This window comes from Staurois parvus, unplaced genomic scaffold (genome assembly GCF_062004578.1).
Source record: "Staurois parvus isolate SC_StPar_1 unplaced genomic scaffold, SC_StPar_1.0 ptg000212l, whole genome shotgun sequence".
Lineage (NCBI taxonomy): Eukaryota > Metazoa > Chordata > Amphibia > Anura > Ranidae > Staurois > Staurois parvus.
In genome coordinates this window covers 914,717-984,899 of record NW_028318008.1, presented here as the reverse complement: position 1 = coordinate 984,899, position 70,183 = coordinate 914,717, and the positions used below count along the sequence as shown (strand labels likewise).

Below are 70,183 nucleotides of genomic sequence, written 5' to 3'. Positions count from 1 at the left end.
GTCTGTGTACGCTGGGCGTCCATTGCATAGACTGTAATGTGCGGGAAGTGCTCTCCCTGTCTGTGTACGCTGGGCGTCCAATGCATAGACTGTAATGTGCGGGAAGTGCTCTCCTTGTCTCTGTACACTGGGCGTCCAATGCATAGACTGTAATGTGCGGGAAGTGTTCTCCCTGTCTGTGTACACTTGGCATCCAATGCATAGACTGTAATGTGCGGGAAGTGCTCTTCCTCTGTGTACACTGGGTGTCCAATGCATAGACTGTAATGTGCGGGAAGTGCTCTTCCTCTGTGTACAGTGGGTGTCCAATGCATAGACTGTAATGTGCGGGAAGTGCTCTCCCTGTCTCTGTACACTGGACGTCCAATGCATAGACTGTAATGTGCGGGAAGTGCTCTCCCTGTCTGTGTACACTGGGCGTCCAATGCATAGACTGTAATGTGCGGGAAGTGCTCTCATCTGTGTACGCTGGGCGTCCAATGCATAGACTGTAATGTGCGGGAAGTGTTCTCCCTGTCTGTGTACGCTGGACGTCCATTGCATAGACTGTAATGTGCGGGAAGTGCTCTCATCTGTGTACGCTGGGCATCCAATACATGGACTGTAATGTGCGGGAAGTGCTCTCCTTCTCTCTGTACACTGGGCGTCCAATGCATAGACTGTAATGTGCGGGAAGTGTTCTCATCTGTGTACACTGGGCATCCAATGCATAGACTGTAATGTGCGGGAAGTGTTCTCCCTGTCTGTGTACGCTGGACGTCCAATGCATAGACTGTAATGTGCGGGAAGTGTTCTCCCTGTCTGTGTACGCTGGGCGTCCATTGCATAGACTGTAATGTGCGGGAAGTGCTCTCATCTGTGTACGCTGGGCATCCAATACATGGACTGTAATGTGCGGGAAGTGCTCTCCTTCTCTCTGTACACTGGGCGTCCAATGCATAGACTGTAATGTGCGGGAAGTGCTCTCCCTGTCTGTGTACACTGGGCATACAAGGCATAGACTGTAATGTGCGGGAAGTGTTCTCCCTGTCTGTGTACACTGGGCATACAAGGCATAGACTGTAATGTGCGGGAAGTGTTCTCCCTGTCTGTGTACACTGGGCGTCCAATGCATAGACTGTAATGTGCGGGAAATGCTCTCCATGTTTGTGTACGCTGGGCATACAATGCATAGACTGTAATGTGCGGGAAATGCTCTCCATGTTTGTGTACACTGGGCATCCAATACATGGACTGTAATGTGCGGGAAGTGTTCTCCCTGTCTGTGTACGCTGGGCATACAATGCATAGACTGTAAAGTGCGGGAAGTGCTCTCATCTGTGTACGCTGGGCATCCAATGCATAGACTGTAATGTGCGGGAAGTGCTCTCATCTGTGTACACTGGGCGTCCAATGCATAGACTGTAATGTGCGGGAAGTGCTCTCCCTGTCTGTGTACGCTGGGCGTCCAATGCATAGACTGTAATGTGCGGGAAGTGTTCTCCCTGTTTGTGTACACTGGGCATCCAATACATGGACTGTAATGTGCGGGAAGTGCTCTCATCTGTGTACGCTGGACGTCCAATGCATAGACTGTAATGTGCGGGAAGTGCTCTCCCTGTTTGTGTACACTGGGCGTCCAATGCATAGACTGTAATGTGCGGGAAGTGCTCTTCCTCTGTGTACACTGGGCGTCCAATGCATAGACTGTAATGTGCGGGAAGTGCTCTCCCTGTCTGTGTACACTGGGCGTCCAATGCATAGACTGTAATGTGCGGGAAGTGCTCTCCCTGTTTGTGTACACTTGGTGTCCAATGCATAGACTGTAATGTGCGGGAAGTGCTCTCCCTGTTTGTGTACACTGGGCGTCCAATGCATAGACTGTAATGTGCGGGAAGTGCTCTCATCTGTGTACACTGGGCGTCCAATGCATAGACTGTAATGTGCGGGAAGTGCTCTTCCTCTGTGTACACTGGGCATCCAATGCATAGACTGTAATGTGCGGGAAGTGTTCTCCCTGTCTGTGTACACTGGGTGTCCAATGCATAGACTGTAATGTGCGGGAAGTGCTCTCATCTGTGTACACTGGGCGTCCAATGCATAGACTGTAATGTGTGGGAAGTGCTCTCCCTGTCTGTGTACACTGGGTGTCCAATGCATAGACTGTAATGTGCGGGAAGTGCTCTTCCTCTGTGTACACTGGGTGTCCAATGCATAGACTGTAATGTGTGGGAAGTGCTCTCCCTGTCTGTGTACACTGGGTGTCCAATGCATAGACTGTAATGTGCGGGAAGTGCTCTTCCTCTGTGTACACTGGGTGTCCAATGCATAGACTGTAATGTGCGGGAAGTGTTCTCCTTGTCTGTGTACACTGGGCGTCCAATGCATAGACTGTAATGTGCGGGAAGTGCTCTCCCTGTTTGTGTACACTAGGTGTCCAATGCATAGACTGTAATGTGCGGGAAGTGCTCTCCCAGTTTGTGTACACTGGGCGTCCAATGCATAGACTGTAATGTGCGGGAAGTGCTCTCATCTGTGTACACTGGGCGTCCAATGCATAGACTGTAATGTGCGGGAAGTGCTCTTCCTCTGTGTACACTGGGCGCCCAATGCATAGACTGTAATGTGCGGGAAGTGTTCTCCTTGTCTGTGTACACTGGGCATACAATGCATAGACTGTAATGTGCGGGAAATGCTCTCCATGTTTGTGTACACTGGGCATCCAATACATGGACTGTAATGTGCGGGAAGTGCTCTCCCTGTTTGTGTACGCTGGGCGTCCAATGCATAGACTGTAATGTGCGGGAAGTGCTCTCATCTGTGTACACTGGGCGTCCAATGCATAGACTGTAATGTGCGGGAAGTGCTCTCCCTGTCTGTGTACGCTGGGCGTCCAATGCATAGACTGTAATGTGCGGGAAGTGTTCTCCTTGTCTGTGTATACTGGGCGTCCAATGCATAGACTGTAATGTGCGGGAAGTGCTCTCCCTGTTTGTGTACACTAGGTGTCCAATGCATAGACTGTAATGTGCGGGAAGTGCTCTCCCTGTTTGTGTACACTGGGCGTCCAATGCATAGACTGTAATGTGCGGGAAGTGCTCTTCCTCTGTGTACACTGGGCGTCCAATGCATAGACTGTAATGTGCGGGAAGTGCTCTCCCTGTCTGTGTACACTAGGTGTCCAATGCATAGACTGTAATGTGCGGGAAGTGCTCTCCCTGTTTGTGTACACTAGGCGTCCAATGCATAGACTGTAATGTGCGGGAAGTGCTCTCATCTGTGTACACTGGGTGTCCAATGCATAGACTGTAATGTGCGGGAAGTGCTCTCATCTGTGTACACTGAACGTCCAATGCATAGACTGTAATGTGCGGGAAGTGTTCTCCTTGTCTGTGTACACTGGGCGTCCAATGCATAGACTGTAATGTGCGGGAAGTGCTCTCCCTGTTTGTGTACACTGGGTGTCCAATGCATAGACTGTAATGTGCGGGAAGTGCTCTCATCTGTGTACACTGGGTGTCCAATGCATAGACTGTAATGTGCGGGAAGTGCTCTCATCTGTGTACACTGAACGTCCAATGCATAGACTGTAATGTGCGGGAAGTGCTCTCCCTGTCTGTGTACACTGGGTGTCCAATGCATAGACTGTAATGTGCGGGAAGTGCTCTCATCTGTGTACACTGGGCATCCAATACATGGACTGTAATGTGCGGGAAGTGTTCTCCCTGTCTGTGTACGCTGGGCATACAATGCATAGACTGTAAAGTGCGGGAAGTGCTCTCATCTGTGTACGCTGGGAGTCCAATGCATAGACTGTAATGTGCGGGAAGTGCTTTCTCTGTCTGTGTACACTGGGCATCCAATGCATAGACTGTAATGTGCGGGAAGTGCTCTCCCTGTCTGTGTACGCTGGGCGTCCAATGCATAGACTGTAATGTGCGGGAAGTGTTCTCCTTGTCTGTGTACACTGGGCGTCCAATGCATAGACTGTAATGTGCGGGAAGTGCTCTCCCTGTTTGTGTACACTGGGCGTCCAATGCATAGACTGTAATGTGCGGGAAGTGCTCTTCCTCTGTGTACACTGGGTATCCAATGCATAGACTGTAATGTGCGGGAAGTGTTCTCCCTGTCTGTGTACACTAGGTGTCCAATGCATAGACTGTAATGTGCGGGAAGTGCTCTCCCTGTCTGTGTACACTGAACGTCCAATGCATAGACTGTAATGTGCGGGAAGTGCTCTCATCTGTGTACACTGGGCGTCCAATGCATAGACTGTAATGTGCGGGAAGTGCTCTCATCTGTGTACACTGGGTGTCCAATGCATAGACTGTAAAGTGCGGGAAGTGTTCTCCTTGTCTGTGTACACTGGGTGTCCAATGCATAGACTGTAATGTGCGGGAAGTGCTCTCATCTGTGTACGCTGGGCATCCAATACATGGACTGTAATGTGCGGGAAGTGCTCTCCTTCTCTCTGTACACTGGGCGTCCAATGCATAGACTGTAATGTGCGGGAAGTGCTCTCCCTGTCTGTGTACGCTGGGCATCCAATACATGGACTGTAATGTGCGGGAAGTGCTCTCCCTGTCTGTGTACGCTGGGCGTCCATTGCATAGACTGTAATGTGCGGGAAGTGCTCTCATCTGTGTACGCTGGGCATCCAATACATGGACTGTAATGTGTGGGAAGTGCTCTCCCTGTCTGTGTACACTGGGCGTCCAATGCATAGACTGTAATGTGCGGGAAGTGCTCTCATCTGTGTACGCTGGGCGTCCAATGCATAGACTGTAATGTGTGGGAAGTGCTCTCATCTGTGTACGCTGGACGTCCATTACATAGACTGTAATGTGCGGGAAGTGCTCTCATCTGTGTACGCTGGGCATCCAATACATGGACTGTAATGTGCGGGAAGTGCTCTCCTTCTCTCTGTACACTGGGCGTCCAATGCATAGACTGTAATGTGCGGGAAGTGTTCTCATCTGTGTACACTGGGCATCCAATGCATAGACTGTAATGTGCGGGAAGTGTTCTCCCTGTCTGTGTACGCTGGACGTCCAATGCATAGACTGTAATGTGCGGGAAGTGTTCTCCCTGTCTGTGTACGCTGGGCGTCCATTGCATAGACTGTAATGTGCGGGAAGTGCTCTCATCTGTGTACGCTGGGCATCCAATACATGGACTGTAATGTGCGGGAAGTGCTCTCCTTCTCTCTGTACACTGGGCGTCCAATGCATAGACTGTAATGTGCGGGAAGTGCTCTCCCTGTCTGTGTACACTGGGCGTACAATGCATAGACTGTAATGTGCGGGAAGTGTTCTCCCTGTCTGTGTACGCTGGGCGTCCAATGCATAGACTGTAATGTGCGGGAAGTGTTCTCCCTGTCTGTGTACGCTGGGCGTCCAATGCATAGACTGTAATGTGCGGGAAGTGCTCTCCCTGTCTGTGTACACTGGGCGTACAATGCATAGACTGTAATGTGCGGGAAGTGCTCTCCCTGTCTGTGTACACTGGGCATACAAGGCATAGACTGTAATGTGCGGGAAGTGTTCTCCCTGTCTGTGTACGCTGGGCGTCCATTGCATAGACTGTAATGTGCGGGAAGTGCTCTCATCTCTGTACACTGGGCATCCAATAAATGGACTGTAATGTGCGGGAAGTGCTCTCCCTGTCTGTGTACACTGGGCATACAAGGCATAGACTGTAATGTGCGGGAAGTGTTCTCCCTGTCTGTGTACGCTGGGCGTCCATTGCATAGACTGTAATGTGCGGGAAGTGCTCTCATCTGTGTACGCTGGGCATCCAATAAATGGACTGTAATGTGCGGGAAGTGCTCTCCCTGTCTGTGTACGCTGGGCGTCCAATGCATAGACTGTAATGTGCGGGAAGTGCTCTCCCTGTCTGTGTACACTGGGCATCCAATACAGGGACTGTAATGTGCGGGAAGTGCTCTACCTGTCTGTGTACGCTGGGCATCCAATGCATAGACTGTAATGTGCGGGAAGTGCTCTCCCTGTCTGTGTACGCTGGACGTCCAATGCATAGACTGTAATGTGCGGGAAGTGTTCTCATCTGTGTACACTGGGCGTCCAATGCATAGACTGTAATGTGCGGGAAGTGCTCTCCCTGTCTGTGTACACTGGGCATCCAATACAGGGACTGTAATGTGCGGGAAGTGCTCTCATCTGTGTACGCTGGGCATCCAATACATGGACTGTAATGTGCGGGAAGTGCTCTCCCTGTCTGTGTACGCTGGGCGTCCAATGCATAGACTGTAATGTGCGGGAAGTGCTCTCCCTGTCTGTGTACACTGGGCATCCAATACAGGGACTGTAATGTGCGGGAAGTGCTCTCCCTGTCTCTGTACACTGGGCGCCCAATGCATAGACTGTAATGTGCGGGAAGTGCTCTCCTTCTCTCTGTACACTGGGCGTCCAATGCATAGACTGTAATGTGCGGGAAGTGCTCTCCCTGTCTGTGTACACTGGGCATACAAGGCATAGACTGTAATGTGCGGGAAGTGTTCTCCCTGTCTGTGTACGCTGGACGTCCAATGCATAGACTGTAATGTGCGGGAAGTGTTCTCCCTGTCTGTGTACGCTGGACGTCCAATGCATAGACTGTAATATGCGGGAAGTGCTCTCCCTGTCTGTGTACACTGGGCATCCAATACAGGGACTGTAATGTGCGGGAAGTGCTCTACCTGTCTGTGTACGCTGGGCGTCCAATGCATAGACTGTAATGTGCGGGAAGTGCTCTCCCTGTCTGTGTACACTGGGCGTCCAATGCATAGACTGTAATGTGCGGGAAGTGTTCTCCCTGTCTGTGTACGCTGGGCGTCCAATGCATAGACTGTAATGTGCGGGAAGTGTTCTCCCTGTCTGTGTACGCTGGGCGTCCAATGCATAGACTGTAATGTGCGGGAAGTGCTCTCCCTGTCTGTGTACACTGGGCATACAAGGCATAGACTGTAATGTGCGGGAAGTGTTCTCCCTGTCTGTGTACGCTGGGCGTCCATTGCATAGACTGTAATGTGCGGGAAGTGCTCTCATCTCTGTACACTGGGCATCCAATAAATGGACTGTAATGTGCGGGAAGTGCTCTCCCTGTCTGTGTACACTGGGCATACAAGGCATAGACTGTAATGTGCGGGAAGTGTTCTCCCTGTCTGTGTACGCTGGGCGTCCATTGCATAGACTGTAATGTGCGGGAAGTGCTCTCATCTGTGTACGCTGGGCATCCAATAAATGGACTGTAATGTGCGGGAAGTGCTCTCCCTGTCTGTGTACGCTGGGCGTCCAATGCATAGACTGTAATGTGCGGGAAGTGCTCTCCCTGTCTGTGTACACTGGGCATCCAATACAGGGACTGTAATGTGCGGGAAGTGCTCTACCTGTCTGTGTACGCTGGGCATCCAATGCATAGACTGTAATGTGCGGGAAGTGCTCTCCCTGTCTGTGTACGCTGGACGTCCAATGCATAGACTGTAATGTGCGGGAAGTGTTCTCATCTGTGTACGCTGGGCGTCCAATGCATAGACTGTAATGTGCGGGAAGTGCTCTCCCTGTCTGTGTACGCTGGGCGTCCAATGCATAGACTGTAATGTGCGGGAAGTGTTCTCATCTGTGTACGCTGGGCATCCAATACATGGACTGTAATGTGCGGGAAGTGCTCTCATCTGTGTACGCTGGGCATCCAATACATGGACTGTAATGTGCGGGAAGTGCTCTCCCTGTCTGTGTGCGCTGGGCGTCCAATGCATAGACTGTAATGTGCGGGAAGTGCTCTCCCTGTCTGTGTACACTGGGCATCCAATACAGGGACTGTAATGTGCGGGAAGTGCTCTCCCTGTCCCTGTACACTGGGCGCCCAATGCATAGACTGTAATGTGCGGGAAGTGCTCTCCTTCTCTCTGTACACTGGGCGTCCAATGCATAGACTGTAATGTGCGGGAAGTGCTCTCCCTGTCTGTGTACACTGGGCGTACAATGCATAGACTGTAATGTGCGGGAAGTGTTCTCCCTGTCTGTGTACGCTGGGCGTCCAATGCATAGACTGTAATGTGCGGGAAGTGTTCTCCCTGTCTGTGTACGCTGGGCGTCCAATGCATAGACTGTAATGTGCGGGAAGTGCTCTCCCTGTCTGTGTACACTGGGCGTACAATGCATAGACTGTAATGTGCGGGAAGTGCTCTCCCTGTCTGTGTACACTGGGCATACAAGGCATAGACTGTAATGTGCGGGAAGTGTTCTCCCTGTCTGTGTACGCTGGGCGTCCATTGCATAGACTGTAATGTGCGGGAAGTGCTCTCATCTCTGTACACTGGGCATCCAATAAATGGACTGTAATGTGCGGGAAGTGCTCTCCCTGTCTGTGTACACTGGGCATACAAGGCATAGACTGTAATGTGCGGGAAGTGTTCTCCCTGTCTGTGTACGCTGGGCGTCCATTGCATAGACTGTAATGTGCGGGAAGTGCTCTCATCTGTGTACGCTGGGCATCCAATAAATGGACTGTAATGTGCGGGAAGTGCTCTCCCTGTCTGTGTACGCTGGGCGTCCAATGCATAGACTGTAATGTGCGGGAAGTGCTCTCCCTGTCTGTGTACACTGGGCATCCAATACAGGGACTGTAATGTGCGGGAAGTGCTCTACCTGTCTGTGTACGCTGGGCATCCAATGCATAGACTGTAATGTGCGGGAAGTGCTCTCCCTGTCTGTGTACGCTGGACGTCCAATGCATAGACTGTAATGTGCGGGAAGTGTTCTCATCTGTGTACACTGGGCGTCCAATGCATAGACTGTAATGTGCGGGAAGTGCTCTCCCTGTCTGTGTACACTGGGCGTCCAATGCATAGACTGTAATGTGCGGGAAGTGTTCTCCCTGTCTGTGTACACTGGGCGTCCAATGCATAGACTGTAATGTGCGGGAAGTGCTCTCCCTGTCTGTGTACACTGGGCGTCCAATGCATAGACTGTAATGTGCGGGAAGTGTTCTCCCTGTCTGTGTACGCTGGGCATCCAATGCATAGACTGTAATGTGTGGGAAGTGTTCTCCCTGTCTGTGTACGCTGGGCGTCCAATGCATAGACTGTAATGTGCGGGAAGTGCTCTCCCTGTCTGTGTACACTGGGCATACAAGGCATAGACTGTAATGTGCGGGAAGTGCTCTCCCTGTCTGTGTACACTGGGCGTCCAATGCATAGACTGTAATGTGCGGGAAATGCTCTCCATGTTTGTGTACGCTGGGCATACAATGCATAGACTGTAATGTGCGGGAAATGCTCTCCATGTTTGTGTACACTGGGCATCCAATACATGGACTGTAATGTGCGGGAAGTGTTCTCCCTGTCTGTGTACGCTGGGCATACAATGCATAGACTGTAAAGTGCGGGAAGTGCTCTCATCTGTGTACGCTGGGCATCCAATGCATAGACTGTAATGTGCGGGAAGTGCTCTCATCTGTGTACACTGGGCGTCCAATGCATAGACTGTAATGTGCGGGAAGTGCTCTCCCTGTCTGTGTACGCTGGGCGTCCAATGCATAGACTGTAATGTGCGGGAAGTGTTCTCCCTGTTTGTGTACACTGGGCATCCAATACATGGACTGTAATGTGCGGGAAGTGCTCTCATCTGTGTACGCTGGACGTCCAATGCATAGACTGTAATGTGCGGGAAGTGCTCTCCCTGTTTGTGTACACTGGGCGTCCAATGCATAGACTGTAATGTGCGGGAAGTGCTCTTCCTCTGTGTACACTGGGCGTCCAATGCATAGACTGTAATGTGCGGGAAGTGCTCTCCCTGTCTGTGTACACTGGGCGTCCAATGCATAGACTGTAATGTGCGGGAAGTGCTCTCCCTGTTTGTGTACACTTGGTGTCCAATGCATAGACTGTAATGTGCGGGAAGTGCTCTCCCTGTTTGTGTACACTGGGCGTCCAATGCATAGACTGTAATGTGCGGGAAGTGCTCTCATCTGTGTACACTGGGCGTCCAATGCATAGACTGTAATGTGCGGGAAGTGCTCTTCCTCTGTGTACACTGGGCATCCAATGCATAGACTGTAATGTGCGGGAAGTGTTCTCCCTGTCTGTGTACACTGGGTGTCCAATGCATAGACTGTAATGTGCGGGAAGTGCTCTCATCTGTGTACACTGGGCGTCCAATGCATAGACTGTAATGTGTGGGAAGTGCTCTCCCTGTCTGTGTACACTGGGTGTCCAATGCATAGACTGTAATGTGCGGGAAGTGCTCTTCCTCTGTGTACACTGGGTGTCCAATGCATAGACTGTAATGTGTGGGAAGTGCTCTCCCTGTCTGTGTACACTGGGTGTCCAATGCATAGACTGTAATGTGCGGGAAGTGCTCTTCCTCTGTGTACACTGGGTGTCCAATGCATAGACTGTAATGTGCGGGAAGTGTTCTCCTTGTCTGTGTACACTGGGCGTCCAATGCATAGACTGTAATGTGCGGGAAGTGCTCTCCCTGTTTGTGTACACTAGGTGTCCAATGCATAGACTGTAATGTGCGGGAAGTGCTCTCCCAGTTTGTGTACACTGGGCGTCCAATGCATAGACTGTAATGTGCGGGAAGTGCTCTCATCTGTGTACACTGGGCGTCCAATGCATAGACTGTAATGTGCGGGAAGTGCTCTTCCTCTGTGTACACTGGGCGCCCAATGCATAGACTGTAATGTGCGGGAAGTGTTCTCCTTGTCTGTGTACACTGGGCATACAATGCATAGACTGTAATGTGCGGGAAATGCTCTCCATGTTTGTTTACACTGGGCATCCAATACATGGACTGTAATGTGCGGGAAGTGCTCTCCCTGTTTGTGTACGCTGGGCGTCCAATGCATAGACTGTAATGTGCGGGAAGTGCTCTCATCTGTGTACACTGGGCGTCCAATGCATAGACTGTAATGTGCGGGAAGTGATCTCCCTGTCTGTGTACACTGGGCGTCCAATGCATAGACTGTAATGTGCGGGAAGTGCTCTCATCTGTGTACACTGGGCGTCCAATGCATAGACTGTAATGTGCGGGAAGTGCTCTCCCTGTCTGTGTACGCTGGGCGTCCAATGCATAGACTGTAATGTGCGGGAAGTGTTCTCCTTGTCTGTGTATACTGGGCGTCCAATGCATAGACTGTAATGTGCGGGAAGTGCTCTCCCTGTTTGTGTACACTAGGTGTCCAATGCATAGACTGTAATGTGCGGGAAGTGCTCTCCCTGTTTGTGTACACTGGGCGTCCAATGCATAGACTGTAATGTGCGGGAAGTGCTCTTCCTCTGTGTACACTGGGCGTCCAATGCATAGACTGTAATGTGCGGGAAGTGCTCTCCCTGTCTGTGTACGCTGGGCGTCCAATGCATAGACTGTAATGTGCGGGAAGTGCTCTCCCTGTCTGTGTACACTAGGTGTCCAATGCATAGACTGTAATGTGCGGGAAGTGCTCTCCCTGTTTGTGTACACTAGGCGTCCAATGCATAGACTGTAATGTGCGGGAAGTGCTCTCATCTGTGTACACTGAACGTCCAATGCATAGACTGTAATGTGCGGGAAGTGTTCTCCTTGTCTGTGTACACTGGGCGTCCAATGCATAGACTGTAATGTGCGGGAAGTGCTCTCCCTGTTTGTGTACACTGGGTGTCCAATGCATAGACTGTAATGTGCGGGAAGTGCTCTCATCTGTGTACACTGGGTGTCCAATGCATAGACTGTAATGTGCGGGAAGTGCTCTCATCTGTGTACACTGAACGTCCAATGCATAGACTGTAATGTGCGGGAAGTGCTCTCCCTGTCTGTGTACACTGGGTGTCCAATGCATAGACTGTAATGTGCGGGAAGTGCTCTCATCTGTGTACACTGGGCATCCAATACATGGACTGTAATGTGCGGGAAGTGTTCTCCCTGTCTGTGTACGCTGGGCGTCCAATGCATAGACTGTAATGTGCGGGAAGTGCTCTTCCTCTGTGTACACTGGGCGTCCAATGCATAGACTGTAATGTGCGGGAAGTGCTCTCCCTGTCTGTGTACACTGGGCGTCCAATGCATAGACTGTAATGTGCGGGAAGTGCTCTCCCTGTTTGTGTACACTTGGTGTCCAATGCATAGACTGTAATGTGCGGGAAGTGCTCTCCCTGTTTGTGTACACTGGGCGTCCAATGCATAGACTGTAATGTGCGGGAAGTGCTCTCATCTGTGTACACTGGGCGTCCAATGCATAGACTGTAATGTGCGGGAAGTGCTCTTCCTCTGTGTACACTGGGCATCCAATGCATAGACTGTAATGTGCGGGAAGTGTTCTCCCTGTCTGTGTACACTGGGTGTCCAATGCATAGACTGTAATGTGCGGGAAGTGCTCTCATCTGTGTACACTGGGCGTCCAATGCATAGACTGTAATGTGTGGGAAGTGCTCTCCCTGTCTGTGTACACTGGGTGTCCAATGCATAGACTGTAATGTGCGGGAAGTGCTCTTCCTCTGTGTACACTGGGTGTCCAATGCATAGACTGTAATGTGTGGGAAGTGCTCTCCCTGTCTGTGTACACTGGGTGTCCAATGCATAGACTGTAATGTGCGGGAAGTGCTCTTCCTCTGTGTACACTGGGTGTCCAATGCATAGACTGTAATGTGCGGGAAGTGTTCTCCTTGTCTGTGTACACTGGGCGTCCAATGCATAGACTGTAATGTGCGGGAAGTGCTCTCCCTGTTTGTGTACACTAGGTGTCCAATGCATAGACTGTAATGTGCGGGAAGTGCTCTCCCAGTTTGTGTACACTGGGCGTCCAATGCATAGACTGTAATGTGCGGGAAGTGCTCTCATCTGTGTACACTGGGCGTCCAATGCATAGACTGTAATGTGCGGGAAGTGCTCTTCCTCTGTGTACACTGGGCGCCCAATGCATAGACTGTAATGTGCGGGAAGTGTTCTCCTTGTCTGTGTACACTGGGCATACAATGCATAGACTGTAATGTGCGGGAAATGCTCTCCATGTTTGTGTACACTGGGCATCCAATACATGGACTGTAATGTGCGGGAAGTGCTCTCCCTGTTTGTGTACGCTGGGCGTCCAATGCATAGACTGTAATGTGCGGGAAGTGCTCTCATCTGTGTACACTGGGCGTCCAATGCATAGACTGTAATGTGCGGGAAGTGATCTCCCTGTCTGTGTACACTGGGCGTCCAATGCATAGACTGTAATGTGCGGGAAGTGCTCTCATCTGTGTACACTGGGCGTCCAATGCATAGACTGTAATGTGCGGGAAGTGCTCTCCCTGTCTGTGTACGCTGGGCGTCCAATGCATAGACTGTAATGTGCGGGAAGTGTTCTCCTTGTCTGTGTATACTGGGCGTCCAATGCATAGACTGTAATGTGCGGGAAGTGCTCTCCCTGTTTGTGTACACTAGGTGTCCAATGCATAGACTGTAATGTGCGGGAAGTGCTCTCCCTGTTTGTGTACACTGGGCGTCCAATGCATAGACTGTAATGTGCGGGAAGTGCTCTTCCTCTGTGTACACTGGGCGTCCAATGCATAGACTGTAATGTGCGGGAAGTGCTCTCCCTGTCTGTGTACGCTGGGCGTCCAATGCATAGACTGTAATGTGCGGGAAGTGCTCTCCCTGTCTGTGTACACTAGGTGTCCAATGCATAGACTGTAATGTGCGGGAAGTGCTCTCCCTGTTTGTGTACACTAGGCGTCCAATGCATAGACTGTAATGTGCGGGAAGTGTTCTCCTTGTCTGTGTACACTGGGCGTCCAATGCATAGACTGTAATGTGCGGGAAGTGCTCTCCCTGTTTGTGTACACTGGGTGTCCAATGCATAGACTGTAATGTGCGGGAAGTGCTCTCATCTGTGTACACTGGGTGTCCAATGCATAGACTGTAATGTGCGGGAAGTGCTCTCATCTGTGTACACTGAACGTCCAATGCATAGACTGTAATGTGCGGGAAGTGCTCTCCCTGTCTGTGTACACTGGGTGTCCAATGCATAGACTGTAATGTGCGGGAAGTGCTCTCATCTGTGTACACTGGGCATCCAATACATGGACTGTAATGTGCGGGAAGTGTTCTCCCTGTCTGTGTACGCTGGGCATACAATGCATAGACTGTAAAGTGCGGGAAGTGCTCTCATCTGTGTACGCTGGGAGTCCAATGCATAGACTGTAATGTGCGGGAAGTGCTTTCTCTGTCTGTGTACACTGGGCATCCAATGCATAGACTGTAATGTGCGGGAAGTGCTCTCCCTGTCTGTGTACGCTGGGCGTCCAATGCATAGACTGTAATGTGCGGGAAGTGTTCTCCTTGTCTGTGTACACTGGGCGTCCAATGCATAGACTGTAATGTGCGGGAAGTGCTCTCCCTGTTTGTGTACACTGGGCGTCCAATGCATAGACTGTAATGTGCGGGAAGTGCTCTTCCTCTGTGTACACTGGGTATCCAATGCATAGACTGTAATGTGCGGGAAGTGTTCTCCCTGTCTGTGTACACTAGGTGTCCAATGCATAGACTGTAATGTGCGGGAAGTGCTCTCCCTGTCTGTGTACACTGAACGTCCAATGCATAGACTGTAATGTGCGGGAAGTGCTCTCATCTGTGTACACTGGGCGTCCAATGCATAGACTGTAATGTGCGGGAAGTGCTCTCATCTGTGTACACTGGGTGTCCAATGCATAGACTGTAAAGTGCGGGAAGTGTTCTCCTTGTCTGTGTACACTGGGTGTCCAATGCATAGACTGTAATGTGCGGGAAGTGCTCTCCCTGTCTGTGTACGCTGGACGTCCAATGCATAGACTGTAAAGTGCGGGAAGTGTTCTCCTTGTCTGTGTACACTGGGTGTCCAATGCATAGACTGTAATGTGCGGGAAGTGCTCTCCCTGTCTCTGTACGCTGGACGTCCAATGCATAGACTGTAATGTGCGGGAAGTGCTCTCATCTGTGTACACTGGGCGTCCAATGCATAGACTGTAATGTGCGGGAAGTGCTCTCCCTGTCTGTGTACACTGGGCGTCCAATGCATAGACTGTAATGTGCGGGAAGTGCTCTCATCTGTGTACACTGGGCGTGCAATGCATAGACTGTAATGTGCGGGAAGTGCTTTCTCTGTCTGTGTACACTGGGCATCCAATGCATAGACTGTAATGTGCGGGAAGTGCTCTCCCTGTCTGTGTACGCTGGGCGTCCAATGCATAGACTGTAATGTGCGGGAAGTGTTCTCCTTGTCTGTGTACACTGGGCGTCCAATGCATAGACTGTAATGTGCGGGAAGTGCTCTCCCTGTCTGTGTACGCTGGACGTCCAATGCATAGACTGTAATGTGCGGGAAGTGCTCTCATCTGTGTACACTGGGTGTCCAATGCATAGACTGTAAAGTGCGGGAAGTGTTCTCCTTGTCTGTGTACACTGGGTGTCCAATGCATAGACTGTAAAGTGCGGGAAGTGTTCTCCTTGTCTGTGTACACTGGGTGTCCAATGCATAGACTGTAATGTGCGGGAAGTGCTCTCCCTGTCTGTGTACACTGGGTGTCCAATGCATAGACTGTAATGTGCGGGAAGTGCTCTCCCTATCTGTGTACACTGGGTGTCCAATGCATAGACTGTAATGTGCGGGAAGTGCTCTCCCTATCTGTGTACACTGGGCGTCCAATGCATAGACTGTAAAGTGCGGGAAATGCTCTCCCTGTCTCTGTACGCTGGACGTCCAATGCATAGACTGTAATGTGCGGGAAGTGCTCTCCCTGTCTCTGTACACTGGGTGTCCAATGCATAGACTGTAATGTGCGGGAAGTGCTCTCCCTGTCTGTGTACACTGGGCGTCCAATGCATAGACTGTAATGTGCGGGAAGTGCTCTCATCTGTGTACACTGGGCGTGCAATGCATAGACTGTAATGTGCGGGAAGTGCTCTCATCTGTGTACACTGGGCGTCCAATGCATAGACTGTAATGTGCGGGAAGTGCTCTCCCTGTCTGTGTACACTGGGCGTCCAATGCATAGACTGTAATGTGCGGGAAGTGCTCTCCCTGTTTGTGTACGCTGGGTGTCCAATGCATAGACTGTAATGTGTGGGAAGTGATCTCATCTGTGTACACTGGGTGTCCAATGCATAGACTGTAATGTGCGGGAAGTGCTCTCCGTCTGTGTACACTGGGTGTCCAATGCATAGACTGTAATGTGCGGGAAGTGTTCTCCCTGTCTGTGTACACTGGGTGTCCAATGCATAGACTGTAATGTGCGGGAAGTGCTCTCATCTGTGTACAGTGGGCATCTAATGCATAGACTGTAATGTGCGGGAAGTGATCTCCCTGTCTGTGTACACTGGGCGTCCAATGCATAGACTGTAATGTGCGGGAAGTGCTCTACCTGTCTGTGTACACTGGGTGCCCAATGCATAGACTGTAATGTGCGGGAAGTGCTCTCCCTGTCTGTGTACACTGGGTGTCCAATGCATAGACTGTAAAGTGCGGGAAGTGTTCTCCTTGTCTGTGTACACTGGGTGTCCAATGCATAGACTGTAATGTGCGGGAAGTGCTCTCCCTGTCTGTGTACGCTGGACGTCCAATGCATAGACTGTAATGTGCGGGAAGTGCTCTCATCTGTGTACACTGGGTGTCCAATGCATAGACTGTAAAGTGCGGGAAGTGTTCTCCTTGTCTGTGTACACTGGGTGTCCAATGCATAGACTGTAAAGTGCGGGAAGTGTTCTCCTTGTCTGTGTACACTGGGTGTCCAATGCATAGACTGTAATGTGCGGGAAGTGCTCTCCCTGTCTGTGTACACTGGGTGTCCAATGCATAGACTGTAATGTGCGGGAAGTGCTCTCCCTATCTGTGTACACTGGGTGTCCAATGCATAGACTGTAATGTGCGGGAAGTGCTCTCCCTATCTGTGTACACTGGGCGTCCAATGCATAGACTGTAAAGTGCGGGAAATGCTCTCCCTGTCTCTGTACACTGGGTGTCCAATGCATAGACTGTAATGTGCGGGAAGTGCTCTCCCTGTCTGTGTACACTGGGCGTCCAATGCATAGACTGTAATGTGCGGGAAGTGCTCTCATCTGTGTACACTGGGCGTCCAATGCATAGACTGTAATGTGCGGGAAGTGATCTCCCTGTCTGTGTACACTGGGCGTCCAATGCATATACTGTAATGTGCGGGAAGTGCTCTCATCTGTGTACACTGGGCGTCCAATGCATAGACTGTAATGTGCGGGAAGTGATCTCCCTGTCTGTGTACACTGGGCGTCCAATGCATAGACTGTAATGTGCGGGAAGTGCTCTCCCTGTTTGTGTACGCTGGGCGTCCAATGCATATACTGTAATGTGCGGGAAGTGCTCTCATCTGTGTACACTGGGTGTCCAATGCATAGACTGTAATGTGTGGGAAGTGATCTCATCTGTGTACACTGGGTGTCCAATGCATAGACTGTAATGTGCGGGAAGTGCTCTCCCTGTTTGTGTACGCTGGGCGTCCAATGCATATACTGTAATGTGCGGGAAGTGCTCTCATCTGTGTACACTGGGTGTCCAATGCATAGACTGTAATGTGTGGGAAGTGATCTCATCTGTGTACACTGGGTGTCCAATGCATAGACTGTAATGTGCGGGAAGTGCTCTCCGTCTGTGTACACTGGGTGTCCAATGCATAGACTGTAATGTGCGGGAAGTGTTCTCCCTGTCTGTGTACACTGGGTGTCCAATGCATAGACTGTAATGTGCGGGAAGTGCTCTCATCTGTGTACAGTGGGCATCTAATGCATAGACTGTAATGTGCGGGAAGTGCTCTCATCTGTGTACGCTGGGTGCCCAATGCATAGACTGTAATGTGCGGGAAGTGCTCTCCCTGTCTGTGTACACTGGGCGTCCAATGCATAGACTGTAATGTGCGGGAAGTGCTCTTCCTCTGTGTACGCTGGGAGTCCAATGCATAGACTGTAATGTGCGGGAAGTGCTTTCTCTGTCTGTGTACACTGGGCATCCAATGCATAGACTGTAATGTGCGGGAAGTGCTCTCCCTGTCTGTGTACGCTGGGCGTCCAATGCATAGACTGTAATGTGCGGGAAGTGTTCTCCTTGTCTGTGTACACTGGGCGTCCAATGCATAGACTGTAATGTGCGGGAAGTGCTCTCCCTGTTTGTGTACACTGGGCGTCCAATGCATAGACTGTAATGTGCGGGAAGTGCTCTTCCTCTGTGTACACTGGGTATCCAATGCATAGACTGTAATGTGCGGGAAGTGTTCTCCCTGTCTGTGTACACTAGGTGTCCAATGCATAGACTGTAATGTGCGGGAAGTGCTCTCCCTGTCTGTGTACACTGAACGTCCAATGCATAGACTGTAATGTGCGGGAAGTGCTCTCATCTGTGTACACTGGGCGTCCAATGCATAGACTGTAATGTGCGGGAAGTGCTCTCATCTGTGTACACTGGGTGTCCAATGCATAGACTGTAAAGTGCGGGAAGTGTTCTCCTTGTCTGTGTACACTGGGTGTCCAATGCATAGACTGTAATGTGCGGGAAGTGCTCTCCCTGTCTGTGTACGCTGGACGTCCAATGCATAGACTGTAAAGTGCGGGAAGTGTTCTCCTTGTCTGTGTACACTGGGTGTCCAATGCATAGACTGTAATGTGCGGGAAGTGCTCTCCCTGTCTCTGTACGCTGGACGTCCAATGCATAGACTGTAATGTGCGGGAAGTGTTCTCCTTGTCTGTGTACACTGGGCGTGCAATGAATAGACTGTAATGTGCGGGAAGTGCTCTCATCTGTGTACACTGGGCGTCCAATGCATAGACTGTAATGTGCGGGAAGTGCTCTCCCTGTCTGTGTACACTGGGCGTCCAATGCATAGACTGTAATGTGCGGGAAGTGCTCTCATCTGTGTACACTGGGCGTGCAATGCATAGACTGTAATGTGCGGGAAGTGCTTTCTCTGTCTGTGTACACTGGGCATCCAATGCATAGACTGTAATGTGCGGGAAGTGCTCTCCCTGTCTGTGTACGCTGGGCGTCCAATGCATAGACTGTAATGTGCGGGAAGTGTTCTCCTTGTCTGTGTACACTGGGCGTCCAATGCATAGACTGTAATGTGCGGGAAGTGCTCTCCCTGTTTGTGTACACTAGGTGTCCAATGCATAGACTGTAATGTGCGGGAAGTGCTCTCATCTGTGTACACTGGGCGTCCAATGCATAGACTGTAATGTGCGGGAAGTGCTCTCATCTGTGTACACTGGGTGTCCAATGCATAGACTGTAAAGTGCGGGAAGTGTTCTCCTTGTCTGTGTACACTGGGTGTCCAATGCATAGACTGTAATGTGCGGGAAGTGCTCTCCCTGTCTGTGTACGCTGGACGTCCAATGCATAGACTGTAATGTGCGGGAAGTGCTCTCATCTGTGTACACTGGGTGTCCAATGCATAGACTGTAAAGTGCGGGAAGTGTTCTCCTTGTCTGTGTACACTGGGTGTCCAATGCATAGACTGTAAAGTGCGGGAAGTGTTCTCCTTGTCTGTGTACACTGGGTGTCCAATGCATAGACTGTAATGTGCGGGAAGTGCTCTCCCTGTCTGTGTACACTGGGTGTCCAATGCATAGACTGTAATGTGCGGGAAGTGCTCTCCCTATCTGTGTACACTGGGTGTCCAATGCATAGACTGTAATGTGCGGGAAGTGCTCTCCCTATCTGTGTACACTGGGCGTCCAATGCATAGACTGTAAAGTGCGGGAAATGCTCTCCCTGTCTCTGTACGCTGGACGTCCAATGCATAGACTGTAATGTGCGGGAAGTGCTCTCCCTGTCTCTGTACACTGGGTGTCCAATGCATAGACTGTAATGTGCGGGAAGTGCTCTCCCTGTCTGTGTACACTGGGCGTCCAATGCATAGACTGTAATGTGCGGGAAGTGCTCTCATCTGTGTACACTGGGCGTGCAATGCATAGACTGTAATGTGCGGGAAGTGCTCTCATCTGTGTACACTGGGCGTCCAATGCATAGACTGTAATGTGCGGGAAGTGATCTCCCTGTCTGTGTACACTGGGCGTCCAATGCATAGACTGTAATGTGCGGGAAGTGCTCTCCCTGTTTGTGTACGCTGGGCGTCCAATGCATATACTGTAATGTGCGGGAAGTGCTCTCATCTGTGTACACTGGGTGTCCAATGCATAGACTGTAATGTGTGGGAAGTGATCTCATCTGTGTACACTGGGCGTCCAATGCATAGACTGTAATGTGCGGGAAGTGCTCTCCCTGTTTGTGTACGCTGGGCGTCCAATGCATATACTGTAATGTGCGGGAAGTGCTCTCATCTGTGTACACTGGGTGTCCAATGCATAGACTGTAATGTGTGGGAAGTGATCTCATCTGTGTACACTGGGTGTCCAATGCATAGACTGTAATGTGCGGGAAGTGCTCTCCGTCTGTGTACACTGGGTGTCCAATGCATAGACTGTAATGTGCGGGAAGTGTTCTCCCTGTCTGTGTACACTGGGTGTCCAATGCATAGACTGTAATGTGCGGGAAGTGCTCTCATCTGTGTACAGTGGGCATCTAATGCATAGACTGTAATGTGCGGGAAGTGCTCTCCCTGTCTGTGTACACTGGGTGTCCAATGCATAGACTGTAAAGTGCGGGAAGTGTTCTCCTTGTCTGTGTACACTGGGTGTCCAATGCATAGACTGTAATGTGCGGGAAGTGCTCTCCCTGTCTGTGTACGCTGGACGTCCAATGCATAGACTGTAATGTGCGGGAAGTGCTCTCATCTGTGTACACTGGGTGTCCAATGCATAGACTGTAAAGTGCGGGAAGTGTTCTCCTTGTCTGTGTACACTGGGTGTCCAATGCATAGACTGTAAAGTGCGGGAAGTGTTCTCCTTGTCTGTGTACACTGGGTGTCCAATGCATAGACTGTAATGTGCGGGAAGTGCTCTCCCTATCTGTGTACACTGGGTGTCCAATGCATAGACTGTAATGTGCGGGAAGTGCTCTCCCTGTCTGTGTACACTGGGTGTCCAATGCATAGACTGTAATGTGCGGGAAGTGCTCTCCCTATCTGTGTACACTGGGTGTCCAATGCATAGACTGTAATGTGCGGGAAGTGCTCTCCCTATCTGTGTACACTGGGCGTCCAATGCATAGACTGTAAAGTGCGGGAAATGCTCTCCCTGTCTCTGTACGCTGGACGTCCAATGCATAGACTGTAATGTGCGGGAAGTGCTCTCCCTGTCTCTGTACACTGGGTGTCCAATGCATAGACTGTAATGTGCGGGAAGTGCTCTCCCTGTCTGTGTACACTGGGCGTCCAATGCATAGACTGTAATGTGCGGGAAGTGCTCTCATCTGTGTACACTGGGCGTGCAATGCATAGACTGTAATGTGCGGGAAGTGCTCTCATCTGTGTACACTGGGCGTCCAATGCATAGACTGTAATGTGCGGGAAGTGATCTCCCTGTCTGTGTACACTGGGCGTCCAATGCATATACTGTAATGTGCGGGAAGTGCTCTCATCTGTGTACACTGGGCGTCCAATGCATAGACTGTAATGTGCGGGAAGTGATCTCCCTGTCTGTGTACACTGGGCGTCCAATGCATATACTGTAATGTGCGGGAAGTGCTCTCATCTGTGTACACTGGGCGTCCAATGCATAGACTGTAATGTGCGGGAAGTGATCTCCCTGTCTGTGTACACTGGGCGTCCAATGCATAGACTGTAATGTGCGGGAAGTGATCTCCCTGTCTGTGTACACTGGGCGTCCAATGCATAGACTGTAATGTGCGGGAAGTGATCTCCCTGTCTGTGTACACTGGGCGTCCAATGCATATACTGTAATGTGCGGGAAGTGCTCTCATCTGTGTACACTGGGTGTCCAATGCATAGACTGTAATGTGTGGGAAGTGATCTCATCTGTGTACACTGGGCGTCCAATGCATAGACTGTAATGTGCGGGAAGTGCTCTCCCTGTTTGTGTACGCTGGGCGTCCAATGCATATACTGTAATGTGCGGGAAGTGCTCTCATCTGTGTACACTGGGTGTCCAATGCATAGACTGTAATGTGTGGGAAGTGATCTCATCTGTGTACACTGGGTGTCCAATGCATAGACTGTAATGTGCGGGAAGTGCTCTCCGTCTGTGTACACTGGGTGTCCAATGCATAGACTGTAATGTGCGGGAAGTGTTCTCCCTGTCTGTGTACACTGGGTGTCCAATGCATAGACTGTAATGTGCGGGAAGTGCTCTCATCTGTGTACAGTGGGCATCTAATGCATAGACTGTAATGTGCGGGAAGTGATCTCCCTGTCTGTGTACACTGGGCGTCCAATGCATAGACTGTAATGTGCGGGAAGTGCTCTCATCTGTGTACGCTGGGTGCCCAATGCATAGACTGTAATGTGCGGGAAGTGCTCTCCCTGTCTGTGTACACTGGGCGTCCAATGCATAGACTGTAATGTGCGGGAAGTGCTCTTCCTCTGTGTACACTGGGCGTCCAATGCATAGACTGTAATGTGCGGGAAGTGCTCTCCTTGTCTGTGTACACTGGGCGTCCAATGCATAGACTGTAATGTGCGGGAAGTGCTCTTCCTCTGTGTACACTGGGCGTCCAATGCATAGACTGTAATGTGCGGGAAGTGCTCTCCCTATCTGTGTACACTGGGTGTCCAATGCATAGACTGTAATGTGCGGGAAGTGCTCTCCCTATCTGTGTACACTGGGCGTCCAATGCATAGACTGTAAAGTGCGGGAAATGCTCTCCCTGTCTCTGTACGCTGGACGTCCAATGCATAGACTGTAATGTGCGGGAAGTGCTCTCCCTGTCTCTGTACACTGGGTGTCCAATGCATAGACTGTAATGTGCGGGAAGTGCTCTCCCTGTTTGTGTACACTGGGCGTCCAATGCATAGACTGTAATGTGCGGGAAGTGCTCTCCCTGTCTGTGTACACTGGGCGTCCAATGCATAGACTGTAATGTGCGGGAAGTGCTCTCATCTGTGTACACTGGGCGTGCAATGCATAGACTGTAATGTGCGGGAAGTGCTCTCATCTGTGTACACTGGGCGTCCAATGCATAGACTGTAATGTGTGGGAAGTGTTCTCCCTGTCTGTGTACACTGGGTGTCCAATGCATAGACTGTAATGTGCGGGAAGTGTTCTCCCTGTCTGTGTACAGTTGGTGTCCAATGCATAGACTGTAATGTGCGGGAAGTGTTCTCCCTGTCTGTGTACACTGGGTGTCCAATGCATAGACTGTAATGTGCGGGAAGTGCTCTCATCTGTGTACAGTGGGCATCTAATGCATAGACTGTAATGTGCGGGAAGTGATCTCATCTGTGTACACTGGGTGCCCAATGCATAGACTGTAATGTGCGGGAAGTGCTCTCATCTGTGTACACTGGGTGCCCAATGCATAGACTGTAATGTGCGGGAAGTGCTCTCATCTGTGTACGCTGGGCGTCCATTGCATAGACTGTAATGTGCGGGAAGTGTTCTCACTGTAGCAGGCGCAGCACCCTTCGGTGCCTAGTGCGCTGTGACATTAGAACAATGATGTAATTGCTGTTTCTTTGTTGATTGGACTGACTTTACTCTGTAATTCCTCCAATGCCGCTCTATGGATGCAGGAGGTGCAAAGAGCGCCGAATACTTCACTTCACTTCTTTAATAACTTCCATCTTCTTCATATAACGGCTTCCAATGGCTGGTTTCATTCATATTACATTGGGTTGATTCGTTAGATTCGGTAAATTCGTTCTATTATAATTACTCTACAGTGATTTGATTCATTTAATTCGCAAATTCGGTGGGACTACAAGTGAACACACAACAGATTGTACACAGATCCACCTGCACTGCCAAACAACAGAGGAACACACAAGTGCATTAAATACCTATTCGGCCTTCTCTGCTTCCATGGAGCTTCTCTGATTGGAACTGTCTGTTTCCTCCTCTGTCTGGTGTCTCTAGAACAGTCTAGCAGGGAGTATTACACAGACATAGATGTGAAACTGGCTGGGATTGGTTAAGGCTCTGTACAGTGTGAGGCTGTCTGTGATTGGCTCAGCTCTATACTAACTCTTAAAGGCATATTTTCCTTTTCTGCTTCTGCTAACACAATGAATATATAAAAGTCATATAACAATCAAAGACATAAATCACAGCAATCATTCTGCTTTTGGCTCTAACATGTCCACATATGTACTGAGGGTATTGGCAGGTTTGGTGTCACATATATGTGACCATATTACCAACCTAGGACCGGTCTTAGCTGGCCAGCTACATTCCCTGTCTGTGTACACTGGGTGCCCAATGCATAGACTGTAATGTGCGGGAAGTGTTCTCCCTGTCTGTGTACACTGGGCGTCCAATGCATAGACTGTAATGTGCGGGAAGTGCTCTCATCTGTGTACACTGGGTGTCCAATGCATAGACTGTAATGTGTGGGAAGTGATCTCATCTGTGTACACTGGGCGTCCAATGCATAGACTGTAATGTGCGGGAAGTGATCTCCCTGTCTGTGTACACTGGGCGTCCAATGCATAGACTGTAATGTGTGGGAAGTGCTCTCCCTGTGTACACTGGGTGCCCAATGCATAGACTGTAATGTGCGGGAAGTGCTCTCCCTGTGTACACTGGGTGCCCAATGCATAGACTGTAATGTGCGGGAAGTGTTCTCCCTGTCTGTGTACACTAGGTATCCAATGCATAGACTGTAATGTGCGGGAAGTGTTCTCCCTGTCTGTGTACACTAGGTATCCAATGCATAGACTGTAATGTGCGGGAAGTGCTCTCCCTGTCTGTGTACACTGGGCGTCCAATGCATAGACTGTAATGTGCGGGAAGTGATCTCCCTGTCTGTGTACACTGGGCGTCCAATGCATAGACTGTAATGTGCGGGAAGTGTTCTCCCTGTCTGTGTACACTGGGCGTCCAATGCATAGACTGTAATGTGCGGGAAGTGCTCTCATCTGTGTACACTGGGTGTCCAATGCATAGACTGTAATGTGTGGGAAGTGATCTCATCTGTGTACACTGGGCGTCCAATGCATAGACTGTAATGTGCGGGAAGTGATCTCCCTGTCTGTGTACACTGGGCGTCCAATGCATAGACTGTAATGTGTGGGAAGTGCTCTCCCTGTGTACACTGGGTGCCCAATGCATAGACTGTAATGTGCGGGAAGTGTTCTCCCTGTCTGTGTACACTAGGTATCCAATGCATAGACTGTAATGTGCGGGAAGTGTTCTCCCTGTCTGTGTACACTAGGTATCCAATGCATAGACTGTAATGTGCGGGAAGTGTTCTCCCTGTCTGTGTACACTAGGTATCCAATGCATAGACTGTAATGTGCGGGAAGTGCTCTCCCTGTCTGTGTACACTGGGCGTCCAATGCATAGACTGTAATGTGCGGGAAGTGATCTCCCTGTCTGTGTACACTGGGCGTCCAATGCATAGACTGTAATGTGCGGGAAGTGCTCTCCCTGTTTGTGTACACTGGGCGTCCAATGCATATACTGTAATGTGCGGGAAGTGCTCTCATCTGTGTACACTGGGTGTCCAATGCATAGACTGTAATGTGTGGGAAGTGATCTCATCTGTGTACACTGGGCGTCCAATGCATAGACTGTAATGTGCGGGAAGTGCTCTCCCTGTTTGTGTACGCTGGGCGTCCAATGCATATACTGTAATGTGCGGGAAGTGCTCTCATCTGTGTACACTGGGTGTCCAATGCATAGACTGTAATGTGCGGGAAGTGCTCTCATCTGTGTACAGTGGGCATCTAATGCATAGACTGTAATGTGCGGGAAGTGATCTCCCTGTCTGTGTACACTGGGCGTCCAATGCATAGACTGTAATGTGCGGGAAGTGCTCTCATCTGTGTACACTGGGTGCCCAATGCATAGACTGTAATATGCGGGAAGTGCTCTCCCTGTGTACACTGGGTGCCCAATGCATAGACTGTAATGTGCGGGAAGTGCTCTTCCTCTGTGTACACTGGGCGTCCAATGCATAGACTGTAATGTGCGGGAAGTGCTCTTCCTCTGTGTACACTGGGCGTCCAATGCATAGACTGTAATGTGCGGGAAGTGCTCTCCTTGTCTGTGTACACTGGGCGTCCAATGCATAGACTGTAATGTGCGGGAAGTGCTCTTCCTCTGTGTACACTGGGCGTCCAATGCATAGACTGTAATGTGCGGGAAGTGCTCTTCCTCTGTGTACACTGGGCGTCCAATGCATAGACTGTAATGTGCGGGAAGTGCTCTTCCTCTGTGTACACTGGGCGTCCAATGCATAGACTGTAATGTGCGGGAAGTGCTCTTCCTCTGTGTACACTGGGCGTCCAATGCATAGACTGTAATGTGTGGGAAGTGCTCTCCTTGTCAGCCAGTGTACACAGACAGGAAGAGCACTTCCCGCACAGTACAGTCTATGCATTGTACTAAAGGCAGTTGATTTACTAAAGCCAAATAGACTGAGCACTTTGCAAGTGCAGTTTCTCCAGAGCTTTGAATATACAATCACATTCAAGGAAAAAAAATAATTTTGCTTGCACATGATTGGATGGTGGAAGTCAGCAGGGAGTTCCCCCCATTTAGTAAACTCTGGAGCAACTTGCAAAGTGCTTGGTCTATTTGGCTTTAGTAAATCCCTCCCCTCCCCCATCCTACAAGGGCTGTCAGCCTCCTTCACCACAATGAAGGTCTCTTGGAGGAATCCCGCTGCTGCCAGACAAGCACACTTCCCTGAGGGTGAGGGATCTGCACATACACCAGGACACATTGTATGAAGATACCAATTTATTACCGATATCCAGGTCTGTGTGCGATAATAACGTGGAAAGAACACTTGGGGACTAGATTGCTGCGGTCAGCCATAGAGATGCTGTCATTGGGTGGAATTCGGCCAATCGGCGGAGGTCACTTTTCACCGAGGTGGATCAACATATGCCAGCGGTAATCTGCTTTCCGCTTGTAGCTTTTCCCGCACTCGGGACAGGAATATGTGTGGCACTCCTTGGCGACATGGACGCTCATGTGCTGCTTGAGGTTGTACTTCTGCCGGAAGCCTTTGCCGCACTGCAGGCAGGTGAAGGGCTTGTCGTTGCTGTGAGTGTGCAGATGGTTCTTCAGGTTGCTCTTCTGGACAAAGCCCTTCCCACACTCAGGGCAGAAGTACGGGACGTCTCCTTGGTGGATCCTCATGTGTAGGACGAGGCCGGGTTTGGTCCGGTAACATCTGCCGCACTCGTGGCAGGAATATCGCTCCCCAGTGTGGACCATTTGGTGGGTTTCCAGCTGTGCCTTGAATAGAAAGTTCTTTCCGCAGTCAGAGCATATGAATGGCTTATCGCCGGTGTGTCGTCTTTCATGGATCTCGCGGCCTTTGTCGCTGGAAAAGCTCTTTTCACAGAAGGAACAAGGAAATGGTTTTTGGTTGGAGTGAACCACTTGATGTCGGAGGACCGTTGCTTTGCATGCGAAGAGCCTCCCGCAGTCTGGACAGGCCACTTTGTACTTCTTATGAGCCAGGTAGTGTCTCTGGAGGCATATTCTGCTGGTGAAATAGCGCCCACACTTGGAGCACTTGTACATCTTCACTGGTGTGCAGGTTAAAGTCCGCACCTCCTGTGCGTTGTCATTGGTAGATGTGCCGAGTTCCAGCACTTTCTTTAACAAGCCCGTCTTGGTTTCCCTTGGTAAGGCCATCTTCCTGTGGGTTAGCTGTGGATTACGGATCACCAGGGGCAAGGTACGTGGCAGGATCCTGTCCTTCCTCAGAGCCAAGGGCCATATTGTTTGTGTTCCTCTGCTGCTGGTTGAGGGGCCTCCAGCTCGGTGTGAGAAGGATTCTTCTTCTGATTCCTCCTCGCTGGACATGGCCTCCTCTTTAATTGTAATTGGGATAATCTGTGTCTCATCGATGTTGTTAGGATCTTCATCAGAGAACGGCTCCTCTTTAATATAGAAAGATTTGTCCACTCCGGAAACAGGTTCCCTCTTAGTATGAAGAGACACGTGATCTGACAGGTCCTCTTCATCTGAGAGGGGTTCTTCCTTAATATGAACAGACATTTCTTGTGATGATTTATCGTTGGCACTCTGGAGACATTCCTCCTTATAGGCACGTTGTGTCCTGTCCACTTTGGGGGCTCCTTTTCCTGAGAGTGATTCCTCGTTATTAGGAGTCTTGGTGCTGGGTGACCCAACTGCAGCTGCACTTATCGGGGGTTCCTCTTTTATGTGGGCAGATGGATTATGTGTGGAGGAGCACCTCCCTCCTGTACATGAAAGGGCTTCCTCCTTCATATTGGCAGCTTTGGGATCCTCTGACCAATTGCTTTCTATGAATGGAGACATCTTCAGATATGGCCCAGCCTCTACCACAGCTCCTGGGCTGGGCAATGAAATCTTCAGGACATCACATGGTTTTCGGCCTGTCCGACCTCCAGCCGGGTCTGTGGCAGGTGAAGCCGGGATTTCACATGGTTTTCGGTCTGTCCTACCTCCAGCCGGGTCTGTGGCAGGTGAAGCCGGGATTTCACATGGTTTTCGGTCTGTCCGACCTCCAGCCGGGTCTGTGACAGGTGAAGCCGGGATTTCACATGGTTTTCGGCCTGTCCTACCTCCAGCCGGGTCTGTGACAGGTGAAGCCGGGATTTCACATGGTTTTGGTACTTTTAGGCATTTGACCCCTGCATTGCTTTTTATTGTGATCTTTATTTTGTCCTTGAAATCCAGGGCAGAAATTGGGGTGGTCAGTGGTCCAAAGAGGTCTGACAATGCCATTCTACCTGTAGGAAATAAAACACACAACAGCCAGATGAGGGTCAGCTCAGGACTAATATGAAGAATAAACTCTACAGAAATCATCATCAAACAGATTGGTGGGACTGGTCAGGATGGTCCTGTCTGTGAACAGTAGGAAAGGTGATGGTGAAGGTCGGTGATTGGTGGGACTGGTCGGGATGGCTCTGTCTGTGAACAGTAGGAAAGGTGATGGTGACGATCAGTGATTGGTGGGACTGGTCGGGATGGCTCTGTCTGTGAACAGTAGGAAAGGTGATGGTGACGATCAGTGATTGGTGGGACTGGTCGGGATGGCTCTGTCTGTGAACAGTAGGAAAGGTGATGGTGAAGGTCGGTGATTGGTGGGACTGGTCGGGATGGCTCTGTCTGTGAACAGTAGGAAAGGTGATGGTGAAGGTCGGCCATTGGTGGGACTGGTTAGGAGGAAGAGGACAGGGTAGTGAGGAGACAATGGTGAAGGCTGGTGATTAAATATTGGTCACGTGTTCTATATTTATCAGGTGTGAGGGGGAGGGGTCACGTGTTTTATATTTATCAGGTGAGGGGAAGAGGCAGGTGACTTTTTCTCATTCAAAATAACCACCCATAGAGGGGCTGTGACGTCCCGTGCGGGTCCTTCCTTGTGTAATCAGGAAGCTGTGACGTCATATGTACAATTCTCCAGGTGTTGGGGGTTCTGGTGGATCTCTTACCCGGGAAAACCCCGAACGAACCGTTCTCCATTCCTCCTCCTTCGTTAGTCTCCAGCCGCCATCTTGTCGTAGACCGGAACCGGAGACATTGTGGTGAGGATTCTTCCGCCTCTATTCCGGATTGGCGAACAGTAGACACGACACATGACCGGAGGGGAAGCCCGCCTCCAGATGTATTATTTGTATTGATAGGTGATGACGTCATTTCTGTATTACGAATATTATTGTCAGTATCACAATTATGATTCTTAATGGAGCCGTGACTGCAGTTCTCCGCTCTGACCATCGGATGGCGCTGTGTATTCATAATAAGTTGAAGTTTTCCGCTCTGACCATCGGATGTCGCTGTGTATTCATAATAAGTTGCAGTTTTCCGCTCTGACCATCGGATGGCGCTGTGTATTCATAATAAGTTGCAGTTTTCCTCTCTGACCATCGGATGTCGCTGTGTATTCATAATAAGTTGAAGTTTTCCGCTCTGACCATCGGATGGCGCTGTGTATTCATAATAAGTTGAAGTTTTCCGCTCTGACCATCGGATGGCGCTGTGTATTCATAATAAGTTGAAGTTTTCCGCTCTGACCATCGGATGGCGCTGTGTATTCATAATAAGTTGCAGTTCTCCGCTCTGACCAGCGGATGGCGCTGTGTATCTATAATAAGTTGCAGTTCTCCGCTCTGACCATCGGGTGTCGCTGTGTAATCATAAGTGAGTTGCAGTTCTCGCGTATTGCCACAAGATGCCGCTCACCAATAATATAGTAGTAGAGGAGTTGTAATTCTCAGCTTTAAGCATCGGGTGTCCCTGTATATTTAGATAGAATAACCAGAGAGTAGGGGTTACAACCTCCGGTCGCTGGGGGTCGCTGTATATGAATGGATAACAAAGACGGAGGTGCAGTTCTCATTTGTCGCCACCAGATGTCACGCTGGATGAGACACGTGACGTCTCATCAACAGGAAGTAGCTCCGCCTACATTCTGGATGAGGAAACAACGTCACCAATATGGAACGCAAACAGGAAGTGGGGTCAGGAGGCGGATCAGACGAGATGGGGAGAACTTCCGGGGCGGAGCAAGATGGCGGCTGCAGAGAGGGTGAGAATGGCAGTTCCTGAAATAAAAACTGTTAGAGGGAGGTAGTGGATGGGACTTTCTGCTCCCATTATCCCCTGCGGGAGCATTTCTACCGGATTGAAGCCTGAGGGGGTGTTACCCACTGAGCCCCCTCCTCACCTACCCTTCCCTCCCCCCAACTACCCTTTCCTGTACTGACTGCCACTTGCCTGCCCTTTCCCTACCCTCCCCCCTTCCCAATTACCCTCAGCCCCACCCACCTCTCCAAAACAGTGGCTCCTCCCCCGTGTGTACACAGCGCCCCCCATTGTCATAGGCTGATGGCTGCGTGTCCTCTTCCATGCAGGGGGCCAGACACATGGAGGAGAAATGAAGAAACGTGTGATGGTGACCTTCCCCTGCGTGATGATGTCATTGGTGATGCCCCTCCCCTGTGTGATGTCATTGATGCCCCTACCCTGTGTGATGATGTCATTGATGCCTCTCCCTGTGTAATGTCATTGGTGACTCTCCCCTGCGTGATGATGTCATTGGTGATGCCCCTACCCTGTGTGATGATGTCATTGGTGAGTCTCCCCTGTGTGATGATGTCATTGGTGACGCTCCCCTGCGAGATGATGTCATAGATTATGACCCTCCCCTGCGTGATGATGTCATTGGTGATAACCCTCCCCTGGGTGATGTCATTGGTGATGACCCTCCCCTGAGTGATGATGTCACTGGTGACTCTTCCCTGCGTGATGATGTCATTGGTGATGACCTTTCCCTGTGTGATGTCATTGGTGATGACCCTCCCCTGTATGATGTCATTGGTAATGACCCAACCAACCCCCCTCCCATGTGATGTCATTGGTGACTCTCCCCTGTGTGATGATGTCATTGGTGATGACTCTCCCCTGTGTGATGATGTCATTGGTGATTCTTCCCTGTGTGATGACATTGGTCTCTCCCCTATGTGATGATGTCATTGATGATGACCGTCCCATTGGTGGTGATGTCATTGGTCATGACTCTCCCCTGTGTGATGTCATTGATGACCCTCCCTTGTGTGATGATGTTATTGGTGATGACCCTCCCTTGTGTGATGATGTCATTGGTGATGACCCTCCCTTGTGTGATGATGTCATTGGTGATGACCCTCCCTTGTGTGATGATGTCATTGGTGATGACCCTCCCCTGTGTGATGATGTCATTGGTGATGACCCTCCCCTGTGTGATGTCATTGGTGATCTCCTCTGTGTGATGATGTCATTGGTGATCTCCTCTGTGTGATGACGTCATTGGTGATCTCCCCTGTGTGATGACATCATTGGTGATCTCCCCTGTGTGATGACGTCATTGGTGATCTCCCCTGCATGATGATGCCATTGGTGATGACCCTCCCCTGCGTGATGATGTCACTAGTGACCCTCCCCTGCGTGATGATGTCACTGATGCCCCTCCCCTGCGTGATGATGTCATTGGTGACTCTTCCCTGTGATGATGTTACTGATGATGACTCTCCCCTGTGTGATTGTCATTGATGATGACTTTCCCCTGGTGATGATGTCATTGGTGCTGGCCCTCCCCTGTGTGATGATGACATTGGTCACTCTTCCCTGTGTGATGATGACATTGGTCACTCTTCCCTGTGTAATGATGTCATTGATGACCCTTCCCTGTGTGATGATGTCATTGATGATGACCCTTCCCTGTGTGATGATGTCATTGGTGATCTCCTCTGTGTGATATCATTGGTAAACTCCCCTGTGTGATGATGTCATTGGTGCTGGCCCTCCCCTGTGTGATGATGACATTGGTCACTCTTCCCTGTGTAATGATGTCATTGATGACCCTTCCCTGTGTGATGATGTCATTGATGACCCTTCCCTGTGTGATGATGTCATTGATGACCCTTCCCTGTGTGATGATGTCATTGATGATGACCCTTCCCTGTGTGATGATGTCATTGGTGATCTCCTCTGTGTGATATCATTGGTAAACTCCCCTGTGTGATGATGTCATTGGTAAACTCCCCTGTGTGATGATGTCATTGGTGATCTCCCCTGTGTGATAATGTCATTGGTGATTACCCTCCCCTGCGTGATGATGTCATTGGTGATGACCCTCCCCTGCGTGATGTCACTGGTGACCCTCCCCTGCATGATGATGTCACTGATACCCTTCCCCTTTGTGATGATGTCATTGGTGACTCTTCCCTGTGATGATGTCACTGATGATGACTCTCCCCTGTGTGATTATGTCATTGATGATGACTCTCCCCGGGTGGTGATGTCATTGGTGCTGGCCCTCCCCTGTGTGATGATGACATTGGTGACTCTTCCCTGTGATGATGTCACTGATGATGACTCTCCCCTGTGTGATTATGTCATTGATGATGACTCTCCCCGGGTGGTGATGTCATTGGTGCTGGCCCTCCCCTGTGTGATGATGACATTGGTGACTCTTCCCTGTGATGATGTCACTGATGGTGACTCTCCCCTGGGTGATGTCATTGGTGCTGGCCCTCCTCTGTGTGATGTCATTGATGAACCCCCCCGAGGCTCTTGAAATGTGTTGGCTGTGTGAACCATTAAAGTGAATGTTGGACTCTCACAATGGGGCAGATGCTCCTCCTGCTGATGATGAGTCCTTGTCTGGGGCCAGGTGGAGGAGGCCAGCCTTGTTCCATGAGATTTGCCTCCCCACAACGGCGATTATGTTCCCTTCACTGCTTTGATGAAATAAATGTGGAAGATCCTCGTGGGCGTGTCTCTCATCCTCCATCTCTCTGTTTTCAGATTGCCCTCTGGATAGAAGAAGGGGCGGAGCCGCCAGGTTTCCTGTGATGGAATTTAAACCCAAAGGATCGATTGTGAGCTGCATGAAGGACGAGAGGAGCGATCATCCCGCCATGTCTGAGGAACATTCGCCATGTGATCTGGATATTAAAGAGGAGTGGTCATCACCAGAAGGAGGCAGACTAGCTGATGGCCCCACCCCTGAGGATAACAAGCAACCGACATTGACTTTCATTGATGCGAAGGGAAACACAACGAATGCCGATGTTTCTGTTTCCACCAATCACATCAAGCCGCCATGTATAAAGGAGGAATCCGCTTCCACTAGGGAGGAGAGTCTAAATGACACCAACTGTGAAGGTGAGCGCTGCGCGCCGCGTCCGTCTTCTGACTGCAAGGCGGAGTCCCAGGTTCCTGACAATGAGGACCACATCAGCGGCAGCACAGCGGCTATCGATTTCATTCCAGTTATCATTAAGGAGGAATCGGTGTCAGAGGATGAAGAGAATCTCACCGACACCGAAGTCTACCCAGCGGGGGAGCCCCCTGAGACCGACTCTATGTACCGGCCAATGAGAGACTATCCCTGTCCAGAGTGTGACAAGTGTTTCACCACCCCGCTAGAACTGGCCCGGCACCAGCGTGGCCACCTGCCCCGGAAGCAGTTTTTATGCGCCATGTGCAGTAAAACCTTCAGCAGTAAGTCAGACCTGAGCCGACACCAGAGAATTCACAGCGGGGAAAAGCCTTTCATGTGCTACGAGTGCGGAAAATGTTTCAGCAAAAAATCTGACGTCCTCCGTCACGAGAAAATCCACAGCGGGGAGAAGCCATTCTCCTGCCCACAGTGTGGGAAATGTTTCAGCCGCGACTCGCACCTCAGTCGCCATCAGAGAATTCACACGGCAGAGAAAGCCTTCACCTGCTCTGAGTGTGGCAAAGTCTTCACACGGGAAATGCAGCTTCAGCGTCACGTCCGAGTCCATACCGGGGAGAAGCCCTTCTCCTGCTCCGAATGTGGCAAATGTTTCCGCAAGAAGTCGGACGTGTCGCGGCACGAGAAGATTCACACCGGAGAGAAGCCCTTCATATGTTCTGAGTGCGGAAAACGATTCAGCCGCCATTCGCACTTGGTCATCCATCGCCGTGTGCACACCGGGGAGAAAACCTTCTCGTGTTCGGAGTGTGGCAAATATTTCACACAATACTCCACGCTCATTTCCCACCGGCGGATTCATACCGGGGAAAAACCATTTGCTTGCACGGAGTGTGGGAAATGCTTTGCGCAGAAGCGAGATCTCAACAAGCACATGACCCTTCACACTGGCGTGAAGCCATATCCATGTTCGGAGTGCGGGAAAAGTTTTGTGCTGAAATACGAACTGCGTAAGCACCTCCGCATCCACACCGAGGAGAAACACTTTGTCTGCACTGAATGCGGAAAATGCTTTGTCACCAAATCTGACCTGGTGCGCCACCAGCGCATTCACACCGGGGAGAAACCCTTTGCCTGTTCAGAGTGCGGAAAATGCTTTAGCCGTCACACCTATCTCGGCATCCACCAGCGAGTTCACACAGGAGAGCGACCGTTCGTCTGCTCCGAGTGCGGCAAGTGCTTCAGCCAGAGGACGGCACTGGCAGCACACAGCAGAACGCACACTGGAGGCCGGCCGTTCGCCTGCTCGGAGTGTGGAAAATGTTTCAGCAAGAAGTCTGATCTCCTCCGCCACCAACGCATTCACACTGGTGAGAAGCCCTTCACTTGTCCCGAGTGCAGCAAATCCTTCAGCCGACACACTTACCTGATGATCCACAAGAGAATCCACACCGGAGAAAAACCCTTCCTTTGTGCCGAGTGTGGCAAACACTTTACCTATCGATCCCACCTCACCCGACATCAGAGGATCCACTCCGAAGGCTCCCTCTCCGAATGACCACAGAACTGCTTTGTTGGCAGAAATCTAGCAATGGAGAGCTTTACAAGTCACAACCGTGACTGACTCTACTGAGGTCCTCATCTTCAAATGTGAACTGCAAACCCAACATGTGACTGATCTCCTGAGAAAGATGTGTATACAGTACCGTGTATGACACCAGAACGTCCAATTCACTGAGGTCCTCATCTTCCAACAGCAAACCCAACATGAGTCTGATCTTCCGGAAAACTGTACAGTACTGGGCATTTCACTAAAGTGTCACAATATGAGTCCCTCACAAGTCCTGCCACATCCGGCATTAGTAGATTCCCTCATATGTCATATAATGTCCATCAACTGAAGCTTCCCTAACTTGCTGGTCCCACCATAAGGTTCCCTCACTTGCTGGTCCCACCAGAAGCTTCCCTTACTGGTCCCACCAGAAGGTTCTCTTACCGGTCCCACCAGAAATTTCCCTCACTCGCCGGTCCCTCCGGAAGGTTCCCTCACTCGCCGGTCCCTCCGGAAGGTTCCCTCACTCGCCGGTCCCTCCGGAAGGTTCCCTCACTCGCCGGTCCCTCCGGAAGGTTCCCTCACTCGCCGGTCCCTCCGGAAGGTTCCCTCACTCGCCGGTCCCTCCGGAAGGTTCCCTCACTTGCTGGTCCCACCATAAGGTTCCCTCACTTGCTGGTCCCACCATAAGGTTCCCTCACTTGCTGGTCCCACCATAAGGTTCCCTCACTTGCTGGTCCCACCATAAGGTTCCCTTACTGGTCCCACCAGAAGCTTCCCTTACTGGTCCCACCAGAAGGTTCCCTCACTCGCCGGTCCCTCCGGAAGGTTCCCTCACTCGCCGGTCCCTCCGGAAGGTTCCCTCACTCGCCGGTCCCTCCGGAAGGTTCCCTCACTCGCCGGTCCCTCCGGAAGGTTCCCTCACTCGCCGGTCCCTCCGGAAGGTTCCCTCACTCGCCGGTCCCTCCGGAAGGTTCCCTCACTCGCCGGTCCCACCGGAAGCTTCCCTCACTCGCCGGTCCCACCGGAAGCTTCCCTCACTCGCCGGTCCCACCGGAAGCTTCCCTCACTCGCCGGTCCCACCGGAAGCTTCCCTCACTCGCCGGTCCCACCGGAAGCTTCCCTCACTCGCCGGTCCCACCAGAAGCTTCCCTTTCCGGTCCCACCAGAAGCTTCCCTCACTTGCTGGTCCCACCGGAAGCTTCTCTTACCGGTCCCACCGGAAGGTTCTCTTACCGTTCCCTCCGGAAGGTTCCCTCACTTGCTGGTCCCACCAGAAGCTTCCCTTTCCGGTCCCACCAGAAGGTTCTCTTACCGGTCCCTCCGGAAGGTTCCCTCACCTGCCGGCCACTCCGGAAGGTTCCCTCCCCTGCCGGCCCCACCGGAAGGTTCCCTCCCCTGCCGGCCCCACCGGAAGGTTCCCTCCCCTGCCGGCCCCACCGGAAGGTTCCCTCCCCTGCCGGCCCCACCGGAAGGTTCCCTCCCCTGCCGGCCCCACCGGAAGGTTCCCTCCCCTGCCGGCCCCACCGGAAGGTTCCCTCCCCTGCCGGCCCCACCGGAAGGTTCCCTCCCCTGCCGGCCCCACCGGAAGGTTCCCTCCCCTGCCGGCCCCACCGGAAGGTTCCCTCACCGTTCCCACCAGAAGCTTCCCTCGGCTACTGGTCCCACCAGAAGGTTCCCTCACTTACTAGTCCCAATGTGTCTAACACCAAAGGTTCACTCAGCTGCAATGTTCCCATGTCCGGCACTAGAACTAACCCTCACAAGTCCCACCATGTCCAGCACCAGAAGGTTCCTTACAAGTCCCGCCGTGTCTGACACAACCAGTACTAAAAGGACTTCTGGAAGATATATTACCTCAGGGTGCCTCACCTGACATTCATTGGATCTTCAATAAAGTCCTCACAGAAGGTGAAAAACAGCACATGACCAGGAAATGTGGACAAGGGACAGCTCACTCGTCACACCTCCTCTGGCCCAAGATGATCTACAGAACTAAATCTTCCCATTTGTAAAACATCAACACAAGAAAATGAGACATTTCAAACCATCTCTGATATCAAATGATCAACACTGCCAAGTCCTTCCTCCTCCGTCCTAGATAACACTGCTAGAACAAACCACTGGAAGTCCTATATTGGTCCCACCGCATGTGGCATCAGAATGTCCATAATACTAGACGGAGCTGTGGGGGGATCTACGGACATGGAGAGGGACTAGGAATAGGACTTTCATCACCTACAGAAAAATGTCTGATAATGAACACTACCCAATCCTTTCTCCTCCATCCTAGGTAACAATACTGGACCACCCCACTGGAAGTCCTATATTGGTCCCACCGCATGTGATATCAGAATGTCCATAATACTAGACGGAGCTGTGGGGGGATCTACAGACATGGACAGGGACTAGGAATAGGACTTTCATCTCCTACAGAAAAATGTCTGATACATTATAATGAACACTACCCAATCCTCCATCCTAGGTAACAATACTGGACCACCCCACTGGAAGTTCTATATTGGTCCCACCATGTGTACCACCAGAATGTCCATAATACTAGACGGAGCTGTGGGGGGATCTGTGGAGAGCTGGTGATTTCCTGTCATGGAAATGTCTGACAGAGCAGTGGGGGGGTCTATGGATCCATATGGACAAGGTACTCACCTTTATAGTGCCTTCACTGTGCCCCATGCAGACCTTTCTAACCTCAACCAAGAAGGACATTTCTTCTGGTGACCTCCCGTGATCAGAATTGGTTATCTCCAGCCAGGTAGAGGTCCTAGACATCACAAGGAAGCTGTGGGCCAAGTCATTGAAGGGCAGATTCCATCCCATGTATCTGATACAAAGATTGCCAGTATTTCCATTAAAGCAGAACTAAAGACAAAACTTGTTTTCATGTTGGATGGAGTGAGGGAAGGTTGGAGCCCCTGTCATGTGTCCCTTTAGGGGGATTTCTCTTCACTTCCTGCCACACGGCCAAAACAGGAAGTGAGTGGAAATCCCTTCAAATTGAGGGAATCCCAGGTAGTCACCAGAACCAGTGTCCCCATTGGAAGGTTTCCCTTATTCCTGTCCTGGTGACAACTCAAAATGTAGGATTTTCCTTCACTTCCAGTGATAGCAGTAAATAGGACACCGAGAGGGGAAATCTCCCTAACGGGGGGGTCTAACCCCTCCCCCACTCCATCCAAAACTAAAATGTTTTTCCTTTAGTTCCACGCCTTACATTAGACACATTAGAACTTCTTAGAACCCCGAGAATACATAAATGTCATTGGACATTCTTATCAGCTTTTATTCTGGGGAATATCGGCCACTGCAAATGCTTGTTTAGGTTGCTGAGTGGGAGGGGCTTGCAGCTCAGTCACATGATCAGCTGTAATGAGAAGTCCTGCCTCCCTGTGGATGTATGGCCGATACGGACCCAGCAGTCCACAAATCACTCCAGTATAGGGATGGGACGTGCGGGGGAAGCCAGAAATGTGAACCTTTGTGCAGACTTCTGAGAGAAACAATGAGCCAATCAGAGTGGCAGGGGGCGTGACCCAGGGAGATGGCAGGGGGCGTGACCCAGGGAGGCATTCTGAGTGCTCTTGCCATGGTTGCATAGAAGCTTAGAGTGATTGTAAATCTTGTAAAACAAACCATTCAGTGTAAAATAGAAATGAAAGGGAAAACATTTGTGTATAGATGGAAGAAAACAATATAAAGACATTTTTTCCCCTTTCTATAAGTGATCACATTCCTTCTGTTCTCAGCTGCATAGAAAGTTGGCGGAGGAGAAACAGCAGAACACTAGTCTTCCCTGTGAATGGGAGAGGGCATGTCAGGAGAGTGTGATGATTGGAGAGCAGATAGAGTTCCCAACACAATTACAGAACTGACCACGCTGAGCTCTTATGCCTAGTGGGGTCAGTAATGGGAAAGCGAGGGACTGGCAGGATCTCCGGGGTTTTCACACAAAGGAAGCAATACAGAGAGAAGGTGAGACTTATTCATACCGGGACAGCCGGCACACACCGGGGGGGGGGGATGTTGGGGGGACAGATTCTTTCATTAGAACTTTCTGTATGCTGAGAGACGAATGAAAAATGTAAAATGGATCCCATCAGAGTTCTGTCTTCCTTGTCATGATCCGGAGTATGGAGGAGGCTGGGGATGTTCTGTGTGTGATGACCAGAGGACCCAGGAAGGGAATCCTGCCCTCCTATTGGACGTATAAAGTCTCAGATCATGGCCACTGAGGGCCCCATGTCGGAGAGCCCCATGTCGGAGGGCCCCATGTCGGAGGACCCCATGTCGGCCATGTTTCCTGGACAGTCGTAGATTCCACATTGTGGATAGGAGTTTGTGCTGCACGCCTGTTTATCCTGATGCCAGTCTAATAAATGTCATGTTGTTTTATCATCTGGTCTCTGAGTTTCATGTAAGGCCGTGGGATTGCAGCTGCCTCTGGAGGGTCCCCAGAGAGGAGGGAAGGGCCCGGGGAATGTCTTGTAATGGTGACGGACTCTTCGCTGAACACAGAAATGACCAATCAGCTCTTAGAGATTCCAATGTCATCTTCACCCCTCTGGTCCTCCTTCATCTCCCCATGTGTGCTTAGGAGCACCTACAGTGCATTGCCATTAGGGTGCGCCGACAACGCTTTAACCTTGATTCAGGCAGGGACGTCCCTAGTGTTGGTGTCACCCGGAACACTTGGTGTCACCCCCCTCCGATGAGCCTCGCAGGATGGATTGGATCTGCGGAGTGAGCAGGATGGATCGGAGTCTGATCCATTATCCTCCCCAATCCGCAGATCCGATCCATCCTGCGGGGGATCGTCGGCTTGCAACCTATACGGGGTTAACTGATCTCTCCATGAAACAAGTTTTAAAGCAAGTTGATGATCCCCGCAGGATGGATGGGATCTGCGGATTGGGGAGGACAATGGATCAGACTCCGATCCATTCTGCGGTGATCGTCGGCTTGCTTTAAAACCTACCTTTTCATGGATCGGGTCTGGTGTCACCCCATGCAATTGGTGTCACCCGGTGCAGTGCACACCCCCTGCACCTGCCTAGGGACGCCCCTAGTTTCAGGCTAACCCTTCTGTCTGGATTCAGTTAGAATCTGTTCACGCCCTGAAGGAGGAGGAGCCTGTCTCCTAAAACGTGTCGGCTGTATCTGAGCTCCTCAACCAGTCACTATTGGAAAGGGACCCCCAAGTGGAACGAATGTTGGCCGTAGGCATTGCTAAGCACACATCCAGGAATTGTCTATCAGGGAAGTAGTAGCTGGGGACTAGAACCACCTCCACACACAGTACTCCACCATGGACTGACCACATGACTTGTCACATGTATGAATCCATGTCACGTGTCATGGCCGTGTTCACCTGCATGGAAATGTACAGGTGTTCCATGCCTCCCCAGGCAGCAGGACCATTGCTATCAGGTGGGATGCAGAAGCTGTGCAGACAGTCGCTGCTCCCAGTGTGACACGGGTACCGGCGTGGCTGCATGGGTGTCACTGGGAACAGCACTTGTGTCCATGGAGCCGCTGCGTTCTCATTGACAGCAATGGCCCTGCCGCCCGGGGATATATATATATAGATATATATACACACCCATTGTGACATAAATGTAAAGATTTGAGTAGCTGAGATGTGACCTGTAGAAATATGACAATGTAGATTTAGCATTCCATGTTATAATAATATAAGATGTGTTCAGAATTCAGTCAGAGACAGATGGTCACCAATTAGCATCTGAAGGGACAGCTTCCTCTGGAAGGAGGTGACACCTGGATGCCAATAAGATTTGTCACCTTCTGGAAGGAAAAGGCTAGAGACAGTTCGGCGTCATGACACAGCGGGAGACCAGAGGTGGTTACGATGTGTCTGGGGAGCCCTGACAAATATACACATCAAAGGAGTATGTTGCATCTCTCATAAAAGCTAAAATATTAGTTGCAGAGAGATGAAAATACTTCCTTCTGATTGGTCACACTGTAGGCTATATCTGCATGTAAAACTGTATTTGTGGCCTATGTAGAATCCCAGAGAAATGCAGAAAACTGTTATATTGCGCCTGATTGTGACAGCTGAACAGTGGTACTGTCGCGATCAGACTGATGCGATGGTGACGGAAATTAAATCCGACTTGGTGATTCAAACCGTTCCTGGTCCAATCGACTTTGGGCATTTCAGTACCCAGAACGTCCTGTGGGCTGGTACAGGAACACCCCCAGAGAGGTGTGTGTGTGTACCAGTAAAACGGTTGGGTGGTGGTAAGCTACCGTTTGTGGTGGTGGGAGGGGGGGGGGGTGTGGATTGTGGAAGAGTGATTAACTCCGGGGTTCAAGCAAGATAGTTCAAGCCGTGATTTGTCATCATTGTGATGATTATGGCTTACAGCTCATGAAAACCCCAAATCCACAATCTCAGAAAATGAGAATATTGTGAAAAGGTGGAATAATCTCGGCTCAAAGTGTCCCACTCTAATCAGCTCATTCAGCCATAACACCTGCAAAGGGTTCCTGAGCCTTTCAATGGTCTCTCAGTCTGGTTCAGTAGGAATCACAATCATGGGAAAGACTGCTGACCTGACACCATCGCTGACACCCTCCATAAGGAGGGAAAGCCTCAAAAGGGAATTGCAGAAGAAGTTGGATGTTCCCAAAGTGCTGTATCAAAGCACATTAATAGAAAGTTATGTGGAAGGGAAAAGTGTGGAAGAAAAAGGTGCACAAGCAGCAGGGAGAACCTCAGCCTGGAGCGGATTGTCAGGGAAAGGCCATTCAAAAGTGTTGGGGACTTTCACAAGGAGTGGACTGAGGCTGGAGTCAGTGCATCAAGAGCCACCACACACAGACGGATCCTGGACATGGGCTTCAGATGTCGTATTCCTCTTGTCAAGCTGCTCCTGAACAACAAACAATGTCAGAAGCGTCTTACCTGGGCTAAAGAAAAACAGACCTGGTCTGCTGCTCAGTGGTCCAAAGTCCTCTTTTCTGATGAGAGCAACTTTTGCATCTCATTTGGAAGCCAAGGACCCCTGAGTATGGAGGAAGAATGGAGAGGCCCAAGGACCCCGAGTATGGAGGAAGAATGGAGAGGCCCAAGGACCCCGAGTATGGAGGAAGAATGGAGAGGCCCAAGGACCCTGAGTATGGAGGAAGAATGGAGAGGCACAAGGACCCCGAGTATGGAGGAAGAATGGAGAGGCACAAGGACCCCGAGTATGGAGGAAGAATGGAGAGGCCCAAGGACCCCAAGTATGGAGGAAGAATGGAGAGGCACAAGGACCCCGAGTATGGAGGAAGAACGGAGAGGCCCAAGGACCCAGAGTATGGAGGAAGAACGGAGAGGACCAAAGACCCCGAGTATGGAGGAAGAATAAAGAGGCCCAAGGACCCCGAGTATGGAGGAAGAATGGAGAGGCCCAAGGACCCTGAGTATGGAGGAAGAATGGAGAGACACAAGGACCCCGAGTATGGAGGAAGAATGGAGAGGCCCAAGGACCCCGAGTATGGAAGAAGAATGGAGAATGGAGAGGCCCAAGGACCCCGAGTATGGAGGAAGAACGGAGAGGACCAAGGACCCCGAGTATGGAGGAAGAATAAAGAGGCCCAAGGACCCCGAGTATGGAGGAAGAATGGAGAGGCCCAAGGACCCCGAGTATGGAGGAAGAATGGAGAGGCCCAAGGACCCCGAGTATGGAGGAAGAATGGAGAGGCCCAAGGACCCCGAGTATGGAGGAAGAATGGAGAGGCCCAAGGACCCCGAGTATGGAGGAAGAATGGAGAGGCCCAAGGACCCCGAGTATGGAGGAAGAATGGAGAGGCACACACTGCAAGATGCTTGAAGTCCAGTGTGAAGTTTCCACAGTCTGTGTTGATTTGGGGAGCCATGCCATCTGCTGGTGTTGGTCCACTGTGCTTCATTAAGTCCAGGGTCACCGCAGCCGTCTACCAGGATATTTTGGAGCACTTCATGCTTCCTTCCGCAGACCAGCTTTATGGGGATGCTGACTTCATTTTCCAGCAGGACTTGGCTTCGCCCACACTGCCAAAAGCACCAAAACCTGGTTCAATGACCGTGGGATTACTGTGCTTGATTGGCCAGCAAACTCGCCTGACCTGAACCCCATAGAGAATCTATGGGGCATTGCCAAGAGAAAGATGAGAGACATGAGACCGAACAATGCAGAAGAGCTGAAGGCCGCTATTGAAGCATCCTGGTCTTCCATAACACCTCAGCAGTGCCACAGGCTGATAGCTTCCATGCCACGCCGCATTGAGGCAGTAATTGCTACAAAAGGGGCCCCAACCAAGTACTGAGTACATATGCAGCTTCTACTTCTCAGAGGTGCGATATTGTTCTATGTACAATCCGTGTTTTATTGATTGCATGGAATATTCTCATTTTCTGAGATTGTGGATTTGGGGTTTTCATGAGCTGTAAGCCATAATCATCACAATGATGACAAATCACGGCTGGAACTATCTTGCTTTGCATGGAATGAGTCTCATATATTAGTGTCACCTTGTAAGTTGCTGCACTGAAATAAATCAACTTTTGCACCATATTCTCATTTTTCCAGTTTCACCTGTATATCACGGCTGGTCTTATATACTTATATATATTCAGACTAAGTCCCCTTTATTCCCTTTTATCCCAAGTCACAGCCGCACGTGCGTGCCTCGGTTAGCTAGTCGCTGTGGGCATGTGTGTGTGTGGGGTGGATCTGTGACATACATACATATGGTCCTTCCTGCCTTTTCAGATCCTTCACCCTTCAGAGGATCCTGTGCCTGGAAAGAGGACCTGTCCACATCACAAGCACCATGGTATTTCCGAGGAAAGGTTATCATGAGGCTTGACCCAGACAGAGCAGCCATCTTGGGGATGGAATCATGGAATTTCTTGAGCAGTTATTTCTGAAGCTGGACACCCTACCCCCCCCCCCCCCAGTTTACATATGGGCGGGCTGGCCACAGGGCGATTAAAAAAAAAAATGTCTGGTACAATTTTCAGACCAATTTCCAATGCCATACACTTTAACAATTTGCATTGGAATTGCTCCTGAACCGCAGAAGGAAGCCGCACCAGACTTACAAATTGCACTGCAAACCAGCCCCGCCCATATGTGAACCCAGGCTTAAAGTGACCCTTGGGATCCTCCCGCCTAAAGAGAGGTTCTGCTGACTCACCCACCTGTTCGGTTAGTGAGCATGACCACACCTTCTCCTCCCAACCCACCCCTGCAAGCCTGATTTCAGCTTTCAACAGTTATGTAAGATTACATCTGGTTTCAGGTCTAGGAGTCTTCTTTCCTGACAACCTCTTTTGAAGGTAAAGCTTTGGGCTCCCAACTAGCCACATGGGGGCTTCATAGAGGACATAGGAACCTTCCATACACACCATTATCCACACACAAGGCAGCCGTGGAAAAATCTTTAATAAATAAATGTGATACAAGTGGATGAAGTTTGGGGAGAACGTGAAATAACTCAGAATTGTGTGTGACGTTTCATCATTTTCTTATATCCATCGGCCCGTGGATCAGCATGTGTTTGTTTAGAACCGACTTGGCTATGAAATGTTTGCCACACACATGGCAGCCGAAAGGCCGTTCCCCCGAGTGTTTCCTCTCATGGATGGCCAGCTCGGTTTTATTAAAGAAACATTTTCCACATGTAGAGCAGAACAAAGGCAACGAATGTGTTTTCTGGTGCTTGGCCAGGGACGTCTCGCTGTAGAAGCACCCCCCACAAACGGGACAGACGCACAACTTGAGGTCAGTGTGGATGACTTGGTGTTTGACCAGGAAGGACATCTCGGTGAAGCTCTTTCCACACAAGGAACAGATAAAGAGCTTATCGACGGTGTGGATGACTTGGTGGCGGGCAAGGTCCAGGTTACTAGAAAACCCTTTATAGCAGCTGGGACAATGGTATAGGATCTCCATCGAGTCTTCCTTCTGGCGGACGCTATACAAGGAAGCGTTGTCAGGGCCCTTTGCTGGTACCTTGTCCACAGGAATCTCTACCTCATAGGCCAGTGTCTCTGCAACGGCGTTCGAGCGTTGCTTGTGTATATGATCTGCATGCTGAGAAATGTCCAATACATTGATAAAAGTCACTGGCTCCTCTTTGACGTGTGCGGCTGTGGAATGTCCCTGATCTCTGGGGGTATAAATGTTCGGGGAAGAATCTTCCTCAACTGGTACAGTCTCTACCTTAATGTGGCAGATTGCTTGAGGGACTTGGTCTGCACCATCACTGGGGACTTTGACTTCTACATACACCTGGGGTTCTTCTTTAATGTGAACACAAGTATATGGAATTTGGTTGGCACAGTTATCAGCAAGGCTGTCTTCTTCATCAGACAAGGGCTCCTCCTTAATTCGGACTGGAAAACCTTCCACATGGCATGTAGTTGTGTCTCCTCTACAAGGGTCTATGCCATCCGGCCCAGCATCTCCTCTACAAGGGTCTATGCCCTCCGGCCCAGCATCTCCTCTACATGGCTCTATTCCCTCCGGCCCGGCATCACCTCTATATGGGTCTATGCCTTCTACCCCTGTGTCTCCTTCATACGAGTCTAAGCCTTCGGGCCCTGTGTCTCCTTGATAAGGGTCCATGACCTCAAGCCTCATGTCTCCTTCATATGGGTCTAGGCCTTGTGGCGCCAAGTCTTCTTCATATAGGTCTATACCCTCTGGCCCGGCATCAATAATCATACCATCTTCTGAGTCACTGTCTGATGTCACCAGATCTCCAGAAGTGTTTCTGTTCTCACAGTCATCTGACAGAAATACATATTTTACTTGGTTATTAGTGTTCATTTACAGGAAGTATACAGATAATATACAATAATTTTATGACAGAAGTGGACCTATGTAATATCATCAAACCGTCTGCTAGTAGAAGACCACCATGAGCTGTTTATGCAGGATTAGACCTTTCTAGAAGGTCCCCTAGTCCTATCCGAGTTCAGTCTATGGAAACAATACTCATAAGGTCAGTAAATGAGGATTTTTGGTTCACCTTTTCTTGGAGGACATCACAGGACATTCAGGACTACTTGGGCTATGCTGCCACCTTCAGAATGGACATTGGCCAATATTAGTCAGGAATCCCCACCCAGCCCAGCTAAGCCTCAGTTCTGTAGCAAACAATGAGGAAAAGACCAGAGCAGAGGATCCCGAGTCCTGTGATGTTCTCCAAGAAAAGGATTTTACAGATAAACCAGACCAGACTTGAGACAAGCCTCTCTGAAACTGCACAGAGAAGTGCAGGATCTGGTGGAGGAGTACTGTCCTCCTCTCTGCTACTGACTGCTGAGATGAGGCAGATGCAGGAGAGCTGGATCTGCAGAAGAGGTGCAAGGGCCACACGAAATGGCTTGGCGGGCTGGGTTCAGCCCACGGGCCTTGAGTTTGACACATGTGATCTAGTACATCAGAAAACGATGCTCGCAGGATTCAGCACCAACATTACAAGCTGTCCCCAGTCTTGCCTATGGAGTCCAGGCACAGACCCTCCTGACCTACTGGCCGTAGGCAGCCTACCTGGAAGGAGATCTTCCCTTCCTCAGCAGGGATATTCAACAGAGGCCAGAAAAAAGGGGACTAAAGCCCACAATTAAAAAAAAACCTCAAGAGAGACATCTGCAGGCACATCCATCACCTGGTGACACCAGCTTTTTTACCTCCTTGCCCATTCAAGTGGTGGTGGTAGCACAACCCAAGTAATGAAGAGTATGACGCTCTGTGTTCTGTAATGAATATAAGATGGCTTCAACTCTCAACACTACAAATTACATGCAAAGTGAAGACGCAACATGAACTCCACCAGTCTGTGACCCCACCACCAGTCTGTGACCCCACCACCCATCTCATTGCTCTGGATTACCTCCACATTCTAGAATCCCGAGTCTACAACCACCTGGAGCCACCACCTCACTGATCATATTCTCAACCCCTTTCAGCTTGGCTTTCACCGACAACTTCACACTGAACTCATAACTTCATGTCAACCTGAAGGCCACTACTCCATACTCATACTAGCAGACCTTGCTGCCACCTTTCATACACCTGACCACCTACTCCTCCTCAGAAAAACTACCCTCCCTTGAACCGCCGAGACTTTGCTCTCTCCTGGTTCTTCTCCTACCCAAGTACGCCTTCAGTGTCACCTACAATTACCTCCACCCCTTCCTCCTTCCATAGGGGGTCCCCCAAGGCTCTGCCCTCAGTCCCCTTCTATTCCCCATCTACACATCCACCCCTTCCTCCTTCCATAGGGGGTCTCCCAAGGCTCTGCCCTCAGTCCCCTTCTATACCCCATCAACACCTCCTCCCTTCCTCCTTCCATAAGGGGTCCCCCAAGGCACTGCCCTAAGGCCCCTTCTATTCCCCATCTACACCTCCTCCCCTTCCTCCTTCCACAGGGGGTCCCCCGAAGCTCTGCCCTCAGACCCCTTCTATTCCCCATCTACACCTCCTCCCCTTCCATAGGGGGTCCCCCAAGGCTCTGCCCCCTCCCCGAACATCTTCAACATGATCAATAGCACAACTCTCTGTCTCCCCCCTCATGTTCACATTCAATATGTAATCCTGGTCTGACCTCTCCCCTTGTCCAGATCTTACCCCCTTCGCCGTACATCTCCAGAACGACACCACCAATCTAATAATTTTCTTTTATCACTCACCTTGACTATTGCAACTCCCTTCTTGTTAGCCAACCTCCAAACAGGCTCTCCTGCTTGCGGTCCATCATGAATGATGCTGCCAGACTCATCCACCTTACCGTCCAGTGTTCACCGCCCTTCTCTGCCAATCCTTCCACTAACAACCACCTACAAAGCCATCCACAACTCCACCCCCAACTACATCACCAACCTCATCTCAAAATATCAAGCTGTCCTCTCCGCTCCTCCCAGGACCTCCTGCTTTATGCCTCCAATGCTCACCTCCAGGACTTCTCCCATCCTGTGGAACTCTCTACCCCAATCTCTGTCTATATCCTACTGTCCGCCTTTAGGTGATTGCTTAGGGTTAGGAAGCCTATCCCACCTCCACCCAACAACTGAACTATGACCTTCTTCATCAGCCCCCACAGTTCTTTCCTTTCGTCACTTGCTCCTCCCCATTAGATTGTAAGCTCTGAGGAGCAGGGCCCTCCTAACGCTCTTGTATAGAATGGTATTATAAGTCAGGGTCTACCTTTATACTGTTGGCACTATATAGATCCTGTAGAATAATGAAAGCATAATGGTTCCATTGTTCTCTTACCCAGTGATGTGAGGGGTGGCTGACTGTCCATCATGACGTCCTTGTAGAGATCCTTGTGTCCTTTCTGGTGGTCCTTCATCATGACGTCCTTGTAGAGATCCTTGTGTCCTTCTAAATACTCCCACTCCTCCATGGAGAAATAGACAGTGACATCCTGACACCTTATAGGAACCTGACACACACAATGATACAGTCACCATCCAGACACATCCCTTGTCTGTTACTGAAGAATGTCCCAGAATTCCCGGCACCGCTCACCTCTCCTGTCAGCAGTTCCATCATCTTCTTGGTCAGTTCCAGGATCTTCTCTTCGCTCCTCTCAGATGTCAAGGAATGAGGCGGAGGCACGAATATGCTGTTCTGCTTCCGACAGAAGCCTTCTACCACTTGAAGTCTGTTGCTGCTGGTTGTGCGCCCTCCCGGCTTCTTCACAATGATGTAATCCTACAGAATAAAAAATGAGTGGGAATCAATTCTGCCCCATTCGTTGTCTCTGAAGGACCCCTCCAGACACAGGCAGAGTCTGAGCAGACTGAGTTACCTGCTCCCACCTTCAAGTAACTGGACATCAGCAGAGCCGTAAGGACCCCCATAGAACCCCCCATCCACCCCCCAACAGAGAATGCCTGGAGTGGATATCCCTTGCAGGGTATCATCTCTCCTGTGAGCAGTTAGACTCCTTCATTAATAGGACCCCAGTGGTAAGTCCACACTCAAAAAGGTGGCAGAGGCCCCCAGGAGTGACTTTGCATCTCACAGGTCTAGGAAGGGTTCCTTACATCCCTCCTAGATCTCCATTAACAAGCTGAAATCTGCCACCCAGTTTCATTGCAACCACCAAGTCCCGCTTCAAGTCCCTTGCAGTGATGGGGAGCTCTCCCTTAGGTGGGGGATGTCCATCACTTTGCTGGATCTTTGGGTCCAGATTGTCATCTGCCTTTCATTCTTCCTTCTACCCACAAAGACTAGGGATCTGCAAGCTGTTCCTTGGGGGTCCATGGTCCAGTGGAGGATCGGTTTTAGGGTTTCTACTCCAACCTGTGTACAATTCTGAAGGGCAGCATTGGATCCAATGTAGACCTAAAGTCTCTGAAATTCATTCCTTGGGTTCAGATGTTCTGCATTGAATCGGCCAGGTGGGTCACTGCCTTCCTCCAGATGAATCTCCTGACCCTATGTGCCTATCCCCATCCTTCCCCCACACCAGAGCTTTGGTGTTATGCGGTGAGTGAGTGCCACTAATCAGCTCCTCAGATCTTCAGGTTGTCCACTTTGTGGCCCATCTGGCCAACCTGCTGCTGTAGGACTGTTCCATCCGGGTTCCCACTGTCAACGTACAGCAGATGGTACAACCACCACAGAGCTTTGAGTGGGATTCAGCTCACCACCTGCGATGCTGGGACTTCTTCCTGCACACCATCAGGCTCAAACATCCCATCAAAGCCGGATGCTCCAGGGGCCCCTGATAGTATAGTCAGACTGCATACTGCAGGAGCCCAACTCAACCAGAGGTCACAGAGCTCAAACGGAGAGAAATCTGACTCTGACCTGGGTGAGACTGGCCTTGGCTGGTGCTCCAAGTGAAATACTGGCAGACAGAATACACAGCCAACATCGGCTGTGCGTCCGTTCTCGATGTTCCTCTGTGGGATGAATCCTGGCCTTCCTCCAGCCGGGTCTAGATCAGAGCCTGGAGCACTCCGAAGGGCAAATCCCAGACTTGGCTATCCCTGTGCAGTGACGGCTGTACAAGGGGTCATTCACATAGTTCCTCCCCCCAACCTTCTCCAGTACTCTGTGGGGTCCTAAACTGATCCTATTGATCCTTCGGGGGGCTGTCGTTTGAGCCTATAGCGGGAGGGAGTTCCACCATGACTTCACACTGATCGCCAGACCTGAGGCTGCCTCCTGGACCCCTCAGCACTGGCCAACTGTCCTCACAGATCTGACAGCCGCCCGCTCTCCCTTCCCTTGAGGTTTTCCCAAAAGGATGATCTGACCCGCAAGTTACTACAAGCTGCCGTCTGATTGTGGATGTCCCATCGTCAATGACTCCGCCCTTGAACCCCAACCACCGAATCTTACACAACGATCGAATATCCTGTAATCAGAGCATCAGCCAGAGGAGAACAAATCTCCCCTCTCCATTCAGTGATGTGACCTCCCAGAATACTCCTCACCTCTCCGGTCAGGTCTGTGTGATGTCATGTGACTTCCCAGAATCCCCCTCACCTCTCCAGTCAGGTCTGTGAGATGTCATGTGACCTCCCAGAATCCTCACCTCTCCGGTCAGGTCTGTGTTTTATTAATAGAGATGAGAGTGATGTCATGTGACCTCCCAGAATCCTCCTCACCTCTCCGGTCAGGTCTGTGTTTTATTAATAGAGATGAGAGTGATGTCATGTGACCTCCCAGAATCCTCCTCACCTCTTCAGTCAGGTCTGTGTGATGTCATGTGACCTCCCAGAATCCTCACCTCTCCGGTCAGGTCTGTGTTTTATTAATAGAGATGAGAGTGATGTCATGTGACCTCCCAGAATCCTCCTCACCTCTCCGGTCAGGTCTGTGTTTTATTAATAGAGATGAGAGTGATGTCATGTGACCTCCCAGAATCCTCCTCACCTCTCCGGTCAGGTCTGTGTGATGTCATGTGACCTCCCAGAATCCTCCTCACCTCTCCGGTCAGGTCTGTTTTATTAATAGAGATAACAGTGATGTCATGTGACCTCCCAGAATCCTCCTCACCTCTCCGGTCAGCAGGTAGAGGATCTCCAAGGTGATGTTGAGAATCCTCTGGGTCACCTCTGTCCTGTCCTCCATCTTGAGTGGGTGATGACCTCCTACAGATGAATATGACCTGACCTCAGTTTCAGTCTGAAATAAAAGAATGTCAGCAGATTCCAGAAACATCACATATTGGAAATATTAGGCAAGTGAACATGTTGTCCCTGAAGTTGATTTTTTACGTATGGGGCTGTGTAGCCGCAGACCAGTCGGGGTGCCCATGGTGACCTGTATCCACAGCCACTAGTGCCTACAATGGGCACAAAGCATCAGAACTGGAGCACAGAGACGTGGAGGAATGTGGATGGATCCAAGAATGGTTTTAGGAACACAACAATGAGTTTGAGGTGTTGACTTGGCCTCCAGATCTCAATCCAATGGAGCATCTGTGGGATGTTCTGAAAAAACAAGTCCAATCCATGGAGGTCCCACCCCCCAACTTACAGGATCTGCTACTGATGGCTTGGTGCTGATACCACAGCGTACCTTCATAGGGGGTCCGTGGGGGGGATGTACTCAGTACTGGGGGGATCAGGAGAGGGGGGTGCACTCAGTACTGGGGGGGGGGGGGTCAGGAGAGGGGGTGCACTCAGTACAGGGGGGTCAGGAGAGGGGGGTGCATTCAGTACTGGGGGGGTCAGGAGAGAGAGGTGTACTCAGTACTGGGGGGGTCAGGAGAGGGGGGTGCACTCAGTACTGGGGGGGGGTCAGGAGAGGGGGTGCACTCAGTACAGGGGGATCAGGAGAGGGGGGTGCCTTCAGTACTGGGGGGTCAGGAGAGAGGAGTGTACTCAGTACTGGGGGGGTCAGGAGAGGAGGGTGTACTCAGTACTGGGGGGGGGGGGGTCAGGAGAAGGGGGTGTACTTATAGGATATATTGGGGGGAGGGGATATTATGGGATATATTGGGAGGGAATATTATGGGATACCTCGGGGAGTCTCCCCTCCTCACCTGTGGTTCCAGTATATATTGGGGGAGGGGTGCTATACACATTATAAAATATTATGGGATATACTGCGGGGGGAGGGGACAGTATAGGATATATTGGGGGGAGGGGAATATTATGGGATTTATCGGGGGGAGGGGAATATTATGGGATATACTTGGGGGGTATTATGGGATATATTGGGGGGAGGGGATATTACGGGATACCTCGAAGTCTCACCTCTGTTGCTGCACTCGCTGTGATCAATCAGGAAGTGATCTCGGAGTCTCGGAGGGAATGTTATCTCCGGACACTAGAGGTGAGGCTCCGGGCGGGAAATGTCCCCGGTAAGGCCGCCATCTTCCCGGAGTCTTTTTTTCTGTGAGTTCTTATTGGCTGATCGGCAGATCTCCGTGGATCCCAGGCCGATCAGATCGGTGATATGACCCCCCCCCCCCCACACACACACACCCCATGGAGAGGACACACCGCCCTCTAGAGGTGGCCGAATACAGAACTACAATTACCACAATCCTTTGTGATGTCACTTCCCGTGCCTCGAGATGGACTTCCTGCTGAGGAAATGATCAGACAGCGCCGTGTGTATACTAAGAGGGAATGATGCATTGTGGGGAATGTAGTCCTCAAGGAGAACAGGAGGTAGTTGCAGTGTATTGTGGGGGATGTAGTCATGAGAGCAGGAAGCAGATGGCTGGGATGATGACCAGGGAAAGGGGATGTAAGGGGGGTATCATGTGACCAGGGAAGGGGGATGGAACACTAGGGGGTGTCATGTGACCAGGGATGGGGGATGGAACAGGGGGGGAGGTCATGTGACCAGGGAAGGGGATAAAACACTGGGGGGGTCATGTGATCAGGGAAGGGAGATGGAACTGGGGAAGTCATGTAACCAGGGAAGGGGGGATGTCATGTGACCAGGGAAGGGGGGTGGAACACTGTGGGGAAGGTCATGTAACTAGGGAAGGGGATAAGACACTGGGGGGGGGGGTCATGTGACCAGGGAAGGGGGATGATACAGGGGGGGAGGTCATGTGACCAGGGAAGGGGATAAAACACTGGGGGGGTCATGTGATCAGGGAAGGGAGATGGAACTGGGGAAGTCATGTAACCAGGGAAGGGGGGATGTCATGTAACCAGGGAAGGGGGGTGGAACACTGTGGGGAAGGTCATGTAACTAGGGAAGGGGATAAGACACTGGGGGGGGGGGGGGTCATGTGACCAGGGGGGGGGGAAGGTCATGTGACCAGGGAAGGAGGATGGAACGGGGGAATGTCATGTGGCCAGGGAAGAGGGATGGACCGGAGGGGATGTCACGTGACCATGGAAGGGGATAGTGATGACATGAAGCCATTTATTATCACAGAGTTGTTTGGCTCTTTTTTTTAATCCTAATAACAGAAATCCCCCAAATGGCCTGGATCAGATGTCTCCGCCCCCTGGATTCCCAGTCCCCTCCCCCAGATCAGAAGTCTCCACCCCCTGAATTAGAAGTCTCCACCCCCCTGGAATGTTTGGCTTTGGTACAGACACACAAGGGGGACACACAGGGTACAATGGCAATTAAATGGTTAATTTCCCACATCTGTTGATTCTTACAGTACAATCAGTGTCGGTGTATAAATAGTCGGTGAGTTTTTTTCGCTCTCACGTGGATGCACTGAGCAGGCTAGATACTGAGCCATGGGGAGCAGAAAAGAACTGTCAAAAGACCTGCATAACAAGGTAATGGATCTTTATATAGATGGAAAATGATATAAAAAGATGTCCAAAGCCTTGAATATGCCGGTCAATGCTGTTCTTTCACTTATTAAGAAGTGGAAAATTCTGGGATCTCTTGTTACCAAGCCAAGGTCGGATAGACCAAGAAAGATTGCAGCCCCAACTGCCAGGAGAATTGTTCGACATACAAAGAAAAACCCCCCACAGGTGCCCTCAGGAGAAGTACAGGCGGCTCTGGAAAAAGATGGTGTGGTTGTTTCAAGGAGAAAAATACAACGATACTTGAACAACAATGAGCTGCATGGTGGAGTTGCCAGAAAGAAGTCTTTACTGCACCAATGCCACAAAAAAGCTAGGTGAAAATATGGACGACAACACCTGGACGACAAAGAATCCATGAAGGCAAGAAATCTGACTCGTTCGGAGCACACTCGGTACATTTCACCATTCAGTGTTACTTCCTGAATGGAGACAAGAGGACCCTGAAGAAGGAATCCATTCCAACTGTGTTTGTCAATAGACATGCCAAGCACGTTTTAAAACAGATCAACAAGAGGAAGAGGCAGGAGATTCTGAATTTCCTGGTAGGAGAAACCCCTGACCACCAGGAGATTGGGGGGGGGGATGGGGGCATGGTAAATTGAGTATGTAGTACTCACCTGAAGGTTGGCAGAGCTCCGGCATGGGATCAACTGTAGATTAGGGCCTGTGTGTACCTGGTGGTGCTTTACTTGCTCAGGTTCTTTCCATAAGGGGTTAACTTCTGGGGGTCTGGCAGCAACACTTTTGGTCACAGAGCCAATGGTGGGGAGGAGAGCTTTGCCATAAATGAATCTGGCCCTCAGATGGACCACTAATGACTTTCTTGTGGCTGCAGGTGCTTCTGTGCGATCACCTGAGGATGAAAAGGAATGTACCTTACCCTTCTTTGAGGATTTGGTGTAGGAGGAGTCCCAATTTGCACACATAACTCTCTAAAACGTAAAAATACCATCTCAGTCCTCAGTAACACAGTCTGTACATGCCCTTCGAGGGCATATAGCATTACCAATCTGTTGCCCTTCCCTTTGGCATGCCCACTGCACCTTGGGTCTTCACCAAGGTGCTAGGCTGTTTTCACTCTCAGGGCTTCCCCATAGAAGGATATCTAGATGTCCTTCTTCTGAGGGAACAGCCAATGTCCAAGGAACTGTCCAGACCCTATGGAGCTTCCAGTGGATCATAAATCTATGGAAGTCAGCGCTGGAAGCATCTCACTGCTTGGCTTATCTAGACCTGGTCCCATGTTTGGATTCTACAGTCCAGGAGCCAACCAACCCTCTGCATCTGTATGAAGGTTCTGAGTTCAATGGTTGCCTCCTTTAAAGCAATTCCATATGCCTATTTGTGCTTCCAACCACTGCAACTCAACATTCTGGCAGTGCAGGACAAGCGGGCTGAGTCACACATGACTGGACAAGAAAGCCAGGCTTGCCCGGACCTTGTGGATCATGAGTCCAGTGCTGGTGTCTGGGAAATCTTTTCTCCCTCTGGTCTGGGAGGTTCTTAAGACAGACGCCAGCGTGTCAGGCTGGGGAGGAATCCTGGATACTTGCTTGCTGCAAAGTACTTGGTCATCGGAGGAGGGGAAGGAAGCTAGTCTCCCGACCAATGTTCTGGAACTCGGAGCTAGTGGATTGTCCCAGGATTCAGTTGGACAATTCCACAGCAGTGCCTTACATCAACCAACAGTGAGGAATCAGAAGTCTTGCAGCTCAGACACAAAGCCATCAGATTCTGGTTTGGGTGCAACTTCATGTCCCAACACTGTCCGCTGTGCATGTCCCAGGCCTGAAAAACTGGCTCCCGTTGCTGTCAATCACAGCCAGGGAGGAGTGAGCGAGGGGCGGGGCCGAGCCACACTCTGTGTGTCTTATGGACACACAGAGGCAGCTTGGGAGCGAGCATGCACAAGTCCGCCCCCCCTCCAGCAAGGGGGGAGGAGCCAAAAAGAGGAGGGTCGGGGCTGCTCTGTGCAAAACTACGACAAAGAGGAATTATTATTATTATACAGGATTTATATGGCGCCAACAGTTTGTGCAGCACTGTACAAAATGATATGCACAGTATAACATGCTTACATTTTTTGAACCTTTAGTATCACTTGAACCTGTAGAGAACCCTTTCTTATGCTACACAAGGACAACGTTCTCTGAAGCCCGAAGCCTCTTTTCTTCCCAGTATTTTATTTCCTTTTCACCATATCCTGAAGATTATTCTCCCATCTTTGTTGGACATCCTCATGTTCCTGAATGACTTCATCCCGCGTCCCGGAATGTGATGTTGATAAGTAAGATTTTTGTCCTACCGTAAAACCCTTTTCTTGGAGTCCATTACGGAACGTGGGTTCCTCACCTCTCTTCTGATGTTCACTCCTAGTATTGCTTTCCTCTAACCCTGAAACATGGTGGAAGTAGAAGAGTTATACTGGGCTGTCCTTTCAGGCTACCGAAGGCGGCAGCATATCCCGGCACACCTGAATGCTTTGTCCTGTGCCCCATAATGTACTTCAAGACAGGAAGTCACAAATCCCATTTTATCTCGATATAAATGACCCGATGGCATCAGCAAAATGGCCAATAAAATACTTTGCTAAACCAGATTGTGCAAATGGAAAGGCTGCTGGCCTTGCATATAGGACACAGTAGATACAATAATCACAATGACAGTAGATAGGCGCCGCGCTTTTCCCAGCACTGGTAATATCAAATATATATATATATATATATATACTTTTTACTAAAATAAAGTCAGTGATAATATAGTGCAAACAAGGGATTCTCATGCTTGGTAGCCATCAACACGCTTGGAAGAACCCATTTGTGTACAGCAATGGTGCAAAGTGATTTGCCGAAGGTTCTTCAGAGGTGCAACACCTCGTGTCCTCAACCATCCTCACCACGGGGCTTACCAGAGCAAATGGGACTCTCACGAGGAGTCAGACAGCGCTTGTCCTAACAAATGCCACTATGACAATGCACTGCTTACATCCTGGATTTTTCCTCCAATAACATTGCAGCATGTAAAAGTATTCAAAAAAAGCAAAAATTGCTCAAAATAGTGTAAATCCAGATATACATTTTTATTCAAATAAGCTAACAACACTTACATCAGTGCAGAGTATACAGCGTTCTGTAGAAAACCACAGCTTCCATCTCCGCCCAACATGTTTCGTCAGACAGGACGTCATCAGGGGCATGGAAACTGCACAGAGCTGTTTCCCTTTTATAGCATACACAATGAAAGGTTAGAAGAAACCCTGGAACTAGATCTCAACTGTCAACCAGTAGCGGCCATATTACTATAGGGAAAAAGGCACCTAAAAGCCCATTTAAGACTGTATCATATACTAAATGGGGAGACATCTAGTGGCCAAACAGAAATATGCAGTCTCCCTGAGGCTGAAAAAAATGTGAAACAGACATTCTGGTGTCTCCTTTTTCATATAACACCAAACAGTAGTAAGCAGAAGGAGGAGAGAATCTATCATTATAGTAATAAAAACTGCCTGAAAGATGGCCAATATGAACCATCTATGACCACACTCAGGTTTCTTCACAGTAAGAGCGGTGAGAATGTGGAATAGACTTCTTCAAGAGTTGGTTGTGGCCAGCTCAGTGGATTGCTGTAAGAAAGTCCTGGATTCTTTCTTGGATACACAGAATATAACATTTATAGGGAAAGTTGATCCAGGGAATATGCAATTGCCTCTTGGGAGAACAGGAAGGATTTTTTATTCCCTGCAGGAGCAAATTGGATGCTTTGCTGGTTTTTTTTGCCTTCCTCTGGATCAACTGTGGTGTAGGATTATAACTTTTTTTTAGTGGTTGAACTGGATGGACTTTTGTCTTTTTTCAGCCAGACTAACTAACACTCCCCTGGAACAATCATGGGATGGGACTAGCTGTTATTAATAAAAGTATTCACATCCCACTCCACATTCAGTCCTTGGAGGCAAACGACCAGCAATTCATATATCCACTTAGTCTCCATCTTAGATATTTCTCTCCTAATCCAACCTCCCGGCCAGTGTGGGACACATTTATCAATCCCAAGGATTGTGATTGGAAGAAAAAGCCGGGATGGCTCTGTATTTTATTGCATATTGCCTCTTTTGGGAAAAGCGCAACACTTATCTATTTTCATCAGCAAAATGGGACTGTGAAAACAACAAATGGAAGTCCTGATCATACTGAGAACGGGAAGTTGGATCTTTTACTGACCACATATGACCAGCCCAACCTGTAGCTCCAGTAGCCTGGTCTCTTATATAACTATGTCTATGAATGAGGAGAAAATGGCTGAACAGTTAGAGGAGAAATGTCCATTGCCTTCAGTCATCATTCTGCTAAAAATCTTGTACAAAAAGGTGCCATTGGGGTTACTTTGTGTTTCCAGGACAAAAACCATCTAAAGAAAAAAGTCACTGAATACCTTAAAGAAAATAAAGAGGCTCCAAAACAACAACAGGACGGCAAGAAAAATACAAAAAATGTATTGAACCTCATCCTGGAGATGATCGTTCTACTGACCAGAGAGGTGAGATTGATTCTGGGAGGTCACATGACATCACACAGACCTGACCGGAGAGGTTAGGAGGATTCTGTGAGGTCACATGACATCACTCTTCTCTATTAATAAAACACAGACCTGACCAGAGAGGTGAGGAGGATTCTGGGAGGTCACATGACATCACACAGACCTGACCGGAGAGGTTAGGAGGATTCTGTGAGGTCACATGACATCACTCATCTCTATTAATAAAACACAGACCTGACCAGAGAGGTGAGGAGGATTCTGGGAGGTCACATGACATCACTCATCTCTATTAATAAAACACAGACCTGACCAGAGAGGTGAGGAGGATTCTGGGAGGTCACATGACATCACACAGACCTGACCGGAGAGGTGAGGAGGATTCTGGGAGGTCACATGACATCACTCATCTCTATTAATAAAACACAGACCTGGCTGGAGAGGTGAGGAGGATTCTGGGAGGTCACATGACATCACACAGACCTGACCGGAGAGGTGAGGAGGATTCTGGGAGGCCACATAACATCACTCTTCTCTATTAATAAAACACAGACCTGACCAGAGAGGTGAGGAGGATTCTGGGAGGTCACATGACATCACTCATCTCTATTAATAGAACACAGACCTGACCGGAGAGGTGAGGAGGATTCTGGGAGGTCACATGACATCACTCATCTCTATTAATAGAACACAGTCCTGACCGGAGAGGTGAGGAGGATTCTGAGAGGTCACATGACATCACTCATCTCTATTAACAGAACACAGACTTGACCGGAGAGGTGAGGGGGATTCTGGGAGGTCACATGACATCACACAGACCTGACCGGAGAGGTGAGGAGGATTCTGGGAGGTCACATGACATCACTCTTATCTCTATTAATAAAACACAGACCTGACCGGAGAGGTGAGGAGGATTCTGGGGGGTCACATGACATCACACAGACCTGACTGGAGAGGTGAGGAGGATTCTGGGAGGTCACATGATATCACACAGACCTGACCGGAGAGGTGAGGATTCTGGGAGGTCACATGACATCACTCATCTTTATTAGTAAACACACATTTGAAGTGAAGGATTCTGGGTGGAATACAGTTTTAGGCTTATGATGAGACTGGAGATTTGATAATCATAGAAGGATTTAGTAATTGTGTCTCCTATTTTGTAGGATTTCATTGTTGTGAAGAAGTCGTGTCCGCAGGTCAAACTTGACAGAAGGACCCAGTGTTCTGAAATGGTGCCTCAGTCCCTAATGCTAGACTGGGATAATGAGCACAAGATCCTGGAACTGACCGGCAAGATCGTTGAGCTGCTGACTGGAGAGGTGAGCGGTGCTGGGAATTCTGGGACATTATCCATGTTTGGATGAAGGCTAAAGCCATGTCTGTTTCTTTTTTACAGGAGGAGGATACCACAGATGGACATGAAAAGGCCTCCACAGAAGTTAGGATGGAGGATCCCCAGAGCTTTCCCTTACTGGGTAAGAAGGTTGCTCTCTGTGGTATTGGTCTGCAGTCACCTTGATCTCATTTTCTGGTAAATGTTCTCTTCTCATCATTGTCCATATTATGTATACACCAGGCTGATTGTATTTCTACAAGGAAGGGTTAGTGGGGCATATGAAGAAAGGAATTTGGGGCCCGGTATCTGCTGCTTTGAGGTTATACAATCATTGACGTGACCTATGTTTTTAAATAGGTGTCTGCCAGGAAACCAATACAGTCCAACCATGTTCATCTTCTGGTTCTATGGACGTGGAAGCAGTTATTGTCCAAGATGTCCAAGAGGTAAAAAAACACTGTAAAATCTCCACTTGTACTGCCATATCGGAGGCGAATGGGACCAAAAAGCTGGTACTGTGTGAAGATGGGGCCATACAGGATTCAGGTCCACCTGAGGGGCAAACGTCATCTGCACATGTTGTGGAGGAACCTCTGTTATCTGGAGGAGGAAACCGCAAAGTTTATACCCAGCGTATTTCCACCAAAGAGGAGCCCTTATCCCAGAGACAAGGAAATCAGCCACACATAGACATGCACACTTACCTGGTTAGCGCTCAATGCTCAACAACTGGAATTAAAAGACATTCCCCATGTGATGGTGTCATCCCACCCCTGGACCATATAGAGCAGAGCACTGATTACATGGAAAAGGAGCCCAGAACATCAAAAAGGCGAAACCTGACAGTGATAGACATTACTGAACAACCAGACCAGCAGCAGGATTCATCAACACACGTTAGGGAGGAAGCACAAAGTCTTCCATCATTGGACGCAGACCATCTACATTATACATTAGTTATTATTAATGAGGAGCACCTCCTGCCATCAGCAGAGCTCCTCCATCTCCCCGACACTCATCCACAGGGTACAGCTTTAGTTATTAGGGAGGGACCTAGCTACGGCCATTTCACCCACACTGACATTAATTCAGCCGGAGATCAGAAACAGATAATGTCTGTGAGTATTAAGGAAGAACCCGGCTCATGTGGAGAAGGAAACTTTACCCAACCCACTATCCATACCACCCCCAGTGATGCGCACTGTATAACCTACACCATAAAGTAGAGGGACCCTTTATAGACATTATCACAGTCCTGCCTGACTGACCTGGAGAAGTTTAGATATTAGAGTAGTGGACCTTCCCTACCACTACAACAAGGAGGACAGGAACCTTTGTGAGGGATTTAGGTAGCAGCACCCCAAGAAACAGGTGAACAGTAGCTTCAGTAAAAAACAAATGCCCCCCTTGGGTAAATCATATTGGCCTTACTCTTTAACCATGGAGGCTGGGACCAATGACCACTCCTGAAAATGGTGGCTGTTTGGCTCTCATTCTGACCCTTTGGTTTTATTTTGACTCTCATGATGTGTATGCTGGACCTATGAAGGGGCTGTGTGGATCTGATGAAGGCCCCTTTGCTCTTCTACATTTAGGAGGACACCTTAGTGCACAGTACAGTAGGTGCTGATGGACCCGCACCGCAGTACCTCACAATGCAGACACCCTGTCTTGTAGTTCACTACTATAGAAAAAGAATGTGTGGGTCCAGCGCCTGTTCCATCTTCGTGCCCTGGGTGCCTATTCTACACAAACGGGCTGCTTAACATAACGCAGGGTACCAAGCAATGGAATACACAGGTGTAGCCAAGCCAATAGCATTTGTAAAGATCAGCAGCCACTGTCCTTGTAAGAATTCAGGTCCTAGAAGCCAAGAACAGTCCCTACAGAACAATGGTCTGCTGGTCCACGCAGATTTCTATCAATGTTCCACATGGACATCACAAGTCTGTGGACCCACTGGACGGACTACCAGGACTAAAAGATTGTTCACACCTCTAGGGGAGGGTGCAGGAGCTGGATGGGGAACTATGTTCCTTCACAGGCATATCGTTTTCTTCTTGTCTTTATGAACTCATTCTTATGCTGCATACATCCACACTTTAAATGGAAACTATCATGGTTTCAGGTTCATTTCATTTTATTTTTTAATTTACACTTTTTTTTTATATATTGTTATATATGGTGTGTGTGCATTGTGGAAATTAGCCCATGTGCTGCATTTTCAAGCACGCAGTCCACTCGCCAAATGATCATGTCAAGGCTTTCTTGCCCACTTTTGGTGCAAAACAAATACTTTAGCCTCTTGGTTTCCACTTTGCTGCTCTAGCTCTCAGGCTTTGGCCCTCATCTCCTTCCTCTGGACTCAAACCTTTGTGCACCATCTCTAGCTGCTTCCTGGGGAGGGTGGAATCCTTAACTATGTGCACAAAAGTGGCCTCAGGATTGCAGGCATCATCCCTTCCAAGTCTCTACAAATCCTCTGAGCTCCAGGATCTATTAACCCAGAGGAAACCAGTTTTCTTCACTCTACCAGTGTCTCTGTTGACATGGCAATGTCCTATCACAGTACAGATATTGTGACAGCGCAAGGCCCTGCCACTGTGTGAAAGTAGGAAACAGGGACACGGGATTCACACGTTTGCAGAGTGTGGGGCTCCACAATATCATTTGTGAGAAAAATGTGTTCTTGGTTTTCTACAGATTTTGGTATTCCCAGATTGGGTTCAGGAGTTTGGAGATTTCACAGGGTTTTGGGAGGGAATAAGTCTCTATCTGTGAGGGACCGCCGTGCGGCACCACTAGCACTCCACTGGTCAGGCGTGCCCAGAGCGCGGAGTCTAAGCCCCAGGGTACTTGTTCACCAGGGCCCCTGATGGTGGGGATGGACTTGTAGTACCCTGAGACCAGGTCGCCACTACTGAGCACACCTGTCAGTGGTAGGGGTGTTCGCCAGGGGCTCCAACCAGGGAGAGCCAGATGTGAGGGGGTCGGGTGACCCCGATGGGATGGATGGATGGATGGCTGAGCAAGTGCGAAGTCAGACAGGCCGAGTTGGTAACGTAGAGGACGGTAAGGTACAAGGGAGCAGGCAGAGAATCGTCGGGTCACACGCCAGGTCAGCAACAGGAGGTCAAATCTAATGAGGGGCATCCAGGAAGAGAGGTCAGGCAAAGCAAGGGTCTGGGCAGGAGAAATCAGCAGGTCAAGAACAATCCGGGTCAATAAACTTACAAGGCACAGGTACAGAATCATAGGAAGCAGGTAAGACCAGAAGGCAACGAAATGACAGCTCAGGGACCTTTAAATATCCCGCCCTGCGCTGCCATTGGTGCCCAGCGGGCGGCCGCGGGTTCTACTGCGCATGCGCGAACTCGAATGCCGCGGCTGGCCCGGACCTAGTGCCCGTGTACAGGGCGGAGCAGTGCGCCTGCGCCGGGACCATCGCGGCAGGGATCGAGGGGATCCCTGACATTGCCCCCCCCCCCTACGGGCAACCTCCGGATGCCCACCCGATCTCTCCACCACGGGTGATCACAAAGAAACCTCCGGACAAGTCTAGGTGCATGGAAATTATGGGCTGGTTCCCACGAATTGTCCTCAGGGCCGTAGCCCTTCCACTTGATGAGAAATTGGGTCTGGCCCCCCCTTCGTCGACACTTCAGGATTGCCTCCACCTCGAATTCTTCTTCCTCTTCAACCGTTATGGCCTCCGGGGGCCTGGATTTCCGTTCCGGGAAGGCATCAGGGACTACCGGCTTCAACAGGGACACGTGGAAGACAGGGTGGATCTTGAGTGTCTCAGGGAGAACAAGTTCATAGGCCACTTCATTGACCATCCGTTTGATGCAAAAAGGGCCTATAAATTTAGGTCCCAACTTTTTTGACGGGCAGAGCATCTTCAAATTTGACGTAGCCAGCCAAACCTTCTCTCCGGGCTGCAACACCAGATCCCCTCTTCGCTTCCTATTAAAAGCCCTCTTGTAGTCTTCTTGGGCTTGACGGATGGCTTCCTGTAGTTTTTTATTGTTTGAAGTGAAGAAGGTCAGTGCATCCTGTGTCGCTGGAATTGGGCATTCCGGGACTAAATCCGGGAGGAAGACAGGATGAAACCCATAGTTGGAGAAGAACGGGGACTGCCCAGTTGCTGAATGGCAAGCGTTGTTGTACGTGAATTCCGCCAAAGGGAGAAGTGGCACCCAGTCGTCCTGAGAGAATGATGTGTAGCATCGCAGGTATTGCTCTAGGGTCTGATTGGTCCTTTCGGTCTGACCATTAGTCTGAGGGTGAAATGCCGAGGAAAGGGATAGCTTGATATCCAGGGCTTTGCACAATGCCCTCCAAAATCTCGAGGTAAACTGCACCCCTCGGTCCGAGACGATGTCTTCGGGAACCCCATGCAGTCTAACAACCTCTCGAATAAAAACTTGCGCCGTCTCGGCTGCTGATGGAGTCTTCCGTAAAGGAATGAAATGGGCCATCTTGGATAAGCGGTCCACGACCACGAGAATTGCTGTGTGGTCCAGTGAAGGTGGAAGCTCCACTATAAAGTCCATAGAGATTTTCTGCCAGGGCCGTTCAGGGATGGGTAATGGACGTAGCAGGCCCCACGCCTTATTTCTTGAAGGCTTGTTCCGCTGGCAGATGGCACAGGAGCTCACGTAACTTTTACAATCCGTGGCCATGTCCGGCCACCAGAAGGAACGTCGGAGAAGTTCCAGGGTCTTGACCGGGCCAAAATGTCCTGCCATTGGGTGGTCATGGCAATGTCCCAAGACTAAGGTTCGGGCATCCTCCGGCACCACAATCCGGTCCTCCCTCCATAGGAGTCCCTCCTTGTTCCGGAGGGGCGCCCCATCGGAGGTAGACATCGCTGTGGACGCTCTCAGGATCTCGGAGCGAAGGTTCGTCTGAAGAGCCAAGAAGTTTCCTGCAGGAAGAATAGTGTCGGGTCCTGGGATCTCCTTGGTGTCCTCGTACATGCGCGACAATGCGTCTGGCTTCGTGTTTTTTGAACCGGGCCTGTATGTGATGTGGAACTGGAACCTCGAGAAAAACAATGCCCATCTTGCTTGTCGTGGGCGCAGACGTTTGGCCGTCCTCAGATATTCCAGGTTCTTGTGGTCCGTGAATATCAGGATGGGATGGGAGGCACCTTCCAGCAGGTACCTCCATTCTTCTAATGCAGTCTTGATAGCCAGTAGTTCTCGATCCCCAATGTCGTAGTTCCTCTCCGCAGGGGTAAGTTTCCGTGAGAAAAATGCTACTGGGTGAAGTAATTCCTTGGCGCCCTTTCGCTGGGAAAGGATGGAGCCAACCGCGTTTTCTGACGCATCTACTTCTAAGATGTAGGGCAGGGAGGCGTCGGGATGACCCAGAATGGGTGCCGAGGTAAATAACTTCTTTAGTGCTTCAAAAGCTTCCTGTGCCTCTGGCGTCCATCTGAATCGCGTCCCAAGCTTGGTTAACTGAGTGATGGGGGAGACCAGACCCGAGAAGTTCTTGATGAACTTCCGGTAGAAGTTTGCGAACCCAATAAAACGTTGGATGCTTTTCCTGTCCGTGGGTTCAGGCCAATCAAGGATCACAGAGACCTTCTGAGGGTCCATTGCGATCCCCGTGGTGGAGATAATCAGACCCAGAAATGTAACGCTAGCCTGTTCAAAGCAACATTTCTCTGCTTTAGCGTACAACCCGTGCTGCCGCAACCGCCCCAACACCTTTGTTACATGTACCCTGTGCTCCCCCAGGGAGGATGAGAAAATCAAAATGTCGTCTAAGTAGACGATGACAAAGATGTCCAGGAAGTCCCTAAAGATGTCGTTTACAAAGTGCTGGAAGGTGGCCGGCGCATTGCACAACCCGAAAGGCATGACCAGGTATTCGAAATGGCCGAAACGGGTGCGGAAGGCCGTTTTCCACTCATCCCCCTCCCTTATGCGAACCAAGTTGTAGGCTCCCCTTAAGTCCAGCTTGGTAAATACTACTGCAGCTTTTAAGCTCTGGAATAATTCAGGTACCAGTGGTAATGGGTAACGATTTTTAATTGTGACCCTATTCAGCTCCCGATAGTCAATGCATGGCCTCAAAGTCTTGTCCTTCTTTTCTACAAAGAAGATCCCTGCACCTGCTGGGGAAGTGGAGGGACGGATGAATCCCTTCCGGAGGCTGTCCTCAATATAATCCTTCAGGGCCCCTAATTCTAGCTCAGAAAGGGGAAAAATTCGCCCGAAAGGAATTTCAGAACCGGGTAACAGATCAATAGGACAGTCATATGGGCGGTGGGGGGGTAGAGCATCTGCTCCCCGTTCACTGAACACATCAAGAAACTTATGATAGGCTGCAGGAATCACTTGTTTTAGGCTGGCATCCCCTTCAGAGCACAGGAGGACCTGGGGGACCTCCGGGCCCGAAGTTCGACACAGTTCCCGACAGTATGGGGAAGGGAACGAGACAACCCCAGTTTCCCAGTCAATTTGGGGGTTATGGGCCCGCAACCAAGGGAGCCCCAGAATGACTGGGAAAAGGGGTGATGCAATAGCATCCAGGCGGAGGAGTTCCCGGTGCTGACCGGCAATGGAAGTCACAATGGAAGGGGTCTCCTGGTTAACCACCCCTGACTTTATCCGGGAGCCATCAGCCAAAAAGATGTGAAACCCCTTCTCCTTTGGGCGGAGGGGGATACCCTGCTGGTGAGCAAAATTGATATCCACAAAACAGCTGCATGCCCCCGAATCAACTATGGACGTCACCTCCACGGTCCTTTCTGAAAGCTGAAAGGAGAGGGGAACAACTAAGTATTGGGACGGATTCATATTGCCAATAGATAAAGAAGATGAGGTGAACTTACTCAGTTTCTGCGGGCAGGAACGTACCATGTGACCCGCTTCACCGCAGTACAGGCACAGATTCTGGGAGCGTCTGCGCTGGCGTTCCTCTGGCGATAGTTTAGGCCGTGCCAGGCCTAGCTGCGTGGGTTCGGGAGCATCTTCAGGCGGCAGGTTCTGGATGTTTGGCCTAGTATGTTGACTGGATCCTTGGAAAGACCCCCAGGTATTTCCGCGACCCTGACCAGACCTCTCCAATCTGCGCTCCCGTAGCCTACGGTCAATTTTAATGGTGAGTGCAATCAAGTCCTCTAATGTCTCGGGCACCTCCACCCGGGCGAGCTCGTCTTTCAGAGCCTCAGAAAGGCCCATACCGAACTGGTGCAAAAGTGCGAACTCGTTCCAACGAGTGTCACCCAACCAGCGCCTAAAGTCAGAGGCGTATTCCTCAGCCGCCCGCCGACCTTGTCGGAGTGCGTATAATGTGGCCTCGGCCGAGGCCGCTCGTTGTGGGTCATCGTATAAGATGGCCATGGCGTTAAAGAAGTTGTCAACCGTAACCAGATGGGGGTCATTATTTCCCCTTAGTCGGTGAGCCCAGTCTTGGGGTTCACCCTGCAACAGGGAGACAACAAACCCCACTTTCACCGATTCTGTCAAAAAGGTCCGTGGCTGCAGTTCAAAGTAGAGCAGACAGGAGTCACGGAATGACCGAAAACGTGTGCGATCCCCATGGAAGCGCTCGGGTAAGGGTACTCGGGGTTCCGCCATAGGGAGTGATGTGGAAGGCCCAGGAGCCGGCCCGTGGGCTGCTGCGACCGGCGGTGCAGGAGCCGGGGCCTGTGGAACAGGAGCAGATATGGTGCAGGCCTGAAACCGATTCTCGATCTGCAAACATCTGTCCTGTAATGTGTTTACTGCTTGCGTCAGGGTAGCCAGGTGCCTGCAAACCTCGTCCAACGGGGAGGGTCCTCCTCGAGGCTCAGTCATGGCCTTCTGGTACTGTGAGGGACCGCCGTACGGCACCACTAGCACTCCACTGGTCAGGCGTGCCCAGAGCGCGGAGTCTAAGCCCCAGGGTACTTGTTCACCAGGGCCCCTGATGGTGGGGATGGACTTGTAGTACCCCGAGACCAGGTCGCCACTACTGAGCACACCTGTCAGTGGTAGGGGTGTTCGCCAGGGGCTCCAACCAGGGAGAGCCAGATGTGAGGAGGTCGGGTGACCCCGATGGGATGGATGGATGGATGGCTGAGCAAGTGCGAAGTCAGACAGGCCGAGCTGGTAACGTAGAGGACGGTAAGGTACAAGGGAGCAGGCAGAGAATCGTCGGGTCACACGCCAGGTCAGCAACAGGAGGTCAAATCTAATGAGGGGCATCCAGGAAGAGAGGTCAGGCAAAGCAAGGGTCTGGGCAGGAGAAATCAGCAGGTCAAGAACAATCCGGGTCAATAAACTTACAAGGCACAGGTACAGAATCATAGGAAGCAGGTAAGACCAGAAGGCAACGAAATGACAGCTCAGGGACCTTTAAATATCCCGCCCTGCGCTGCCATTGGTGCCCAGCGGGCGGCCGCGGCTTCTACTGCGCATGCGCGAACTCCGCGGCCGGCCCGGACCTAGTGCCCATGTACAGGGCAGAGCAGTGCGCCTGCGCCGGGACCATCGCGGCAGGGATCGAGGGGATCCCTGACACTATCCTAGTGTCCAGGTCTTCCAGGAGACCGGCAGGTAATATAGGACCATAGTGCAGAGCTCCTGTTAGGAGACAGGTGTGGGCTCCACCAAAGAGACAGCACTCTATGCTGGAGGAGAGATTCCTTGTCCATAGGATTGAGAGAGTCAAGGTGGCTACACGAGTCTGGGAGACAGAGAGAGCCAGGACTAGGCATGTCCAGGGGACTGAGGGAACCTGGAGGTTTTGGAGGAGTGAAAGAGAATGGGGTGTCAGAAGATCCCCTATCTAGAGGCCAGGGAGTGAGCCCATGCAGCAGGGTGTTGCAACTGAAAGGGCTGAGAGAACCAAGAGAGCTGAATGCTACACAGAGATACTGTGTGAGCCAGTCTGAGGGACCAACCAGAAGCCAACGTTAAGGCCTATGCAGCTGTGCTCCGGAAGAGAGCCAGGTGTTTCGGCATTTTTCTGTCACTTGTTTGTTCTAGTGAAAATCCTTTGTGTTGAACTTTAAATTTGTTAATTCCCAAATATCATTATACAGTCAGGTCCATAAATATTGGGACATGGACACAATTCTAACATTTTTGGCTCTATACACCACCACAATGGATTTGAAATGAAACAAACAAGATGTGCTTTAACTGCAGACTCTCAGCTTTAATTTGAGGGTATTTTCATCCAAATCAGGTGAACGGTGTAGGAATTACAACAGTTTGCATATGTGCCTCCCACTTGTTAAGGGACCAAAAGTAATGGGACAGAATAATAATCATAAATCAAACTTTCACTTTTTAATACTTGGTTGCAAATCCTTTGCAGTCAATAACAGCCTGAAGTGTGGAACGCATAGACATCAGCAGACGCTGGGTGTCATCCCTGGTGATGCTCTGCCAGGCCTTTACTGCAACTGTCTTCAGTTCCTGCTTGTTCTTGGGGCATTTTCCCTTCAGTTTTGTCTTCAGCAAGTGAAATGCTCAATCGGATTCAGGTCAGGTGATTGGCCATTGCAGAACATTCCACTTCTTTGGTGGCTTTTGCAGTCTGCTTTGGGTCATTGTCCATCTGCACTGTGAAGCGTCCAATGAGTTGTGAAGCATTTGGCTGAATATGAGCCGATAATATTCCCGAAACACTTCACAATTCATCCGGCTGCTTCTGTCAGCAGTCACATCATCAATGAATACAAGAGAAGCAGTTCCATTGGCAGCCATACATGCCCACGCCATGACACTACCACCACCATGATCACTGATGAGGTGGTATGCTGAGGACCATGAGCAGTTCCTTCTCCATCCTCTTCTCTTCCCATCACTCTGGTACAAGTTGATGTCGGTCTCATCTCTCCATAGGATGTTGTTCCAGAACTGTGAAGGCTTTTTTACATGTCGTTTGGCAAACTCTAATCTGGCCTTCCTGTGTTTGAGGCTCACCAATGGTTTCCATCTTGTGGTGAACCCTCTGTATTCACTCTGGTGAAGTCTTCTCTTGATTGGTGACTTTGACACACATACACCTACCTCCTGGAGGGTGTTCTTGATCTGCCAACTGTTGTGAAGGGTGTTTTCTTCACCAGGGAAAGAATTCTTCGCTCATCCAGCACAGTTGTTTTCCATGGTCTTCCGGGACTTTTGGTGTTGCTGAGCTCACCGGTGCGTTCCTTCATTTTAAGAATGTTCCAAACAGTTGTTTTGGCCACGCCTAATGTTTTTGCTATCTCTCTGATGGGTTTGTTTTGTTTTTTCAGCCTAATGATGGCTTCACTGATAGTGACAGCTCTTTGGAT

At 50.3% G+C, this 70,183-nt stretch overlaps 4 protein-coding genes across 15 annotated transcripts; 2 read left to right on the top strand and 2 right to left on the bottom strand.

The window, feature by feature from the left end:
- Positions 1 to 26,735: 26,735 nt before the first annotated feature.
- Positions 26,736 to 29,747, bottom strand: LOC149461030 (uncharacterized). Its single transcript, XM_089678921.1, has 2 exons — positions 29,456 to 29,747; positions 26,736 to 28,747 (listed from the first exon to the last, which is right to left on the bottom strand). Exons 1-2 carry the CDS (start codon positions 29,739 to 29,741, stop codon positions 26,874 to 26,876), a joined length of 2,160 nt encoding a protein of 719 aa, XP_089535047.1. The 5' UTR covers positions 29,742 to 29,747; the 3' UTR covers positions 26,736 to 26,873.
- Positions 29,748 to 30,446: 699 nt separating this feature from the next.
- On the top strand, positions 30,447 to 39,652 carry LOC149461029 (uncharacterized). Of its 10 annotated transcripts, none has more exons than XR_016312966.1 (4): positions 30,447 to 30,552; positions 33,312 to 35,619; positions 35,902 to 35,988; positions 36,491 to 39,652. XR_016312966.1 is itself a non-coding variant. In XM_089678923.1 (2 exons), the coding sequence occupies exons 1-2, from the start codon at positions 30,462 to 30,464 to the stop codon at positions 35,243 to 35,245; spliced, it is 2,025 nt and encodes a 674-aa protein (XP_089535049.1). In that variant the 5' UTR covers positions 30,447 to 30,461; the 3' UTR covers positions 35,246 to 39,652. The 10 variants fall into 10 exon arrangements, 2 of the variants coding, with proteins under 2 accessions (XP_089535049.1, XP_089535050.1); XR_016312965.1 differs by having other exon boundaries at positions 36,412 to 39,652; XR_016312964.1 differs by having other exon boundaries at positions 35,873 to 35,988; positions 36,412 to 39,652.
- A 5,021-nt stretch (positions 39,653 to 44,673) lies between these two features.
- LOC149461028 (uncharacterized) lies at positions 44,674 to 52,639 on the bottom strand. Of its 3 annotated transcripts, none has more exons than XM_089678929.1 (5): positions 52,482 to 52,639; positions 51,277 to 51,405; positions 48,790 to 48,975; positions 48,532 to 48,703; positions 44,674 to 46,040 (listed from the first exon to the last, which is right to left on the bottom strand). In XM_089678929.1, the coding sequence occupies exons 2-5, from the start codon at positions 51,349 to 51,351 to the stop codon at positions 44,767 to 44,769; spliced, it is 1,707 nt and encodes a 568-aa protein (XP_089535055.1). In that variant the 5' UTR covers positions 51,352 to 51,405; positions 52,482 to 52,639; the 3' UTR covers positions 44,674 to 44,766. The 3 variants fall into 3 exon arrangements, with proteins under 3 accessions (XP_089535055.1, XP_089535056.1, XP_089535053.1); XM_089678930.1 differs by having other exon boundaries at positions 51,277 to 51,371; positions 52,482 to 52,633; XM_089678927.1 differs by lacking the exon at positions 52,482 to 52,639 and having other exon boundaries at positions 51,277 to 51,813.
- Positions 52,640 to 55,471: 2,832 nt separating this feature from the next.
- LOC149461027 (uncharacterized) lies at positions 55,472 to 62,018 on the top strand. The gene is made up of 5 exons (XM_089678934.1): positions 55,472 to 55,711; positions 58,419 to 58,559; positions 59,723 to 59,878; positions 59,956 to 60,034; positions 60,253 to 62,018. Exons 1-5 carry the CDS (start codon positions 55,472 to 55,474, stop codon positions 61,119 to 61,121), a joined length of 1,485 nt encoding a protein of 494 aa, XP_089535060.1. The 3' UTR covers positions 61,122 to 62,018.
- Positions 62,019 to 70,183: the final 8,165 nt, after the last annotated feature.

Excerpts from the sequence above, each read along its gene's own strand:
- LOC149461028 (XM_089678927.1), bottom strand. The coding sequence starts at position 51,441 with ATGTTTCTGGAATCTGCTGACATTCTTTTATTTCAGACTGAAACTGAG. Across the intron at positions 48,976-51,276 it reads TCTACCTGCTGACCGGAGAG|GATTACATCATTGTGAAGAA; the intron begins GTGAGGAGGATT and ends TTTATTCTGTAG. Across the intron at positions 46,041-48,531 it reads GCCACCCCTCACATCACTGG|ATGACTGTGAGAACAGAAAC; the intron begins GTAAGAGAACAA and ends TATTTCTGTCAG.
- LOC149461027 (XM_089678934.1), top strand. The coding sequence starts at position 55,472 with ATGAGTCCAGTGCTGGTGTCTGGGAAATCTTTTCTCCCTCTGGTCTGG. Across the intron at positions 55,712-58,418 it reads GTGCCTTACATCAACCAACA|GACAAAAACCATCTAAAGAA; the intron begins GTGAGGAATCAG and ends TTGTGTTTCCAG. Across the intron at positions 59,879-59,955 it reads TTGAGCTGCTGACTGGAGAG|GAGGAGGATACCACAGATGG; the intron begins GTGAGCGGTGCT and ends TCTTTTTTACAG.
- LOC149461030 (XM_089678921.1), bottom strand. The coding sequence starts at position 29,741 with ATGGTCAGAGCGGAGAACTGCAGTCACGGCTCCATTAAGAATCATAAT. Across the intron at positions 28,748-29,455 it reads TTCGTTCGGGGTTTTCCCGG|GTAGAATGGCATTGTCAGAC; the intron begins GTAAGAGATCCA and ends TATTTCCTACAG.
- LOC149461029 (XM_089678923.1), top strand. The coding sequence starts at position 30,462 with ATGGAACGCAAACAGGAAGTGGGGTCAGGAGGCGGATCAGACGAGATG. Across the intron at positions 30,553-33,311 it reads AGATGGCGGCTGCAGAGAGG|ATTGCCCTCTGGATAGAAGA; the intron begins GTGAGAATGGCA and ends CTCTGTTTTCAG.